At 48.5% G+C, this 69,502-nt stretch overlaps 4 protein-coding genes across 10 annotated transcripts in view; all 4 read right to left on the bottom strand.

The window, feature by feature from the left end:
• Positions 1-7,637, bottom strand: part of LOC109575332 (serpin A3-8) — a 9,343-nt gene extending 1,706 nt beyond the window's left edge. The window contains exons 1-3 of one of the 2 annotated variants that reach the window (XM_019983320.2): positions 7,475-7,637; positions 4,976-5,611; positions 2,856-3,129 (exon numbers count right to left, since the gene is read on the bottom strand). In XM_019983320.2, the coding sequence (XP_019838879.2) occupies positions 2,856-3,129; positions 4,976-5,611; positions 7,475-7,622 (1,058 nt within the window). In that variant the 5' untranslated portion in view covers positions 7,623-7,637. The remainder of the gene's footprint in view (positions 1-2,855; positions 3,130-4,975; positions 5,612-7,474) is intronic. The other variant, XM_019983322.2, reaches the window with a different exon arrangement.
• Positions 7,638-13,394: 5,757 nt separating this feature from the next.
• Positions 13,395-23,115, bottom strand: LOC109575337 (serpin A3-5). Of its 2 annotated transcripts, none has more exons than XM_019983333.2 (5): positions 22,959-23,115; positions 20,459-21,085; positions 18,357-18,627; positions 16,600-16,747; positions 13,395-15,537 (listed from the first exon to the last, which is right to left on the bottom strand). In XM_019983333.2, exons 2-5 carry the CDS (start codon positions 21,081-21,083, stop codon positions 15,343-15,345), a joined length of 1,239 nt encoding a protein of 412 aa, XP_019838892.2. In that variant the 5' UTR covers positions 21,084-21,085; positions 22,959-23,115; the 3' UTR covers positions 13,395-15,342. The 2 variants fall into 2 exon arrangements, with proteins under 2 accessions (XP_019838892.2, XP_019838893.2); XM_019983334.2 differs by having other exon boundaries at positions 22,963-23,114.
• Positions 23,116-36,650: 13,535 nt separating this feature from the next.
• LOC109575335 (serpin A3-7) lies at positions 36,651-44,771 on the bottom strand. Of its 2 annotated transcripts, none has more exons than XM_019983328.2 (5): positions 44,616-44,771; positions 42,187-42,822; positions 40,287-40,557; positions 38,058-38,208; positions 36,651-37,026 (listed from the first exon to the last, which is right to left on the bottom strand). In XM_019983328.2, the coding sequence occupies exons 2-5, from the start codon at positions 42,818-42,820 to the stop codon at positions 36,829-36,831; spliced, it is 1,254 nt and encodes a 417-aa protein (XP_019838887.2). In that variant the 5' UTR covers positions 42,821-42,822; positions 44,616-44,771; the 3' UTR covers positions 36,651-36,828. The 2 variants fall into 2 exon arrangements, with proteins under 2 accessions (XP_019838887.2, XP_019838888.2); XM_019983329.2 differs by having other exon boundaries at positions 44,620-44,726.
• A 21,670-nt stretch (positions 44,772-66,441) lies between these two features.
• Positions 66,442-69,502, bottom strand: part of LOC109575333 (serpin A3-3) — a 7,495-nt gene continuing 4,434 nt past the window's right edge. For all 4 annotated transcript variants that reach the window (XM_019983325.2, XM_019983324.2, XM_019983323.2 and 1 more), the window contains 3 exons: positions 69,201-69,471; positions 67,918-68,065; positions 66,442-66,858 (listed from right to left, as the gene is read on the bottom strand). In XM_019983325.2, the coding sequence (XP_019838884.2) occupies positions 66,667-66,858; positions 67,918-68,065; positions 69,201-69,471 (611 nt within the window). In that variant the 3' untranslated portion in view covers positions 66,442-66,666. The remainder of the gene's footprint in view (positions 66,859-67,917; positions 68,066-69,200; positions 69,472-69,502) is intronic.

Below are 69,502 nucleotides of genomic sequence, written 5' to 3'. Positions count from 1 at the left end.
CACCTTACCCCTGGGGGGAAAAGTACTCCTTTCCTCAAGTTTCTAGACCCATCTGGCTAACTCTTTCTAATTCATTAATTATCCTTTCCTTTCTGCAGGAGTCTAACCTAGGGACAGTGCACAGAGGTTGGGACCTGGCCCTGTTCCTCCCCTGCAAGCTTGCAGGGCACAGGAAACACCCTCCTCCAGCATGGATTCCACAACTGCTGGGAGACTGCTGCTCCACAGGCACTGGGAAGGCTTCCTGCAGGAGGTGGCATGGAGCCTGAGTCCCAGGGGAGGGGATGGATCTGACTGGGTGAAGAGGAGCTTATGAGGAGGTGGATGCACTTGCAGGAATGTGGGAAGCCTGAGGGGCTGATCCACAGCACAAGAGTGGCCTGAGTGTGTGTGGCAGGGAAGGAAGGAGCTGAAAGGGGCTTGGAGGGGAGCTTGGGGGCTGGGGGCTGCAATAAAGGGACTTGGGGGCCTGAATCATCCTATTCAGAGTCTCTGTCTTGCCTTCCTGGTGAGTTCTGTGGGAGTAGGGCTGCTGCTTCTGAGCAGAGCCACCAGCAGATTCTTGGAGCAAGAGATGCTGTCTCCCTCCTTCTCTCTGGCATGCTGCAATTCTGAACTGATGGCCTCCCTCCTTCTCTCTCTCTCTCTGTGTTTCCCTTAAGACTCCTGTCAGGGTGTCTGGTCTTATAAATGCCAAATATGACGAGGCTGTGACTCCCCTTAAGCTCTGGGTCCTTTAGAAATACAGAGGTAACGATTCTCCTCGTTGTCATTTCTCATTTATTCACTCATCCTTTATCCATTTACTCAATAAGATATTACTGAACATCCTCCATGGACCAGGAGTGTGTAGATCCATGTCCCCTCAGGGCTTTAAATCAAGGTGTGTGGTGAATATTCTCTCCATTTACCACTATTCGCTGGTCTCCTGCCCTATGGTAGCTCTTGGGGTTGGAGGGGGAAGGGTTGGGAAGGGATCACAGGCAGGGCGAGGGGGTCCTGTGTCCTGGGTCTCCTGGGATCTACAGGGTGGAGGGGTTGGGAATCAGGAGCCCCAAGGTGTCAGGTCCCCTGGATAGGAGTAGGGAAGGAGCTACAGCTTCTACATCACTTGTGGGAAGATCTCTAGTCCCTTATGGTTTATAAAGTGCCTCCCACACCCATCCCCCCTGGGTCTGCAGATCCCACACTCAGAACGGAGGGTCAAGGACACCCCTCCCCTCATAGCAGGGAGCTGAGCCCCAGAGAAGCACAGAGAGTGGCCGGGGGAGTGTGAGCCTAGGAGTGGGACTCTGGGTCTGGGGCACCCCTGCCCCCCTCATGCTGCCCACACCCCCTCCCTACCCGCCCCTGCAGACCCTGGCCCAGCACTGCCTCTCCCCTTGTCCCCCTGAGATAGGTCTCCTGAATCCCACCTCCTGGCCTGTGTGTCTACCCTCTGTTTACCCAGAGCCAGAGCCCTCCCCACACTTGCTGCTCCTCCGGGTCCAACCCCCAGCGGCTCCCCTGGGTGACCCCCCTGGGCTCCTGGTGCCTTCCCTGCCTCATGCTTGTCCTGTGCAGGCAGTTCTTCACTAGGTACCCTGGGCGATCCTTTTAAAACATTACTCGGATCATTCACTCTTTGGGCCAAAACTTTGTGACGAGTTTCCATTTCCCTTAGATGGGGGGAGTCAAGGGGTCTGCCTCAGTTCAGTTCAGTCGCTCAGTCGTGTCCGACTCTATGTGACCCCATGAATCACAGCACGCCAGGCCTCCCTGTCCATCACCAACTCCTGGAGTTCACTCAGACTCACGTCCACCAAGTCAGTGATGCCATCCAGCCATCTCATCCTCTGTCATCCCCTTCTCCTCCTGCCTCCAATCCCTCCCAGCATCAGAGTCTTTTCCAATGAGTCAACTCTTCGCATGAGATGGCCAAAGTACTGGAGTTTCAGCTTCAGCATGGACCCATGTAATCTGTATTCCCCCTGGTTTCCCTGACCTTGCTCAGCTTCCCCTCTCACTCCCTCTGCTCTGCTGCTCTGGCCTCACTAATGCTCAGCCACACCAGACTGGCTCCTGCCTCAGAGGCTTTGCATTGGCTGTTCCCTTGGCCAGGAATGCTTTTCCCAACACATCCACATGGCTCAGTCCCTCACCTCAAACATCACCCAAGGATACTCTATTTACAATCACAAACTACCTTTGGGAATAATGATCTTTTTCCTTTATTATCCCTCACCTCTGCATTTCTCACCTCTGAAAGTAACAAATAATTCAGTTATTTTATTTGTTTCTTGTCTATCTCCTGCAATTACAAAGTAAGTACTGTGAAGGTAGGGGATGTAGGGGCTTATTTGCCTACTTACCCTCAGGGTCTAAATTATTATTATTATGAGAATAGTCCCTGGGGCGTAGCATATCCTGAATTAATCTGTTCAGCCAGTGTTGAGTGGATGAATGAATAAATGAGTGCTTATGATGGAAAGACCGTGCCAAGCTGGTCCTCAGCCTCTGTCTCACCTGAGCCCTCAGCTGCCTACAGTTCCATCTTCCTCCCTCCGCCTACAAAGGGTGGCACCATAGAGAGAATGTGCATGAGTATTGGGGTTGTGTTGAGGGTCCTCATGACTCAGCACATGTTAGAGGCAGAGGAAACCTCAGCCACTGTCCCCTCTGAGGTCATCATCTTGTAGAAGGAGAAATTCAAGCCCAGACACACACAGGCAGCAAAGAGCAAGGTCATTCCAGGATGGGTTCTCCCAGCAGTTCCCACACCCTCTGGACATTCTGGAGGCCCTGTTGCTGGGGTTCAGGAGTCCAGGAAGAGGGGGAAGGATGGGCCCACAGCCCTGGGTCCTGGGGACAGTCACCTGGGGTACAGTGATTCTCGCCACCTCGTCAGCATCTCTGGGATCAGCTTGGCTTCCAGGTCCTGCATTTTGCCCTCGTCGGGGAGGATGAAGAGGGCGCTGTCATTGCTGGTGTACGTGAGCTCCACCAGCGTGCAGTCCAGCTCCTCGTCCCGGAAGTAAGGGGTCACCAGGTCCCCAATGCTCATCATGGGCACCTCCACCGTCTTGTTCTTGCTCACATGGAACTGTGACTTGTAAGTTTGTTTGGGATCAAAGGGCGTCCTCCACTGAGCTGGAGGCGGAGGGATAGGTGAGGAGACTGTGAGTGCAAAGACTGTGCCCTCTCCCTCCCCCTTCCCCTGGTCCCTGAGAGGGAAGACACTCCCCACACCAGCAGCCCCCATGCCACGTGCCTCTAGGGCTGGCTCTGCTAGGTGTGACCATACACGTGGGAAGGTAGGTAAACACTGGGAATGGAAGTGAACACAGATCAGGATTGAAAAGAGGAACACGAAGCAAAGCTGGTTAGTTGTTCTACATGAGCAATCAACAGGAATGTGGAGGGCATGGGCTAGACAGAGGTGAGGCTGGGCCTGGGGAGGTACGGGACCTCCTGGTCCTTCAAGGGAACAAGTGACCAGGGGTTAGTCATTGGCTTTTCAGGGAGGACACAGGTCCCCACAGCCTTGTGAGCCCGGCTGGAGCCAGAGCCACACGGGGACCTGGAGGGCAGGGCGGGGTCAACAGAGGAGAGGACTCGGGTCTCCACTCAGGAGGATGGATCCTCGCTGAGGCCAGGACTTCTAGGGGAGTTCAGGGCTCTGGGGCTTCAGGGAATGTGTATCCACCCCCACCTCCTGCTTCGTTTCCACCTCTGCTTCTGTCCTCATGGTGAGAGGCAGGGGCAGAGGGAAAGCAGGGCTGGCTGGTGTGCCCCTGGGAAGGAGATTTTGGAGGAAAAATCTTAGGATGGGATGGTAGAAGAAAGCACAGGAGATACAAAGAACAATCCAGGGAAAGTCAGCCCCGAATTCACATTTCAGAGCAATTCCATTCTTGGCCTTCATTTACAGATGAAAACGTTGGCCCCAGAGGGCCGTTCTGAGCTCTGCCAGGAATCCTTAGCTCAGGGCAATCTTGTGCTCCACATCTGGTGGGTCTTAGACACCTGACCACTTCTGACTCAGTGATCCTCTCTGGATCCCTATTGGCCCTTCTTGCTCCCTGTGCAAAATCCATCTGCCTCTGCTCTGCCCCTTGTGAATATCCAGGCTGAGGTTTGCCATGCTGACCTCCTGTCACCGGGACCAGGCATCAGACCAGCTTGAAGCTGGGAGAGGATCCTGTCTAGGAGGCTCCCTTCTGTAGAGGCTGCCCCCGGATGGTGGCCTGACCTGTTCCACCCTAAGCTGATAGAAGAGCACAGATGAAGACCCTGGGGACGCGCAGGCTCCTCAGAGTCTGTGTCACCGTGAAGCCCACCAGCCTCACTGGGAGCCTCCAGAGACCAAGTCCCCCGGCAGGTCAGAACCAGCCCATGGTGGGCAGGGCCGAGGGTCCTGAGGGCTCCACCACCACCTCATTAGGAAGGACACACACAAGAGTGATGAGTATGGGAAAACCCTTCCTCTAGCAGCCGGGTAAGATTAAGTCAAAACAAAACTCTCCCTCTGCGTCAGACAAAGAGTTAGCAGCTTCCGTGCACTAACGTCCTATAATGAGCATTGGAGTTTGGGAAATCCCGAGACGATCAAAGCCAATGGTTGGTGCAGGGTCTTGATGCCCCAGCATCCTGAACTGAGGGCTCGTGTGCAGTCACTAAGTCCTGTCTGACTCAGTGACCCAGTGGACTCTAGCCCACCAGGGTCCTCTCTTCATGGGATTTTATAGGCAAGAACACTGGAGTGGGTTGCCATTTCCTCCTCCAGGGGATCTTCCCAATCCGGGAATCGATCTCATGTCTCCTGCATTGTAAGGCAGGTTCTTTACCACTGAGCCACCAGGGAAGTCCACTCCTCTATAGTATTTTGCCTAATGACACAGTTGGCTGACCCAGAACAGAAATAGCCTGAAATTACCAAAAAAAAAAAAAAAAAAAATTTGTTCATTTCCTTCTGAATACCAATCTGGGCACCTACCTTTAAAGTAGATGTAATTCACCAGAATCACCTTTGTGAGTGGGTCGAGGTCCTTGAACAAGTCCACAATTTTCCCCCGAGTTTTATTCTTCACATAGTCATTTATTAGACTCTTGGCAGTTTCAGGATCCTTGAAGTTGGTCGAGAAGGCCTCGGAGGTGTACAGCGCCAAGGCATCTTCCCTGAACTTGTCCAGCAGCTTTAGCTGCTCCTGCACGAACATGGTGTTGCCCACGCTTAGCTGCAGCTCATTGCTGGGTCGACTGAGCATCTGCAGGAGGTGCTGGAAACCTTGGTGGATTTCTCTCTCGGGAGTCTCTGTGAGGTTGAACTTGAGACCCTCCAGGATCTCTGTCACAGTGGGGCCACGAGCCCCCAGGGACAGGAAGGCCAAGGCTATGGAGATGCTCAGAGGGGAGAAGATGACATTCTTATTGGGGTTCTTCAAAGCCAACTGCTTGTAGAGGCTGAAGGCGAAGTCAGTGTTGCTTGAGGCTAATGAGTGGCCATCCACAGACGTCCCTTTGTGCCGTTCTTCTGGGGTCACATTCTCTGGGAGGCAGTGGACCCTGGAGCAGAGCCCAGACACCAGGAGCCCCAGAGCCAGGAGGGGGGACATTCTCTCTGCCCTCATGTCTGAAAAGCAAAGCTCCTTTCAGTCCGCATGTCAGATGACGTCCCAACCCCCGCCACTGTCCCCCGTGGTCTCTGTTCTCTCGGCCCTGCTGCTCTGTGACCTTCCAGGGATAGGCACCCTGCTGGGCTCCCAACACACACGAGGAGGCTCTGGGCTCCCTCTCACCCTGTGATCAAGTGCTGTGATCATTAGCAATCTCCCCAGTGGAGAGACTGGGCACAGAGAGGGGAAGGGGCTTTTCCAAGGTCACACAGCAAGCAGTGGTGTAGTGGGGGTGAGGAGCCTGGGGTGCCTGGCTCCAGGGTGGGGAAGCTGGTTGATGGGTGTGAGGTGCTGTCCAGCGAGACCCATCTCCCTCTTCCCGGGAGCTGATACTATCAGAGGGCCTAGGAAGCAGGGCTCCTTTCCCACCATGCCCCCTCTGTGTCCCCCCAAGAAGGAGCCCTGCACTGATCAGAGGACACAGCACCTGTCCCCACCTCTGAGGACAAGGGTGTGACCTCAGGGAGGCTCTCCCATCGAGGTGCCTGGTTACAGTGAGGGTTCAGGAGAGAGGCCGCCACAGGCAGTGGGAGCCATGCTGGAGCCTGGCTGCCCTGAGGAGGGTTGGTGTAAAGAACAAGGAGGGCAGAGCATTCTGCTCAGCCCCTGCCACGTGGACATGTGGAGGGTGTTTCCAGCAAGAACCGGGAAAGGCCTCCTAGTGGGGAGAAGCAGGGTGAGCTCAGAGTCTCAGGGACCTGGTTGAGGATGTCTTTTGGACCACTGTGAGTGCTGTGTGTTGACGAGCAGTGACTGAACCTCTCTGATCCTCAGTTCCCACCTCCGTCCAACATGTGGAACGGCTCAGGTGACATACAGGAAGAAGGTGCTGGGCTCCTAAGAGGAGTTCCAGACGTGTCACCCCCTCCACTGGCCACCCTCTCTAGGACTCTACAAGCCAGACTGTGATCCCTGGGGACAGAGGACCGAGATACTGCCCAGATGCCTCAGGAGAGACTGAGGTCAGACTGGTGGCCTCAGCAAAGAGGGCTGTTTCCCTGCAGCCTCTGCCCCTCATCTCAGAAGAGAGAGGGCTGCTGGGGTGGGAGGGGGGAAGGCGAGACAGACAAGAGGCAGAGATGGGAGGAGATTGGAGGGGAGAGGACGACGGCTGTAGGGCAGGAAGCTGAGCTGATTCTTGTCCAGAGACCAGGGAAAGGCCTTCACACAAGCCTGGGGAGAGAGGCAATCGATTGCCTAAACTGTTAGTTTACTCAGGAGTGGTACAATGGTTTTTGCTAAATGAGTTAACCATTTTCTTCCAAAACTATTCCTGGAGTATTCATTTGTTCTGATTGCATGGTTGCCTCTGCTTCTGAGCAGTCTGTCCTTTCAGTGCTGGACGACTCAGCTCCTGTCTGCTTGCTGGGGTCCCTGGAGGGACAGTGGAGCCCGGGAAACCCCCCCGGAGACCCCGGAGCCTCTGTCCAGAGGGACCTGGTGCACTAATTCTGTCCCCAGAACTATCTGAGAGCAGCACCCTGTGCCAGGCAAGGAGACGCACCTCAGGGCCCTCGGAGGACCTCTGACCTGATGCTGGATACACAGCTGGATGGGGCACAGCTGGCTCAAATCACAACCCCAAAGACTCAAAAGCAGAAATGCCCCCAGAAGCCCTGGTGGCACATCCCTCCCTTTTCAGGATGAACACTGAGACCCAGAGAGAGGACTGATCTTCAGAGGACTCAGAACCCTCCCAGCATTGGACACACGTCCTCCTGCCTCCCTCCTGCCTCAGGCTCTACTGACCCCTGACCGAGGCCAGAGCCACCCTGGGAAAGGGGTCCCTTGGCTCCCAGTGTGGGAGCATCACGAATTACCTGCCTGCGAGAGCGGGATGTGGGCAGTGAATCCGAAGCCGCCGCCTGCCCAGATATTGGAGTTTCGTCTCTTTGTTTGTCTATTTATCCTGCAAAGATCTCTTCTCTGGCTTGTGAAATATAGGCCTGGAAATGGGCAGATGAACATTTCTGGTAACAGGATTCATTAGGTCTACACAAACAATCTAGTTACCGAAACAGGGTTGTTTTTTTTTTTTTTTTTTCCCTTAAAAAATAGCCAGTAAATAAATTCACAAAAAAATCTTTCCCATGTTAGAGTTTTCTTCTGTTTATGAAATACTCACTGAGGAACGTGTGACAACTCAGAAAACATCAAATGAATCATTGAAAACTACTCCAAATTATTGTTCTTTTTAAAGAGTTATTGACTCTTATTAGTGTTTTATTCCTGGTCTGATATCGTCTTTAAGGATCACAGAGAAACCCCAAAAATGTAGAGAAGGGCTTGCAAAGTATTTCCCAGAACGCTAGCGCCCAGGGAAATCCAAGTTAACATTGTGTTGTGTTTCTTTATTAGTCGCTTTTCTTTGAAGTGTGTGTGTGTGTGTGAGTGTGCACATTTGCATATGTGATAGGACAGGATTTTAAAATGCAATACACTCTTTGTTTACAGCTTGATTTGTAAGTTGAAGCACTCCTCCCCCACTCCCACAGAAGGGGTGTGAGCCCAAGGTCCCCAAAGGTCGTCCGGAGTACAAGTGTTTGGCCTCCGGTCTCCAGCACCATCTGTCTGGGGGACCTGCTGTGACTTGGACACTGCCCTGCTCTCCTTCACTGTTGGTTCATCCTAGGAGCTAATCGTCCTCCCTTTTTGATCTTGAGGTCTTCTTAGCTGTCTCAATGAGATAATTTCAGGTATTTCCTGGGCTCATGGGAAAAACCTGTCCCTTCATCCATCATAGTCACATCCCTCCAGCTATGACAATTCCTAACAATCCCTGCCAGACTTCTGGAGATCCCTGGGGTTCTACCAAGCACAGTTTGCAAACCACTGACTTAGTGATGTTGGGCTTCCCTGATGGCTCAGCAGGAAAAGAATCTGCCTGTAATACAGGACACCCGGGTTCGACTCCTGGGTCAGGAAGGATCCCTGGAGCAGGAAATGGCAACCTGCTCCAGTATTCTTGCCTGAAAAATCCCATGGACAAAGGAGCACAGGAGGCTAAGGTCCAGAGAGGTTGCAAAGAGTTGGATACCACTGAGCACGATGATGGCTTTGAGGTGAGGGTATGGCTTTGGCATGAGGTGAGCTTTGATCCTGAAAGTACTGCTTACCAGTTGTGTGATCCCAGGATATTTATCAAAAATCCGTGGACTTTAATCTCTTTATCTCTAAAATGCAGATAAGAAAGTTTCCCTGACTGGAAAGAGGTGGGGGAGGTGTCTCCATGAAGAGTTAGTCAAATAACACTAGGTGTAAGCTCTCAGTTCAGTTCAGTTCAGTCGCTCAGTTGTATCTCTTTGCAACCCCATGGACTGCAGCACACCAGGCCTCCCGATCCATCACCAACTCCCAGAGTTTACTCAAACTCATTCTATCGAGTCGGTGATGCCATCCAAATATCTCATCCTCTGTCGTCCCCTTCTCCTCTTGCCTTCAATGTTTCCCAGCATCAGGGTGTTTTCAAATGAGTCAGCTCTTTGCATCAGGTGGACAAACTATTGGAGTTTCAGCTTCAACATCAGTCCTTCCCATGAACACTCAGGACTGATCTCCTTTAGGATGGACTGGTTTGATCTCCTTACAGTCCAAAGGACTCTCAAGAGTCTTCTCCAACACCACAGTTCAAAAGCATCAATTCTTTAGCAGCTTTCTTTATAGTCCAACTCTCACATCCGTACATGACTACTGGAAAAACCATAGCCTTGACTAGACGGACCTTTGTTGGCAAAGTAACGTCTCTGCTTTTTAACATGCTGTCTGGGTTGGTCATGACTTTTCCTTTCAGTCCTTTCAGTTCTTTTCCTTCCATGTCCTTTTAGTCTCCAGTAATTTCCAGAATTGATGATATATTTTGAAGTTACAGAGAATCCCAAAGAAAATAGTAGCTAAAATAAGACTATAGCTTATTTTTCCCTTGTAAGTCCTAATATTTTAAGCAGTGGGTTGACATGTTGATTCCAATTTGTCAGGGACTAGCTGAGCAACTTCATTTTCACTTTTCACTTTCATGCATTGGAGAAGGAAATGACAACCCACTCCAGTGTTCTTGCCTGGAGAATCCCAGGGACGGGGGAGCCTGGTGGGCTGCCGTCTATGGGGTCACACAGAGTTGGACACGACTGAAGCGACTTAGCAGCAGCAGCAGCAGCAGCGGCTATTGACTTCCTATGGGCTTCCTTTGTAGCTCAGTCGGTAAAGAATCTGCCTGTGGTGCAGAAGACCCGGGTTCAATCCCTGAGTTGGGAAGATCCCCTGGAGAAGGAAATGGCAACCCACTCCAGTATCTTTGCCTGGAAAATCTCATGGACAGAGGAGCCTGGTGGGCTGCAGTCCATGGGGTCGCAAAGAGTCGGGCATGACTGAGTGGCTAACACAAGCTGCTTGTATTCTTCATGTTTTTATTGCCAGGGCCCAGAGGGCTCATTGCTCCATCCACCTTCCATTTAATGGGAGTCAAGAGGGGAAGCTGGCTTGAAACTCAGCATTCAAAAAACTAAGGTCATTTGGTCACGATGCTATATTCAAAAAAATAGCATCCAGTCTCATCACTTCATGGCAAACAGAAGGAGATACAGTGGAAGCAGTGACAGATATTATGTTTTTGGGCTCCAAATCACTGCGGACAGTGACTGGTGCTGGTTTATTTGCTAAGTTGTGTCTGACTCTTGAGACTCCGAAGATTGTAGCCTGCCAGGCTCTTCTGCCCATGGGGTTTTCCAGTGAAGAATACTGGAGTGGATTGCTATTTCCTTCTCCAGGGTGTTGACTAAAAAAAGATGTACAACTTGAGAGCTGTGGGGCAAAATGAGGCCTGCAGCCCTGGAGGCAGCATCTCAGACAGCTCTGAAAAGTCAATATATAAGGTTTTGGTGAAGGGGGAGTTCAGTACCATAAAGCACTCAATTTACAAAAGGTTTTTGTTAGTCATGAGGGTCTGATGTCAACTTGAAGGGAGTTAGTGCTTCTCTAGATATGAGGAGATGCAAGGATTGAGATCATAAAATCTCTTCCTAAAAACCTCCAACTGTCTAAAGACCTGTCCCACCAGAGTCCCTGGAGCACAGAGCGCCTCACTGCACCCTGAACTCCCTCAGGGGTTGCTGAGGGTCAACAGCTATAGCAGCATGGGGTTCAATCTCCATAGGGGCAGATGGCAAACGTCTTTGTTGTTCAGTCCTTGGCAATGCTCTTGGTAAGTGCCAATCTGTAGTTGACAAGGGGATCTTCCCAACCCAGGAATCAAACCCGGGTCTCCTGCATTGCAGGCAGATTCTTTTCCAACTGAGCAATGAGTGCACCCATGAAATTAAAAGATGCTTGCTCCTTGGAAGGAAAGCTATGACAAAACTAGAAAGCATATTAAAAAGCAGAGACATCACTTTGTTCACAAAACTCTGTATGGTCAAAGCTTGGTATTTCCAGTAGTCATGAACACATGTGAGAGCTGAACCATAAAGAAGGCTGAACCGTGAAGAATTGATGCTTTTGAATTGTGGTGCTAGAGAAGACTCTTGAGAGTTCCTTGGACAGATAGGAGATCAAAACAGTCAATGCTAAAGGAAATCAACCCTGAATGTTCATTGGAAGGACTGATGCTGAAGTTCCAAATACTTTGGCCACCTGATGCAAAGAGCCAACTCACTGGAAAAGACCCTGATGCTGGGAAAGATTGAGGGCAGGAGGAGAAGTGAGCAGCAGAGGATGAGATAGTGGGATGGCATCACCAACTCAAGGCACATGAATTTGAGCAAATTCAAGAAAATACTGCAGGACACAGGAGCCTGGCAAGCTGCAGCCCATGGGGTCACAATGAGTTGGACATGACTTAAAGACTGAACAAAAACAATTTTTGATGGTCTCATCTTATTAGGCTGGAAAACTAACTTTGTACCCAACACCCAGTTTAGACCATAGAGAAAAGGAAGGACATACTAAAGAATAAATTAGACTATATATATATATATATATATATATATATATATATATATATACACACACATGGTAAAAAAAGAAATTAATACAATTTTAGTCACAGTAGGAAGCATAATGAGAAGAAAAAGGAGTAAAAAGAAAGCAAAACATCATAAATCTAAATGATAATATAGGGAATACTTGGGAGGAAATATTTTGCAGAGAACCAAAGCAATATTTCTCACCCAAGTATGTGATCTTGGCAGCTCCTGGCTGGGCCGTTATGGCTGTCAACCCTTAAGGTGGAGGGCAAGTGATGCCTGTGGTTTCTGAGTTTAGACCAGCACTGTGAAGAAGGCCAAGCCACATGGAAGTAAGCCATGTGCGTGTCCTGACCACAGCTCAGCTGAGATCTTTGCTCACAGCAGCATCAACCACCAGGCATGTGAGTAAGGAGGCGTCCGATGGCTTCAGTCAGCCATGGTCCGCGAGTAAGCACAGGAGACACCCAGAGTGGAAACAGCCTTACTGAGCCCAACAGAATTGAGTGACAAAATTGTGAGAGACAGTAACAAGAAATGCATGTTGTTTTATAAGATGACATTTGTATAACCAGCAAAAATATTTTTTAATGAAGGCAAAGTATTGATTTTTTTTTTTTTTTTTGACAAACAAAATCTTAGACAATCCATTACCAGTAGGCCTGCATTACAAAAAGTGTTAAAGTAAGTTCTTGGGACAGAAAGTAAATAGGCAAATAAAAATTCGTACAGAGGAATAAGAGTACCAAAAATAATGAAAAGTGTTTTTTTTTTCTCTCTTATTGTGAAACTCTTTGATGGGCAATTAACTATGTGTAGCAAATAAAAGTTTTGCAATGTATTATGGGATTTAACATGTGTAAATTATAGAAAGGAGAACAATTGTACATGGGACAAAGGGAGGAAAAAGCAAGAATATTGAAATAAGGTTTATAGTTTACTTGAAGTGATAGAGTATTATCAGGAGATACATATTGATGAGTTAAAGATTTATTGTACATTCCCAATACCCTGAAAAAATGCACAAACTAAAAAGTATAGGTTTTAATCCAACAGTTGACCAAAACAAAAACATGAAAACTCCTCAAATTATCCAAAAATACAGCAAGAGAAAAAGAAAAAAACAAAATACAGATGGATCAAATATAAAACAAATAGGAAGTTAGAAGATCTGTGCCAGTCATATCAATAATACCTTTCTGTGACTAAAATTAGTGACTTACTCACTCACTCATTCACTCATTTATTTACCAAACGTTCATTAAGTCCACTATGTGTGATGCCTGTAGTCCTGCTGAGAATTCAACGGTGTACAAATATCAGGATACCAGCTTTCAAGAAGCTTTAAATATTATAATGGGCACAGATACTAAAGTCTCAATTAAAATACATTGTAATATATTTCTTTGAAAATAGAGTGGGTCAGGGTGATGGTTCACACCATATATAAAACAAGTCAAAATGGATCAAAGACCCAAGTATAAATGCTAAACAGATAACACTCTTAGAGTACATCATAGAAGTGAATTTTTATGATCTTGGATTTGCAACAGATTCTTAGATCTGACACCAAAAGCATGAGCAGTAACAGCAAAAATAGGTAAATTGGACTTCATCAAATTTAAACTATTTTGTGCATCACAAGTCAACTATCAAGAGGGTGAAAAGAAAACCGACAAAATGAGAAAAAATATTTGCAAATCATACATCTGATGAGGAAATTGTATCTAGAATATTTAAGGAATATTTACAGCTCAATAATAAAAGACAAAAAATCCAGTGAAAAAGTGGAAAAAGGACTTTAATAGACATTTTTTCAGAAAACATACACAAGGGACTGCTAAGCACTAAGCACATGCTCACCATCCTCAGGGAAATCAAAGCCGCAGCAAGACATTAACTCAAATCAAGAAGGCTGTATTAATAATAATAATAATAGAAAATCAACAGCACATGTTTCAAGAATATGGAGAAATTGGGCCCCTTGTACATTGCTGATGAAGAAGTCAAATGGTGCAGTTGCTCTGGAAATAGGTTTGCCGGTTCTTCAAAGAGGTAAATGTCGAATGACCTTGCATGCATGCTGTTAAGTTGCTTCACTGTGTCTGACTCTTTGCAACCCTGTGGACCGTAACCCACCAGTCTCCCTCTGTCCATGGGCTTCTCCAGGCAAGAATACTGCAGTGGGCTGCCATGCCCTCCTCCTCCAGGAGACCATCTCAACCCAGGGATCAAACCCAGGTCTCCCACACTGCAGGCAGGTTATTTACCATCTGAGCCACCAAATGAAAAAGGAATGAAATACTGAAACACAGGCAGGGTGGATGAACCTTGAAAGTATCATGCTGAGGGAAAGAAGCCAGTCACCAAAGGTCACATATTGTATCATTCCCTTTATATAAAATATTGAGATATTAAATCCAGAGATACAGAAATGTCTATTAGTAGTTACCAGGTCCTGGGGAAAGGTTGTAATGGGCAGTGAGAGCTTAGTGGATATGGGGTTTCCTTTGGGGGTGAATAAAACTGTCAAAACTAAAAAGAAGTGATAGTTGTACAGCATTGTAAATGTGCTAATCACCACTGAATTTTACATGTTAAAGTGGCTAATTTTGTTATATAAATTTCACTTCAATATGGAGAGAGAGACTTAGAGATAAAGTAATTAAATGCCATGCACAGACATTGTGTCTACAATGCATCCTAATTCAGAAAAAAATTTTTTAAGTTTAGGCACCACGTAGGGGAATAATCGGAGAAGGCAATGGCACCCCACTCCAGTACTTTGCCTGGAAATTCCCATGGATGGAGGAGCCTAAGAGTTGGACACGACTGAGTGACTTTACTTTCACTTTTCACTTTCATGCACTGGAGAAGGAAATGGCAACCCACTCCAGTGTTCTTGCCTGGAGAATCCCAGGGATGGGGGAGCCTGGTGGCTGCCGTCTATGGGGTCACACAGAGTCGGACACGACTGAAGTGACTTAGCAGCAGCAGTAGCAGGGGAGTAATAATTGATATTGGATAATATTAAAGAATTATGTTTATTTTAAGTGTGATATGCCATTTTAAGTATTTTTAAAAATTCTTAGAGTTAAAATAACAGGATGTGTAAGATTTGCTACAAAACAAACCCAAAAGAGGAAAGGGGTTAGGACGTAGGGAATAATTATATTGGCCCCATGTTGATAATGACTGAAGCTGCTGATATGTACGTGACATTATATCATCCTCTCTGTTTATGTAATGTCTGAATTTTTCCATGAAAACAAAACAGTCCTTGAGGGAGAGACTGTGCTTTGTTACCCAATCCGTAATGCATCCTCAGGATGAAGTGGATGCTCCATAGTGAATGTTTTGCAAACACTCTATCTGCTGAGCACATATTAACTTTTCTGTTCATGCTGCATTAAAGTGAAAAGTTCTATTAATTTATATTGTTAAATAGATTTATCATTTAAAATCACTCTAGCCATTATGAAGTAGCCATCATGACATTTGAAAGGTTATAAGGCAAGTTCCCATGATGGGTATAGCCTCACAGCAGGAGGTGACCCAGAGGATGCAGACTCCCTGTGCATGTAGAGCCCCCAGCATCATCACTGTCACCTTCCCAGAGGTGAGCAGGTGGGGACAGGCAGGGTGGATCCTCAGTGCCCAGGGGCCAGGCTGCACCCAGGACCTGCGCACCCTGCTCCTTAGGGAGGGGACCCACAACTCAGAGCAGAGCTCTAGGCTTGACTGGGGTTTGTGACTTTCCCCAAAAAGATGATGCTCTGGGTGTCTTTGAGAGCTATGGCAATCAGGAAGGGCCTGTCGAAACGCACAGTGGTTTTCTGAAAGGACAGTTTTTCTATGCCGATTCCCGTGGCAGCAGCTCCTTCCGTGCCCTCCTCGTCCACGTCCAGCGCAGTACCGTGGACCACCTGTGGGGACACCAGAGCAGTACCCACTGGAGACGGGGCAGGCGGAGGTGAGCAGTCACCTAGCCCCTCTAAGGGGGCTGACATTCACCCACCTGCCGCTGGCCTGTCACTCTGGAGTCTGTATGTTCTACTTATTTGTCCTCCCAACAAACTGTCAACTGGTTTGCATAGTTGTGATACACAGATGTGCAAACTGAAAGCCAAGTCTGTGAGTGATGTGTGCAACACCAGAGAGGCAAAGAACAGGGACTCACTCTCCTAACCCAGAGACTGTGCTGCCTCCGAATTCCCCCTATTATATGGGGAGGGGCCAGGTCAAGGCATTCTTCTTGCAGGCAACTGTCCACAGTCCCTCCATGTCGAAGCAACTGATGGGTGAGCACTGCTTGCTACTCCTCTCCTGCCCCAGCTGACGTGTCCCTGAGCCCTCAGCTCCCTTGCCTAGGACTGGCTTCCCAGCCCTGGACCACGAAGCCCCATAGCATCTGTGCCTCCTTTACCAGGTCCTATGGCAGGTGGGGTGCAGGGGAGCCTGCAGGGCTGCCCAGCCACCCCCACCCCACCATTCACTCTGGCTTCTCTGCCTCTAGGATCACAGCACCAGGACACTGGGTGTTTTCTCGCCTACTCTTAGTGCATTTTCACCACGGTTGCTTTAGAGACTTTGTTAGTACCTATGACCTCTTACCTGCTCCGCTAGGCACCAAACAGGAACCAACAACTATATGCTCCTTTTAAAGATGAAAAGTTGGGGGATGCAGAAATGTGATCGTTCCCCTCTACAGGCAGTGAAAGATGGAGCCTGATATGGGGTCCACTGCTGTTTCCACTCGGGGTCCTTCCCAATGACAGGCTTCTGTGTCACTTTATAATTCAGGGAAGGTGGGACCTGATGTCATCGTGATTGTAACCCAGCTCTCCTGGGCTTGGGGAGTCCCAGGGAGGGAGACTGAGTTGCAGGAAAAGCAATATTTTACAAATTCAATGTGACCTGTCATCTGTCTGGCCTCCACATTTTGCGCTCTGATAGGAGGATGAACTGTCCACACTTTAAAGACTCACCTGGGAGACTACCAGGTCCGCGGTCCCTGTGATTCCTGACAGGTCAGCGTCGGTGAATATTTTCTTAATGCCCATCTGGGAGAGGGTGTCATTCAGTTCATAGTTGCTTTTGATGGAAAATTTTGGCAGGTAGAGTTCATGTATTCGTCTAGGAAACAAGGAAAATAAATTTGAACACCTGCTTGAAAAGATGTCTGCCTTTTCCCACCTCACAGCATGGTCTTCCAAGGATTCTTCTTAACCAACCCCCTTCTCCCTGGAATAAGGACTCCTGTTCTCAGTTTCTAGACCCCTCAGGCTAAATCCCTTTATTTTGTTGTTTATCCATTCCAATCTGCAGGAGTCTAACATGCCAGGCAGGCACCAGGGCAGGGGGAGCTTAAGGAGTCTGCAAGGCCCCAAGTGACCTGAGTCCACCCTCGGGGGGGGACCCTGACCTTGCCCAGCTTCCCCTCTCTCTCCCTCTGCTGTCTTGCTCTGGCCTCAATAATCCTCAACCACACCAGGCTCGCTCCTGCCTCAGAGGTTTTGCCCTGTTATTCCCTTGGCCAGAAATGCTTTTTCCCAACACATCCAGAAGGCTCAGTCTCTCACTGCAACGTCACCTAAGGGCCACCCTATTTATGATCACAAACTACCTCTGGATACAGTTTTCTTCTCCCTTTTACTGTGCGTTACTCTCCCCACCTCCCCATTTGTCCCCTCTCAACCTAGCAAAGAATTTATATTTATTTCCAGTCTGTCTTCCACAATTATAGAGTGCCATGAGGACAGAGAATTTAGCGTTTTATTTGCTGACCTACCACAGGGTCTAAGTTAGTCCCTGAGGCAGAGTATGTCCTCAGTTAACCTATTCAACCAGTGCTGACTGGGTGAGTGAAGAAATCAGTGACTACAATGGAAAGACAGTGCCAGTGTGGTCCTCAGAGCCCATCACACCCGGGCCCTCACCTGATTCTATTCGATCCTTCTGAAGAGGAAAAATTAAAATTTTACATAGCCTCCTGCCCGTTCTGCCTCTGTAACTCAGCTTGCTTCTTCCAAAGCCTGGATCACACAGGTCACGGAGTCTCAGAAAGTGGGGACTTTGAATACTAGGAACTGGAGCTTATCTCACTCTCCCTTGTTCAGCTTTTGGCAGTTGCCCAGCCCCTGCAAACCTGCTTAATCATGCCTGTCCATGCAAAGGGCAGGCATCCTCCACCCCATTTTGACTTCTCTTCCCATGCGCGTGAAATTGCTTAGATTAAACCAGTGTATTAACAGCTAGTGTTGTCCACTATAGTCTGCTACAGTCTGTCTATAAAAACTCTGTAACCCCTTTGTTCAGGGCTCAGAGCTTAGAGTGTTAACTCCTCTGGGCCAACCGGCATAATAAACCTGAGTTCTCCAACTCTCTGAATGTGGTGCTTGGTTTCTTGCATATTGGTTTCTGCAACTCTTCTACCTTCAAAAGGAGGAGTCGTGGGGAGAAGAACGTGAGTGCTGGGCATCATGTTGAGTCCTCACGACTCAGCCCTTCTTAGTGTGAGGCGAACCTTCAGCTCCTGCCCTTTCAGATGTCATCAACTTACAGAAGGATTTAAGCACCGAGCCAGGCAGGCAGCAAAGGGCAAGGTCATCATGGTGGGCTCTCCCGTCCTGCCCCTGCCCTTCAAATTCCTGAGGCCCTGTTGCTGGGGGTCAGGAGTCCAGGAAGAGGGGGAAGGACCGAGAACGCAGCTGAACCCACAGCTCTGGGTCCTGGGGACAGTCACCTGGGCTGCAGGGAGTTTCGCCACCTCGTCAGCGTCTCCGGGGTCAGCTTGGCTTCCAGGTCCTGCATTTTGCCCTCGTCAGGGAGGATGAAGAGGGCGCTGTCGTTGCTACTGTACGTGAGCTCCACCAGCATGCAGCCCAGCTCCTTGTCCCGGAAGTAAGGGGTTTCCAGGTCAAGGGTCATCATGGGCACCTCCACCGTCTTGTTCTTGCTCACGTGGAACTCTGCCTGCTCAGTGTGTTTGGGGTCAAAGCGGGTCTTCCACTGGGCTGGAGGCGGGGTGACAGGTGAAGAGTCTGTGAGTGCAAGAGCCGCAGTCTCTCCCTCCTCGGCCCTGGTCCTTGAGTGGGGAAGACCCTTCCCATGCCAGAAGCCCCCCATATCGTGTACCTCTATGATGGGCCTGTTCGTGTGCATGTACACCTGGGCAGGTGGGTAAGCCCTTGGGGACAGAGGTGAACCCCGCAGGTCAGCATTGGGAAGCGGGATATGAAACAAAGCTGGTTAGTTGTGCTACATGTGAAGTCAACAGGAATGTGGAGGGCAAGGGAGAGATGGGGATGAAGCTGGGCCTGGGGAGATATGGAACTGCCTGGTCCTTCAAGGGGACATGTTAGTGACCAGGCGTTAGTCGTTGGCTTTGTAGGGAGGACACCCGTTCCCATGGCCTGTGAGCCCGGCTAGAGCAGGAGCCATACGGGGACCCGGAGGGCAGAGGAGGGGGCTTGGGTATCCCCTAAGGAAGATGGAGACCTTAGTGTCAGAGGGTAGGCTTCTTGGGGAGATTGGAGCCCTGGGGCTTCATGGAGGATATACCCACCGCTCCTTCCTGCTTTGTCTCCACCCCTGCCTGTGTCCCCATGGTTACAGACAGGAGGAGAGGGAGAGCTGGGCTGGTGGGGTACCCCTGGGGAGGAGAAAGTCCTGGGACAGGTCAGGGTGGTAGAAGATTAGAACACAGAAAAGTCAAGGAAGAAACATAGTAGATCTGGCCTGGATAATTAACAATTTTCCAGAGAACTGAGAATATATGTCTTCATTTACAGAGGAAAATACAGATCCAGGAGGGCTACCCAGGGCTCTGCCAGCAGTTTCCAGTTCAGGGTGAATATGTCCCCCCAGCGGGTGTCCCTTAGGCACCCGACCACCCCCTTGCTCAATGATCATTCTTTGTGTCTTTATTCTGTGTCCCCTTTGGCACCCCTGGCTCCATGTGTGAAATCTTCCTGCCTTCACTCTGCCCCTTATGAGTTTCCAGGATGAGGTTTGCAATGTTGGGTTTCTACCAATGGGACTGGGCCCTGGACCAGCTAGAATCTGGAAAAGGGTCTGTCCTGGGTATTGTCCTTCCTTGAGGCTTCCCTCTGGGGTTGGCCTTGCCAATGCTACGCTCATAGCTATAACGGCTGCTGGCCATAGCAGTTGGCCAGGCTGCTCAGAGGCTGTCACAGCATGAAGCCAGCCAACAGCCCCACCTCCACCCGCTGAGACCAAGTGCCCTTAGACGGAGTCCAGGTCACACACAGCCCACAGTGTACAGAGCAGTGGCCTTCCTTGTATGTGTTGAAAGAAGCTGGGGTTCCTGGCCACTCCAGAGTGACCTTAGAGGAAAGCTCCTTTCTCCAGGTAGTCAGGCAAGTTTGAGAATAAAAAGGCTCCCTACAGCTCAGGTGGTAAGGAATCTGCCTGCAATGCGTGAGACCTGGGTTCCATCCCTGGGTTGGGAAGATCCCCTGGAGAAGGGAATGGCGACCCACTCCAGTATTCTGACCTAGAGAATTCCATGGACAGAGGAGCCTGACAGGCTACAGCCCACGGGGTCACAGAGTCAGACACAGCTGAGTGACTTTCGCTTCACTGTGGCTCAGAAAGGATTAACAGCTCCCCAGCCCTTGTGTGTTGCAATGACAGCTGTGATTTAGAAAACCCCCAAATAGACAAGGACTATGACAGGGACAGGGTCTTAGTGCCCAAGCTGTCCTCATTGATGACATCCTCCTCTGTACTGCCCAGCAACAGAACTGGCTGAGCTGAAATAGAAATCGCTCTGAAGACACAAAACTAAGCGTGTGTTTCCTTCTGAGACAAACAGGCACCCACCTTTAAAGTAGATGTAGTTCACCAGGACCAACACCGTTCTTGGGGAAAGGTCCTTGAACAGCTCCTCAATTTTCCCCTGGGTTTTTTTCTTCACATAGTCATTTATTAGACTCTTGGCAGCTTCAGGATCCCCGAAGTTGGTCGGGAAGGCCTCGGAGGAGTACAGCACACGGGCATCTTCTATGAACTTGTCCAGCAGCTTCAGCTCCTCCTGCACAAACATGGCGTTGCCCACGCTCAGCTGCAGCTGGTTGCTGGGTCGATTGAGCGCCTGCAGGAGGTGCTGGAAGCCCTGGTGGATCTGTGTCTCCTGGATCTCCGTGAGGTTGAACTTGAGGCCTTCCAGGATCTCTGTCAGGGTGGGGCCACGGGCCCCCAGAGACAGGAAGGCCAAGGCCATGGAGACACTCAGCGGGGAGAACATGACATTCTTATTGGGGTTCTTCAAAGCCAACTGCTTGTAGAGGCTGAAGGCGAAGTCGGTGTTGCTGGAGGCTAACGTGTGGCTATCCACCCTTCTGCGCTGGTCCTTCACCACCACATTCTCTGGGAGGCAGTGGACACTGCGGATCCCAGCCATCAGGAGCCCCAGGGCCAGGAGGAAGGAAGTTCTCTCTGCCCTCATGTCTGAAAAGCAAAGCTCCTTTCAGTCTCCACATGTCAGATGATGTCCCAACCCCCGCCACTGTCCCCCGTAGTCTCTGTTCTCTCAGCCCTGCTGCTCTGTGACCTCCCACAGGTAGGAACCTTCCTGGGCTCCCAGCACACACGAGGAGGCTCTGGGCTCCCTCTCACCATTTGATCAAGTGCTGTGATCGTTAGCAATTTCTCCAGTGGAGAGACTGGGCACAGAGAGAGGAAGGGGCTTTTCCAAGGTCACACAGCAAGCAGTGGAGGAGTGAGAGTAAGAAGCCTGGGGTGCCTGGCTCCAGGGTGGGGAAGCTGGTGATGGGTGTGAGGTGCTGTCCAGCAAGAACCCATCTCCCTCTTCCTGGGAGCTGACACTGTCAGAGGGGCCTAGGAAGCAGGGCTCCTTTCCCACTGTGCCCCCTCTCTGTCACCCCAAGAAGGAGCTCTGCACTGATCAGAGGACACAGCACCTCTCCCCACCTCTGAGGACAAGGGTGTGACCTCAGGGAGGCTCTCCTGTCGAGGTGCCTGGTCCCAGTGAGGGTTCAGGAGAGAGGCCGCCAGAGGCAGCGGGAGCCATGCTGGAGCCTGGCTGCCCTGAGGAGGGCTGGTGTAAAGAACAAGGAGGGCAGAGCGTTCTGCTCAGCCCCTGCCACGTGGACATGTGGAGGGTGTTTCCAGCAAGAACCGGGAAGGGCCTCCTAGTGGGGAGAAGCAGGGTGAGCTCAGAGCTTCAGGGATCTGGTCGAGGATTTTGTTTTGGCCAGTTGTGAGTGCTGTGTGGTGACGAGCAGTGACTGAACCTCTCTGATCCTCAGTTCCCACCTTTGTCCAACATTTGGAATGGCTCCGGTGACATACAGGAAGAAGGTGCTGGGCTCCTAAGAGGAGTTCCAGACGTGTCACCCCCTCCACTGGCCACCCTCTCTAGGACTCTACAAGCCAGACTGTGATCCCTGGGGACAGAGGACCAAGCTACTGCCAGAAGCCTCAGGAGAGACTGAGGTCAAACTGGTGGCCTCAGCAAAGAGGGCTGTTTCCCTGCAGCCTCTGCCCTTCATCTCAGAAGAGAGAGGGCTGCTGGGGTGGGAGGGGGAAGGCGAGACAGACAAGAGGCAGAGATGGGAGGAGATTGGAGGGGAGAGGACGACGGCTGTAGGGCAGGAAGCTGAGCTGATTCTTGTCCAGAGACAAGGGAAAGGCCTTCACACAAGCCTGGGGAGAGAGGCGATCGATTGCCTAAACTGTTAGTTTACTCAGGAGTGATACAATGGTTTTTTCCCAAACAGGTTAACCATTTTCTCCCAAGACTTATTCCTGGAGGAATTGTGCTTTTTCATCTGTTCTGGTTGGAGGGTTGCCTCTGCCTCTGAGAAGCCTGTCTCTCCAATGCCGAACAGACGCACCTGACAGTTAGCTTGGCCGGGGGTCCTGGAGGGATAGTGAAGAGCAGGAATCGCCCCTGGAGACCTCTCTGCCCAGAGGGACCTGGTGCACTAATTCCGTCCCCAGAACTATCTGAGAGCAGCGCCCTGTGCCAGGCAAGGAGACGCACCTCAGGGCCCTCGGAGGACCTCTGACCTGACGCTGGATGCACAGCTGGATGGGGCACAGCTGGCTCAAATCACAACCCCAAAGACTCAAAAGCAGAAATGCCCCCAGAAGCCCTGGTGGCACATCCCTCCCTTTGCAGGATGAACACTGAGACCCAGAGAGAGGACTGATCTTCAGAGGACTCAGAACCCTCCCAGCATCAGACACACGTCCTCCCGCCTCCCTCCTGCCTCAGGTTCTACCGACCCCTGACCGAGGCCAGAGCCACCTGGGAAAGGGGTCCCTTGGCTCCCCGTGTGGGAGCATCATGGATTACCTGCCTGTGAGAGCGGGAGGTGGGGATGGATCCGCAGTCACCGTCTGCCTGGATGCAGGGGTTTCATAACTGCGTTTGTCTATTTATCCTGCAAAGACCTCTTCTCTGGCTTGCGAAATGTAGGAGGAAACAACGCCTCTGACTGGAAATGGGCAGATGAACATTTCTGGTAAGAGGATTCATTATGTCTACTCAGACAATCTAGTTAACGAAATAGATGTTTTTCCCCTTAAAAAAATAGCCAGTAAATAAACACACATAAAAACCTTTCCCATGTTAGAGTTCTCTTCTGCTTCTGAAATACTCACTGAGGAAGATGCGACAACTCAGAAAACATCAAATGAATCACTTAAACTACTCCAAATTATTGTTCTTTTTAAAGAGTTATTGACTCTGTTTTATTAGTGTTTTATTCCTGGTCTGATATCCTCTTTAAGGATCATGGAGAAACCCTGAAAATGTAGAGAAGGGCTTGTAGAGTATTTCCCAGAACGCTAGCGCCCAGGGAAATCCAAGTTAACATTGTGTTGTGTTTATTAGTCACTTTTCTTTGAAGTGTGTGTGTGAGTGTGCAATACACTATTTTTTACAGCTTGATTTGTAAGTTGAAGCACTCCTCCCCCACTCCCACAGAAGTACTGTGAGTCTGAGGTCCCCAAAGAGTGTCAGGAATACCAGTGTGTGGGGCCTCTGGTCTCCAGCACCATCTGTTTGGGGGACCTGCTGTGACTTGGACATCACCCTACTGTCCTTCATTATTGGTTCACCCTAAGAGTGGATTGTCCTCCTTTCTTGACCTTGAGGTCTCCTTAGCTGTCTCAATGAGATAATTTCAGGTATTTTCTGTGCTCATGGGAAAAACCTGTCCCTTCACCCATCATAGTCACATCCCTCCAGCCATGACAATCCCTGCCAGACTTCTGGGGACCACTGGGGTTCTACCAAGCATAGTTTGCAACCAACTGACAATGATGTTGGGCTTCCCCGATGGCTCAGCAGGAAAAGAATCTGCCAGTAATACAGGACACCCAGGTTCGACCCCTGGGTCAGGAAGGATCCCTGGAGCAGGAAATGGCAACGGGCTCCAGCATTCTTGTCTGAAAAATGTCATGAATAAAGGAGCACAGCAGGCTAAGGTCCAAAGAGGTTGCAAAGTGTTGGACATGCCTATGAAGGAAGCAGCACAGTGATGGCTTAGAGGTGAGGGTATGGCTTTGAAATGAGGTAAGGGTCAATCCAGATAGCACTGCTTACCAGCTGTGTGATCCCACAATATTTATTGAAGATTCGTGGACTTTGATCTCTTTATCTCTAAAATGCAGATAAGAACACTTTGCTTTCTGGAAAGAGGTGGGGGAGGCATGTTATGAAGAGTTAATCAAATAACTCTAGGTGTAAGCTCAGGTAGGACAGAATTTTGTTTCTTTTTCATAGTGCTGCATGCTTACTGAATCTCATAGATGTTCATTGACAGTAAGACACTCAGACGGTAAAGAAGAGTTTGGCCTCATCTGTCCTGAATTCATGATCTGTGCCCTTTGAGTCTCCAGTGATTTCCAGAATTGACTGTACATTTTGAAGTTGCAGAGAACCCCAAAGAAAATAGTGGCTAAAACAAGACTACAGTTTATTTTTTTCTTGTCCTGATTTAAGCAGTGGTGGGTTGAAATGGTGATTCCAATTTGTCAGGGACCCAGCCTGCTTGTATTCTTCATGTTTTTTGCCAGGTCCCAGAGGGCTCATTGCCACATCCACCTTCCATTTAATGGGAGTCAAGAGGGGAAGTTGGCTTGAAACTCAGTATTCAAAAAATTAAGATCATAGCATCAGTCTCATCACTTCAATGGCAAATGAAAGGAGAAATAGTGGAAACAAAGGCATATTATTTTCTTGGGCTCCAAATCACTGTGAACAGTGACTGCATCCATGAAATTAAAAGATACTTGTTCTTTGGAAGGAAAGCTATGACAAACCTAGAGAGCATATTAAAGACAGAGACATCACTTTGTTCACAAAGGTGTGTATAGTCAACACTATGGTTTTTCCAGTAATCATATAAAGATGTGAGATCACATCAGTCACTCAGTCGTGTCCAACTCTTTGTGACCCCATGAATCACAGCACGCCAGGCCTCCCCGTCCATCACCAACTCCCAGAGTTCACTGAGACTCACGTCCATAGAGTCAGTGATGCCATCCAGCCATCTCATCCTCTGTCATCCCCTTCTCCTCCTGCCCCCAATCCCTCCCAGCATCAGAGTCTTTTCCAGTGAGTCACCTCTTTGCATGAGGTGGCCAAAGTACTGGAGTTTCAGCTTTAGCATCATTCCTTCCAAAGAAATCCCAGGGCTGATCTCCTTCAGAATGTACTGGTTGGATCTCCTTGCAGTCCAATGGACTCTCAAGAGTCTTCTCCAACACCACAGTTCAAAAGCAACAATTCTTCGGCGCTCAGCTTTCTTCACAGTCCAACTCTCACATCCATACACGACCACAGGAAAAACCATAGCCTTGACTAGATGAACCTTTGTTGGCAAAGTAATGTCTCTGCTTTTGAATATGCTCTCTAGGTTGGTCATAACTTTCCTTCCAAGGAGGAAGCGTCTTTTAATTTCATGGCTGCGGTCACCATCTGCAGTGATTTTGGAGCCCAGAAAAATAAAGTCTGACACTGTTTCCACTGTTTCTCCATCTATTTCCCATGAAGTGATGGGACCGGATGCCATGATTTTCATTTTCTGAACGTTGAGCTTTGAGCCAACTTTTTCACTCTCCTCTTTCACTTTCATCAAGAGGCTTTTGAGTTCCTCTTCACTTTCTGCCATAAGGGTGGTGTCATCTGCATATCTGAGGTTATTGATATTTCTCCTGGCAATCCTGATTCCAGCTTGTGTTTCTTCCAGTCCAGTGTTTCTCATGATGTACTCTGCATATAAGTTAAATAAACAGGGTGACAATATACAGCCTTGATGAACTCCTTTTCCTATTTGGAACCAGTCTGTTGTTTCATGTCCAGTTCTAAGTGTTGCTTCCTGACCTTCATATAAATTTCTCAAGAGGCAGATGAGGTTGGACCATAAGGAAGCTGAATGCTGAAGAATGGATACTTTTGAATTGTGGTGCTAGAGAAGACTCTTGAGACTTTCTTGGACTGCAAGGAGATCAAAACAGTCAATCGTAAAGGAAATCAAGCGTGAATATTCATTGGAAGGAATGATGCTGAAGTTGAAGCTCCAAAGACTTTGGCCACCTGATGTAAAGAGCTAACTCATTGGAAAAGACCCTGATGCTGGGAGAGATTGAGAACAGGAGGAGAGAAGTGAGAGGCAGAGGATAAGATGGTTGGATGGCATCACCGACTCAATGGACATGAGATTGAGCAAACTTGGGGAGATGCTGAAGGACAGGGAAGCCTGGCAATCTGCAGTCCACGGGGTCACAAAGAGTCGGACATTACTTAGAGACTGAACAACAACAATTTTTGATGGTTTTATCTTATTAGGCTGGAAAACAAACCCTAGATGTAAGGCAGGGGGAAGATAATTTTCTATCTTGGTGAGGGGAAAAAAAAGTGTACTTTGGAGCACGGTCCCAAGATGGCGGAGGAATAGGACAGGGAGACCACTTTCTCCCCTACAGATTCATCCAAAGATCATTTGAATGCTGAGTGACTTCCACAAAACAACTTCTGAATGCTGGCAGAGGACACCAGGCACCCAGAAAGGCAGCCCATTCTCTTCCAAAGGAGGTAGAAGAATTAATAAAAGACAGCGAGGCAAATGAGTTAGGGATGATAGAGACCCATCCTGGGGAGGGAATCATGAAGGAGAAGTTTCCACACAGCAGGAAACCCTCTCATCGTCAGGTCTGTGGAGAGTTTTGGAATCTCAGAGGGCAACATAACTGGGAGGAAAAGAAAAAAAAAACACCACAGAATATGCACCTAACCACAACTGCCAGCAGAGAAGTAGCCCAGATACTCACCTCTGTCACCAGCAAGTGGGGGCTGGACAGGGAGGCATGGGCTGCATGCTTAGGATAAGGACTGGGCCTGAATCCCCTGAGGACAATCTGAGGGAACTTAGGTGAGAGAGCAACCCAAACTGTGGGATATCCAGAGAGAAAAAAGAGAGAGAGAGAACTTTCCAGCAAAAGGCTCTAACCTAATGTGCAACCTGGCCCTCTCACGGAACAAAGGATTGAGGGAACACCAATGGAAAGCTAGCCACCTGCATACAGGCCCCTCCTCCACCACCGGAGGCAGAGAGGCAGGTAAGCCACAGCCAGAGTTGGAAGGCAAGGGGCAATCTCGGCCCCAGAGACGGCACCCTCCACCAAATGTGAGCAGGCCCTCAGTTACTAACCATGTCTTCCTGGGATCCTGGATGGTTGACATCCGCCAGGAGGGTCGCAGCCTGACATCAGCTCCCTAGAGGAGACACACAGCATACCTGAGACGGTGCTCTCCGGGATGGGAGTGAGGGGGTGGAAACAGAGCAGCTGGGACCGGGGAGGTGATTAACATGCATGGCCCACCTGGGACAGTGCACTCACCAAGCACCTGGTCACCTGAGCTGTTCGGATCTGGGAAGGGCACAAATCACACGCCCAGCTGAATCTGTGCCCTTGTGGAGTACACGAGAAACTCAACCTGAGCAGCTTAGACCTGGAAAGTGCACGGAATGCAGGCCTGCTTTGGACAGTGCCCCTGCAGAGCAACCTGGAGCCTGAGCAGTGTAGACCCGGAAAGCACATGCCGCTGTGAGCTGGGGCAAAATCAGTGTGGTCCACACACTGCGAGCACTCCTGACACACGCCAGTGATGTTTGCAGTGTTCCTCCCTCCCCACAACACAGCTGAACAAGTGAGCCTAAATGAAGTGACCAGCTTCGCCCCCTGGTGTCAGGGCGGAAATTAGGCACTGAAGAGGCTTGGAAAGAGAGGAAACCAAAAAAAAACAAAGAAGAGGGAACTGCTCTGGAAGTGACAGGTGCAACAGATTAAAACTCTGTAGTTAACATTGACTAAGCATTGGAAGGGGCCTATAGACCTTGAGATGGAGAGGGCAATGGCAACCCACTCCAGTACTCTTGCCTGGACAATCCCATGGACAGAGGAGCCTGGTAGGCTGCAGTCCATGGGGTCATGAAGAGTCGGACACAACTGAGCGACTTCACGTTTACTCTTCACTTTCGTGCATTGAAGAAGGAAATGGCAACCCACTCCAGTGTTCTTGCCTGGAGAATCCCAGGGATGGGGGAGCCTGGTGGGCTGCCGTTTATGGGGTTGCACAGAGTTGGACATGACTGAAGTGACTTAGCATCAGCATAGACCTTGAGAAGAAATACAAGCTGGAACAAGGAACTATCTGAAACTGAACTCACTCTACACTGCCCCAAAAGCTCCAGAGAAATTCTTAGATATATTTTTACTACTATCACTTTTAAATTTTTTTTAATTTATAAGTTCTTTATTACTCCTTTAATTTTCATTTTTATAACGTACTATTACCTTGCAAAAAAAGACCCTATTTTTAAAGCAAATTCCATATATATATTTCTTAACTTTTGTGATTGATTTTGTTTTGTATTTTTAATATTCTTTTTTTGAGAGTCTAACCTCTACTCTCAAAATTCTCCAAGCCATGTTTCAGCAATACATGAAGCGTGAACTTCCAGATGTTCAAGCTGGTTTTAGAAAAGGCAGAGGAACCAGAGATCAAATTTCCAACATCTGATAGATCAACGAAAAAGCAAGCGAGTTCAGAAAAATATCTATTTCTGCTTTATTGACTATGCCAAAGCGTTTGACTATGTGGATCACAATAAACTGAGGAAAATTCTGGAAGAGAGGGGAATACCAGACCACCTGACCTGCCTCTTGAGAAATCTGTATGCAGGTCAGGAAGCAACAGTTAGAACTGGAAATGGAACAACAGACTGGTTCCAAATAGGAAAAGGAGTACGTCAAGGTTGTATATTCTCACCCTGCTTATTTAACTTATATTCAGAGTACATCATGAGAAATTCTGGGCTGGAGGAAGCACAAGCTGGAATCAAGATTGCTGGGAGAAATATCAATAACCTCAGATATGCAGATGACACTACCCTTATGGCAGAAAGTGAAGAGGAACTAAAAAGCCTCTTGATGAAAGTGAAAGAGGAGAGTGAAAAAGTTGGCTTAAAGCTCAACATTCAGAAAACTAAGATCGTGGCATCAGGTCCCATCACTTCATGGGAAATAGATGGGGAAACAGTGGAAACAGTGTCAGACTTTATTTTTTTGGGCTCCAAAATCACTGCAGATGGTGACTGCAGCCATGAAGTTAAAAGACGCTTCCTCCTTGAAAGGAAAGTTATGACCAACCTAGATAGCATATTCAAAAGCAGAGACAATACTTTGTCAACAAAGGTCCATCTAGTCAAGGCTATGGTTTTTCCTGTGGTCGTGTATGGATGTGAGAGTTGGACTGTGAAGAAAGCTGAGCGCCGAAGAATTGTTGCTTTTGAACTGTGGTGTTGGAGAAGACTCTTAGAGTCCCTTGGACTGCAAGGAGGTCCAACCAGTCCATCCTAAAGGAGATCAGTTCTGGGTGTTCTTTGGAAGGACTGATGCTTAAGCTGAAACTCCAATACTTAGGCCACCTCATGCGAAGAGTTGACTCATTGGAAAAGACTCTGATGCTGGGAGGGATTGAGGGCAAGAGGAGAAGGGGATGACAGAGGATGAGATGGCTGCATGGTATCACCGATTCGATGGATGTGAATTTGATTAAACTCCGGGAGTTGGCGATGGACAGGGAGGCCTGGTGTGCTGCGATTCATGGGGTTGCAAAGAGTTGAACATGACTGAGCAACTAAACTGAACTGAACTGATTAAAAAGAATATATTTGAATCAGTTCTAATGAGGTAGATGAAACTGGAGCCTACTATACAGAGGCAAGTAAACCAGAAAGAAAAACACCAATACAGTATATTAACACATTTATATGGAATTTAGAAAGATGACAACGATGACCCTATATGCAAGAGAGCAAAAGAGACACAAATATAAAGAACAGACTTTTGGACTCTGTGGGAGAAGGCGAGGGGGTGTTGATTTGAGAGAACAGCATTGAAACATGTATATTACCTATGTGAAATAGATCATCAGTCCAAGTTCGATGCATGAAACAGGGCACTCAGAGCCAGTGCAATGGAACAACCCGGAGGGATGGGATGGGAGGGAGGAGGGAGGGCGGTTCAGGACAGGAGACACTTGTACACCTATGGCTGATTCATGTCAGTTATGCCAAAACCACCACAGTATTGTAAAGTAATTAGCCTTCAATTAAAATTAATTAATTAATTTTTAAAAAAGTACACTTTGGATGAAAGACTTCTATCTAATTTCCAAGAACATTTGTACCCAACACCCAATTTAGACCATAGAGAAAGGAAAACCCATAGAGCAAAGAAGGACATACTAAATAAACAAATCGACTATGATATGGCAAAAAACAAAGTAAGACAATTTTAGTCACAGTAGGAAACCTAAGGAGAAGAAAAAGGAGTAAAAAGAAAGCAAAACATAAATCTAAATGATAATATAGGGAATACTTGGGAGAAAATATTTTGCAGAGAACCAAAACAATACTTTCCATCTTGGGATGTCATCTTAGCAGTTCCTCGCTGGGCCGTTATGACTGTCAACTATTATGGTGGAGGCAAGTGATGCCTGTGGTTTCTGAGTTTAGACCAGCACTGTGAGGAAGGCCAAGCCACATGGAAGTAAGCCATGTGCGTGTCCTGACCACAGCTCAGCTGAGATCTTTGCTCACAGCAGCATCAACCACCAGGCACGTGAGTAAGGAGGCGTCCGATGGCTTCAGTCAGCCATGGTCCGTGAGTAAGCACAGGAGACACCCAGAGTGGAAACAGCCTTACTGAGCCCAACAGAATTGAGTGACAAAATTGTGAGAGACAGTAACAAGAAATGCGTGTTGTTTTATAAGATGACATTTGTATAACCAGCAAAAATATTTTTTAATGAAGGCAAAGTACTGATTTTTTTTTGACAAACAAGATCTAAGACAATCCATTACCAGTAGACCTGCATTACAAAAAGTGTTGAAGCAAGTTCTTGGGACAGAAAGTAAATAGGCAAATAAAAATTTGTAAAGAGGAATAAAGAGTGCCAAAAATAATAAACATGTTTTTTTTTTTCCTGATTGTGAATTCTTTGATGGGCAATTAACTGTGCATAGAAAATAAAAGCTGTAGTGTATTATGGGATTTAACACGTGTAAATTATAGAAAAGGAACAAGAGCACATGGGACAAAAGGGAGAAAAACAAGAATACTGAGATAAGGTTTTATGCTTTACTTGACGTGATATAGTATTATCAGATATGTGTTGATGAGTTAAAGATTTATTGTACATTCTCAATACACTGAAAAAATACACAAACTAAGAAGTATAGGTTTTAATCCAACAGTTGAGTGAAACAAAAACATGAAAACTCCTCAAATAACCCAAAAATACAGCAAGAGGAAACACAAAACAACACAAACTACAGATGGATCAAAGGCAAAACAAATAGAAAGTCAGAAGATCTACCCCAGTCATATCACTAATCCCTTTTTGTGAGCAAAATTATAGCTGGACTATAGCCTACCAGGCTGCTGTGTCCTTGGGATTCTCCAGGCAAGAATACTGGAGCCACGCCCTCTTCCAGTGGATCTTCCCGGCCCAGGGATCAAACTCACTTCTTTTAGGTCTCCTGCATTGGCAGGCGAGTTCTTCACCACTAGCGCTACCTGAGAAACCCATCATTCACCCTTATGGAAACGCGAATCAAAACTATAATAGACACTACCTCAAACCTAAGAGGGATATATTAATAATAGATACTAAACAACATGTGCTGTCAAGGATATGGAGAAATGAACCCATCGTACACTGCTGGTGAAAATGGTGCAGTTGCTCTAGAAATCGGTTTGGTGGTTCTTCAAAGCACTAAATGCAGAGTGAGCACGTGAGCCCGCAATTCCCTGCCTATGTACACACCCAGGGAAAATGAAAACATGCGTCCACAGAACAGTGTGCACGTGAATGTGTAGAGCAGCTTATTTATAAAACCCCAGAAACCTAAAACAGAAAACGATCAGCAAGGTGACAAATGCATAATCACGGTGCTGTATACGCAGACAACGGAACACGCCTCAGCCACAGAAAGGAGCGGAACACCGATACACACGCAACGCGGATGCATCCTGAAAACATTATGATACCTGAAAGAAGCTGGTCACCAAAGGTCACATATCGTATTATTCCCTTTATATAAAATATCCAGATGTTAAATCCAGAGACACCAAAATCACATTAGGAGTTACCATGCCCTGGGGAAAGGGTAGAATGGAGTGAGAGCTTAAAAGGTATGGGGTTTGCTCTGGGGGTGATTACAATGGTTAGACACTAAAAAGAAATAATAGTTTCACAGCATTGTGAATGTGATAATCATCATTAAATTTTATACTTTAAAATGGTTAATTTTATGTTATGTAAATTTCACTTCAGTAGAGAGAGATCTAAGGACAGAATAATTAAATGCCTCGTGTAGGCATTGTGTAGACATTGCTTGGATCCTAATTTTAAAAGAATTTGATTTTTAAGTTTACGAACCCATCAGGGGAGTGATAACTTGAAATTTGATAAAAATAAGGACTTATGCTTATTTTTAAGCGTGATATGCCGTTTTAAGTATTTTTAAAATTCTTATGATTAAAATAACAAGATGTGTAAGATTTGCTACAAAACAAATCCCAAAGAGGGAAAGGGTTAGGAGGCAGGGAATAATTGTATTGGCCCCATGTTAATAATGACTGAAGCTGCTGATATGTATGTGAGTTTATGTCATCCTCTCTATTTGTGCAATGCCTGAATTTTTCCATGAAACCAAAAGTCCTTGAGGGAGACACTGTGGTTTGATTCCCAGTGCTTAATGCATCCTCAGCATGAAATGGGGGCTCATGAGTGAGTGAAGGAAGGAGGGAAGGCGTGGATACCGTGCATATCATCATAACCCTTGTGTTCCTTCCCTTTACAACATCAAGCGAACATCAAGAGAAAGAATTGAAGATCCTGACAAGTCAAGGAAAACTGAGACTGTGTGTGTTTATGTCCAGGCAGTAGATGAGCAGAATAAAAATAAGTCATAGGAAACAAGACTCTTAAGAGTCCCTTGGACTGCAAGGACATCAAACCAGTCCATGCTAAAGGAAATCAGTCCTGAACAGTCACTGGAAGCACTGATGCTGAAGCTGAAACTGCAATACTTCAGCCATCTGATGCAAAGAACGGACTCCTTGGAAAAGCCCCTGATGCTGGGAAAGATTGAAGGCCGGAGGAGAAGGGGACAAGAGAGGGTGAGATGTTCGGATGGCATCATTGACTCAACGGACGTGAGTTTGAGCAAAGTCCGGGAGTTGGTGGTGGACAGGGAAGTCTGACGTGCTGCAGTCCATGGGATTGCAAAGTGTCAGACACGACAGAGCGACTCAACTGAACTGAAGTAAACAAAACTGGGAGCAGATGGAGTCTGGCTCACACCCATTAACCCATGTTCACCCTGCTTCTGCACTCAGTCTGGAGGCCACCTGAGTGTCACCCCTGCCACCAGGCCAGCTCGGGAAGCAGAAGGCCTTCGAGCTGTAAAAGTGTTGCAAACACTCTCTCTGTTGAGTACATACTAACTTTTCTGCTGCATTAAAAAAAAAAAAAAAAAGCTGCTCATCTCCCTTCAGGAGCACCCAGACCTGGATGCAGATGCACCCTGGGCTGTAACCAGCTCCTTGCACACCTGGACCCAGGACAGGAGGGTCGCAGCCCTGAGCTGGGGCAGCTCACAGTCTCCTCCAGGCAATGCCAGGTGGCCCCGGCCAAGGGGCAAACAGCCATGAGCATCAGCATTCAGGCAGGAGAGGACGTAATTCTCAAGAGAAAGACTCTCGGGATGTTCGTATTGCCTCTGGATCCATCCGACTCGGGAAGAACCATTTCAGTGACCTCCTGTCTTCTCACACATGTTCATACATGTACACACGCACACTCTCTCACACACACACTCTACCGTTTATCCCACTGTCGATGAGAAAACTGAGGGCCAAGGAGGCCCACCCCTGTGCCACGGGGCAGAGTGGGCTTTCTCCATCTCACCGACACCCAACAGACTGTTTGTGCCCATTCCAGTGACCCCACATCTCTCACCCTCAACTCTTTCTGCCCTAGGCTGTGTCCGCCCACACTGAGTCTCAGACCCATGACTGCATGTCTCTCTGGGCCATGTTTTCAGGCCTCTCCACCTCCATCCTCAGCCATGCAGTTGGCATCTCAAACTCCACAAGGAGGCTGCTAAGGAGGGATACAGAGAGCCCATGACTCGGAAGGGCGAGCACCAGGAATTCCTGAAATCAGACGTCAGGGAACCCCTTGCGGAGCCTGGCAGATCTACATGACATCATGGTCCCCTCTGTCCCATCTCAGGCTTCCCCCTACCTACCTGCAGGGCAAATATCACTCAGCAAGTGATATTGGCTCCAACACTGGAAATCAGCAGAGACCTTGGAGCTAAGGAGACACCAGAGCATCCTATCAGGAAACCCACCTGTCCCTCACGGGGGAAGTCTTGACCTTAACTCTCATCCTCCACTGGTCAGGATCCCCTCCTACCTCCTCCATCCCACGCACTCGGCTCTCTCCAGGGATTCTGGGCACCAGCCCCCTGGGTTGTTCCTGTGCAGCCCCGGGTTAGCGGTGCTGTCAAGCCACATCTGATATCTATCCCTAAGGACTGTGCCAGGCTGCAGCCTTGTGGCTGGTCACCCCACCCCCTGAGTCTCTCCTAAGTTCACACAAACAGACCCAAAGAACTAGCAGCATCTTTATCACGCACAAGCCAACTCCAGCCCAGCTCTTGCCAGGCTGAAGGCTGAACTCTAGAAAAGTTGACTGCACCCCCTCTTAGCTCTCCTTCTCTGGCCTTCCAGCCAGGGCGGGGCTTCCCTCATTCTGCTCATCTTGTCCTTGCCCCGCCCCCCTGTGGCTTTAGTCACTGCATCCCAGAAACCACTCATTCTCCCTTTACCCCTAAGTCCCCTTCCCTGTCCGCTGTCTGCCTCTCCTGTGGTCCTGGGGTGACGGCTTTCCTCCCTGGCTCCCCGCTCCTCCCCACTCTGTTCCTCTCCCTGGTGCCTTGCCTTTGGGTGTCCTCCTCTTTGCACCCCTTGGCACTCAGCTTAGGGGACCTCCTTCCATCCGTGCTCACCTGTCCATCCTGGGAGGATCAATCCTGATGCTTCCCTCCTGCCTGGTTCTCTCCTGAACTTCCCCTGAGCAGATGCCTTCGCTGCCTCCTGGGAACCATGCAAATCTCCTCACATCAACCCTCTGTTTAAATCCCTTTAAAGCTGCCTAGGACCCCATGGAACTTTCCCAGAACCCTCACTGAGTCCCAGGTCCCCGGTTCTCCAGCGGTTCCATCATGGCCCTGTGCTCCCTGCCGACCCTCACTTTCTGCTCCAGTTGTGCCCAATTTCTTTCCCTTTCTTGAAAATGCCTCCCTCGCTTGTTCTCTTGCTGGCAACACTCTGCTCTCTGTTCACCCACAACCTTCTACCTTTCCTCTGCTGGCAGCACTGCAATCCCCTCCTCCAGGAAGCCTTCCCTGACTGCCCACTGAGTCTGGTCCTCCCCTCTCAGCCTCCAATCCCTTTCTTCATCACCCATCTCCCCCATATATTCTAAGTCCCATGAGGCCCATTGCTGCAAAAATCTTTATGGGCCGAGTGGCTGTGTGATTTAGCATGTTCCTCTGACATCCATCTGGTTGGGATAACATCTTGCTGGCAGTAATTTCTAGCTGTGGGGATCTGTGGCCTTGGGGGAATTACTGAGCCTCTCTGTTCCTCAGTTTGCCCATTGGTAAAATGGGATGAGTAACAGCAGGTATCTCATGTGACATAAATGGGTTATTCCAGGTAGAGGTCTTAGCAGCTTGCTTGGAAGAGAGATCTCTTCCAAGAGACGTCAGTTTGGGTGACGTCATCATTACCGTGTGCTCTCCCCGGGGATCTCACAGCCCCAGTTCGTCAGGGGGCTGATGGGCTGTGTGTTGCTGTTATTACACATTGTGTGTCTATTGCTCTTTGACTCCTAGGAGCGCCATATTGGTGCTGATGGGGATCCTCTGTCAGGGGAGGAGGTGGAATTCGCCAGGCGGTGGAGGAGCTCAGCTGGGATCCTGGGAGTAGCTGGTCTCCCAGGTTGGGGTGCTGGGCAGCAGAGGGGTGATCCTGGGGAAGGAGGCCTAACTCAGCCGCAAGAAGGAGGGGTCCAGGGGCATGTGCCAGAAGAGGTCAGTGTCAGAGCCCATGCAAGTGAGCACCACGGCACATCCCAGGCCCTGGGGAGGAAGGAGTGAAACTTGACCTGGACCCAGAGCCCCTGGAAGTGGTCATCGGCAGCAAGGGCCCCTCGCAGTTCTAGTCCTGAGGTCCAGTGGGCTTGGTCACAGGTGCAAAGCCTGCTCCTGGGCCGGCTGGTGAGGCTGAGGCAGAGGGGCCCAGAGGGGGGTGGGCTGAACGTGTGTGGTAGGGCGGGAGGCTTGGCCTTGGGGCCCAGCAGCAGGGCGGAGACGCACAGGAAAGCCTCCAGTCCAAGGAAGGTGCTTTATTGCTGTTCTGTGGCCCAGAGCCTCCTTGTCACCAGGACATACAGCGCCCGTGCACCTGGAGCCCCTAGCACTGTCGCTGTCACCTTCCAGGGATGAGCAGAGGGGGCCAGGCTGCTTCCAGGGACCTGGGCACCCAGCTCCTTAGGGAGGAGGGGAGCTCTAGGCTTCCTTGGGGTTGGTGACTTTGCCCAAAAAGATGATGCTCTGAGTCTCTTTGCAGAATATGGAAAGCAGAAAGGGCCTGTTGAAACTGACAGTTAGCGTGTGCAAGAGTGATGAGGTAGCCATTACGACAGCCGTGACAGCAGCTCCTTCCGTGCCCTCCTCGCCCACGTCGAGCACAGCCTTGTGGATCACCTGTAGGGACACCGGAACATTACCACTGGAGATGGGGAGGCAGGGTGTGAGCAGGGGCCTGAGCGCCTCTGAGGACCGACATTCATCCACCTGCTCCTGGTCTGTCACTGTGCTGTCAACCTGTTCAATCTGTCTGTTTCCCATCCAACTATCAGCTGCTTTGCCGTTGTGATGCATGGATGTGGAAAGGGAAGCTGAGAGTCCTGGGCCCAGGGTCAGAGAGGCAAAGAGCAGGGGCTCCTGGATCTGGATCCCTCTCTGTCTGAGTTCACAGACTCTGCTGTCCCCCAAGCACCCCCTAGTGTAGGGGGAGGGGCCAGATCGAGGCACTTTTCTTACAGGGAACCGTCCACAGTCCTTCTATACCGAAGCTGCAGATGAGCGGCACTGCTTTCTGCGCCACTGTGGCCCCAGCTGACGTGTCCCTGAGCCCTCAGCTACCTTGCCTAGAATTGGCTTCCCAGCCCTGGACCACAAGGCCCCATGGGCCCCTGTGCCTCCTTTACCAGGCCCTCTGGCAGGTGGGGTGCAGGGGAGAATGCAGGGCTGTCCAGCCACCCCCATTCATTCTAACTTCTCTGCTTCTAGGATGGCTGTACCAGGACCCCTGGGGTCCTTCTCTCCTGCTCTTAGCATATTCATCATGATGGCCCTGAGCCATTGTTAGTACCTCTTACCTGCTCTGCCAGTTTCTTCATGCTGGGTAAGAACTATCACCATATTTTGTAGATGAAAAGAACTAAGGGCCACAGGATTTTATTTGCCTGTTTAGGCATGAAAAGTAGAGCTTGCAACGGGGTCCACTGATTCCACTCCAGGGGAATTCTTTCCCAATAATGGACTCCTGGTCAAATTATATTTCAGGGAAGGTGGGGACAACTCCCAAGATGATTGTAACTCAGTCCTGGGGAGGGTGATTGATTTATAGGAAATTCAATGAATTTGCAAATTCAGAATTAGCCAAACATCTGCCTGTCTGCCCCCATTCAAGCTCCTATAAAAAGGATGAATTGTGCAAAGTTTAGACTTACGTGGGAAACTGCCAGCTTGTGGTCATCTGTGATTCCTGAGAAGTCCGCATCGCTGGTGAAGATTTTCTTGATACCCAGCTGGGAAAGGATGTCTTTCAGCTGGTAGTGGCTGGAGATGGAAAACCTTGGCAGCCTGAGTCGATGTATAAGTCTAGGAATGAGAAAGATAAACTTGAATTCACGCTGGACAGTGTCTGCCTTTCTTCCACCTCACAGTTTGATCTTCTGTAGTTTCATCTCCAACCACCTCCTTAATACTGTAAAGATGAACATCCTTCCTCAGTGTCTAGACCCCTCAGGCTAACTCTCCTTAATTCCTAATTATGCATTCCTGACGGCAAGAGTCTAATGTCCCTAGGGCTGGGGCTGTGGTGTTGCCCACAAAGGTCCTTGCCTCTCCCCTGCACGGTTGCAGGCAAGGAAAACACCCTCCTCCAACAGGGATTTCACAGTAGCTAGGAGATTGTGCCCGGGGGGCTGTTTCACAGGCACCAGGAAGGCTTCCTGCAGGAGATGGCATGTGGCCTGAGTCTCAGGGGAAGGGATGGATCTAACTGGGTGAAGAGGATCCTAGGAGGAGGTGGATGCACTTGCAGGAATGTGGGAAGCCAGAGGGGCAGTTCCACAATCCAAGGCCGGCCTGAGTGCGGGCGGCAGGGAAGGAAGGAGCTGAACAGGGGCTTGGAGGGGATATGGGGGGCTGGGGGCTGCAGTCAGGGGACTTGGGGACATGAATCATCCAATTCAGAGTCTCCATCTTGCCTTCCCAGTTGAGGACAGAACAGCTTCAGCTCTGAGCAGAACCGCAGGCAGGTTCTTGGAGCAAGAGATGCTGTCTCCCACCCTGAGGCCTCCCTCCCTCTCTCTGTATTTCCCTTAACAGTCTTGTCAGGCTATCTGGTTTTAGATGCCAAATATGAGGAGTCTCCCCTTAAACTGTGGGGTGTCCGCACAGCTACCCACACCCCCTCCCTACCCGATCCTGCAGACCCTGGCCCAGCTGCCTCTCCTTCTCTTGTCCCCCTGAGATCGGTCTCCTGAATCCCACCTCCTGGTCTGTGTCTACCCTCAGTTTACCCAGAACTCAACCCCTCCCTATACTTGCCGGCTCCTCCTGGTCCAGCCCCTAGCGCCCTCCCCTGGGTGACCCCACTGGGCTCCTGGTTGCCTCCCTGCCTCCATTCAGGTCCTCTGCCATCTGCTCTCCACTCAGCACCCTGGGTGGTTCTTCTAAAACATCACTCAGCTCTTTCGCTCTTTGACTCAAAACCTTGTGATGAGTTTCCATTTCTCTTAGATGGTGGGGGAGTCAAGGGATCTGCAAGACTCCAACTGACCTGAGTCCTCCCTAAGGACCCTGACCTCTCCCAACTTCCCCTCGCACTCCCTCTGCTCTCCTGCTCTGGCCTCACTAATCCTCAATGACACCAGGCTCACTCCTGCTTCAGAGGCTTTGCACTGGCTGTTCCTTTGGTCAGCAATGCTTTTCCCCACAACATCCACATGACTCAGTCCCTCACCTCAAACATCACCTAAGTGCTATCCTAATTATAATCACAAACTACCCCTGGATCCAATTTTCCTTCTCTTTTTCCTTTATTTTCCCTCACCTCACCATTTCCCATCTCTCTGAGTACAAACTTACTTAGTTATTTATTTCTTATCGGTCTCCCCCAGTCACAAATTAAGCACCATGAAGGTGGGAATTTAGTGTTTTATTTGCCGACTCGGGATCTAAATCATGCCCTTAGACATAACACGATCTTCATTAATTAATTCAACCAGTGCCAAGTGGATAAATGAATAAATGAGTGGCTATGATGGAAAGACAGTGTCAAGCTGGTCCTCAGAGCCTGTCTCACCAGAGCCCTCACCTGATCCCGATTCTATCCCTTCCTCTCCACCGTCGAAAGGTGGAGCCAAAGAAAGAACTGCGTGAGCGTTGGGTGTTCTGTTGAGGATCCTACTGACTCAATACATGTTGATGTGAGAGGAACCCTCAGTCCCCTTGCCGTCCCCTCCTCTAATGTCATCATCCTATGGAAGGAAAAATTTTGCCCCAAAGTCCCTAAGGTAGCAAAGGGCAAAGTCATCTCAGTACAGGTTCTCCCACCACTGTCCCGCCCCCTGACATTCCTGAGGCCCTGCTGCTGGGAGTCAGGAGTCCAGGAAGAGGGGGAAGGACCAAGAGGGCAAGTGAACCCACAGCTCCGGGTCCTGGGGAGTCACCTGGGCTGCAGGGAGTTTCGCCACCGCGTCAGCGTCTCCGGGGTCAGCTTGGCTTCCAGGTCCTGCATTTTGCCCTCATCGGGGAGGATGAAGAGGGCGCTGTCGTTGCTGGTGTACGTGAGCTCCACCAGCGTGCAGCCCAGCTCCTCGTCCCGGAAGTAAGGGGTTTCCAGGTAAAGGGTCATCATGGGTACAATCACCCTCTCGTTCTGGCTCACGTGGAACTCTGATTCGTAAGTATGGTTAGGATTAAATGGCGTCTTCCACTGGGCTGGAGGAGAAGTGATAGATGAGGACTCTGTGAGTACAAGGACTGTGTCCTCTCCCTCTTCTGCCCTGATCCCTCAGTGGGGAAGACCCTCCCTGCACCAGCTGTGCCCCCGTACCATGTGCCTCTGTGTGGGCCTGCCAGGGTGTGCACATGTGCCTGGGCAGATGGGTAAGCCCTTGGGGATGGGGTGAACCCCGCAGGTCAGGATTGAGAAGGGGGGCAAGAAGCAAAGCTGGTTAGTTGTGCTACATGCAAAGTCAACAGGAAATATGGAGGGCAAGGGAGAGATGGGGATGAGGCTGGGCCTGGGGAGATACGGGACCTCCTGGCCCTTCAAGGGGACATGTTAGTGACCAGGGGTTAGTCATTGGCTGGTCAGGGAGGACACACATCCCTGCAGCCTTGCGAGCCCGGCTGGAGCAGGAGCCACACAGGGATCCAGAGGGCAGGGCGGGGTCAACAGAGGAGAGGACTCGGGTCTCCACCCAGGAGGATGGATCCTCGCTGAGGCCAGGACTTCTAGAGGAGTTCAGGGCTCTGGGGCTTCAGGGAATGTGTATCCCCACCACCTCCTGTTTGTTTCCACCCCTGCCTGTGTCCTCAAGGTTAGAGGCGGGGGTAGACGGAAAGGGAGGCTGCCTCGGGTGCCCCTGGGGAAGAGACTTGTAAGGAGAATGTCCTGAAGTGGAAAAGGAAAGGGAAGCACAGAAAACGCAAAAACCAAACATAGCAGGACAGGCCTGGATTCGTTTTTAAGAATAATTCACTTCTAAGCTTTTATTTACAGACAACTACAGTGGCCCAAGAGGGCTGCTCTGGACTCTGCCAGGAGCCCCCAGCTCTGGACTAACTTGTCTCCAAGAGCTGGTGTCTCTTCCATAGCTGACCACTTCCTGACTTGATAATCTATCTCTGGATCCCTATTGGCCCTTCTTGCTCCCTGTGCAAAATCCATCTGCCTCTACTCTGCCCCTTGTGAATATCCAGGCTGAGGTTTGCCATGTTGACCTCCTGATACCGGGACCGGGCGTCAGACCAGCTTGCAGCCAGGATAGGATCCTGTCTAGGAGGCTCCCTTCTGTAGAGGCTGCTCCCTTATGGTGGCCTGGCCTGTTCCCCCCTAAGCTGATAGAAGAGCACAGATGAAGACCCTGGGACGCACAGGCTCCCCAGAGTCTCTCTCACCGTGAAGACCCCTGGCCTCACCGGGAGCCTCCAGAGACCAAGTCCCCCGGCAGGTCAGAACCAGCCCATGGTGGGCAGGGCCTAGGGTCCTGAGGGCTCCACCACCACCTCATCAGGAAGGACACACACAAGAATGATGGGAATGGGAAGATCCTTCCTCTAGCAGCCAGGTAAGATTAAGTCAAAACAAAACTCTCCCTCTGCATCAGAAAAAGGGTTAGCAGCTTCCCTGCACTAACATCCTATAATGAACATTGGAATTTAGGAAATCCAAAGACGATCAAAGCCAATGGTTGGGGCAGGGCCTCAGTGCCGAAGCCCCTTAAGCTGAGGGCAGCCTTCTCTATAGTGTTTCGCCTAATGACAGTTGACTAAGCCAGGAAATAGCCCTGAAGTCTCAGAAAATAAATATTTATTCCTCTAAACCCCAAACTAGGCACCCACCTTTAAAGAAGATATAATTCAACAAGATTAAATTTGTGAGCACGTCAAGATCATTGAAGAGCTTCTCAATTTTTCCATGAGTTTTATTCTTCACATATTCATTGATAAGCTTTACGGCAGCTTCAGAATCCTTGAAGTTAGTGGATAAAACCTCAGAGGCGTAAAAAGCCTCGGCATCTTTCCTGAATTTGTCCAGCAGCTTCAGCTCCTCTGACACAAACATGGCGTTGCCCACGCTCAGCTGCAGCTGGTTGCTGGGCTGATTGAACGTCTGCAGGAGGTGCTGGAAGCCCTGGTGGATTTCTGTCTCGGGGGTCTCTGTGAGGTTGAACTTGAGACCTTCCAGGATCTCTGTCACAGTGTGGTCATGAGCCCCCAGGGACAGGAAGGCCAAGGCTATGGAGATGCTCAGAGGGGAGAAGATGACATTCTTATTGGGGTCCTTCAAAGCCAACTGCTTGTAGAGGCTGAAGGCGAAGTCAGTGTTGCTGGAGGCTAATGAGTGGCCATCCACAGACGTCCCTTTGTGCTGTTCTTCTGGGGTCACATTCTCTGGGAGGCAGTGGACCCTGGAGCAGAACCCAGACACCAGGAGCCCCAGAGCCAGGAGGAAGGAAGTTCTCTCTGTCCTCATGTCTGAAAAGCAAAGCTCCTTTCAGTCCGCATGTCAGATGATGTCCCAACCCCCGCCACTGTCCCCCGTGGTCTCTGTTCTCTCAGCCCTGCTGCTCTGTGACCTTCCAGGGATAGGCACCCTGCTGGGCTCCCAACACACACGAGGAGGCTCTGGGCTCCCTCTCACCCTTTGGTCAAGTGCTGTGATCATTAGCAATCTCCCCAGTGGAGAGACTGGGCACAGAGAGAGGAAGGGGCTTTCCCAAGGTCACACAGTAAGCAGTGGAGAGAGTGAGAGTGAGGAGCCTGGGGTGCCTGGCTCCAGGGCGAGGAAGCTGGTGATGGGTGTGAGGTGCTGTCCAGCGAGACCCATTTCCCTCTTCCTGGGAGCTGACACTGTCAGAGGGGCCTAGGAAGCAGGGCTCCTTTCCCACTGTGCCCCGACTCTGTCACCCCCAAGAAGGAGCTCTGCACTGATCAGAGGACACAGCACTTCTCCCCACCTCTGAGGACAAGGGTGTGACCTCAGGGAGGCTCTCCTGTCGAGGTGTCTGGTCCCAGTGAGGGTTCAGGAGAGAGGCCACCAGAGGCAGCGGGAGCCGTGCTGGAGCCTGGCTGCCCTGAGGAGGGCTGGTGTAAAGAACAAGGAGGGCAGAGCGTTCTGCTCAGCCCCTGCCACGGGGACATGTGAAGGGTGCTCCCAACAAGAACCGGGAAAGGCCTCCTAGTGGGGAGAAGCAGGGTGAGCTCAGAGTCTCAGGGACCTGGTCGAGGATGTCTATTGGACTACTGTGAGTGTTGTGTGGTGACGAGCAGTGACTGCACCTCCCTGATCCTCAGTTCCCACCTCTGTCCAACATATGGAACGGCTCAGGTGACGTACAGGAAGAAGGTTCTGGGCTCCTAAGAGGAGTTCCAGATGTGTCACCCCCTGCACTGGCCACCCTCTCTAGGACTCTACAAGCTAGACTGTGAACCCTGGGGACAGAGGATCGCGATACTGCCCGGGAAACCTCCAAGAGAGACTGAGGTCAAACTGGTGACCTTTTCCCTTCAACCTCTGCCCTGTCATCTCAGGATTCAGAGGAGAGAGCACTGCTGGGGTGGTGACGGGGGAAGTGGGGAGATTGAGGAGGGGAGAAGCCTGAGCTGAGCCTCAGCCAGAGCCCAGGGGAAAGGCCTCACACAAGTCTGAGGACAGAGGCGATCAGCTTCCCCAAGAGTTCAGTTTGTTCAGTGCTGATGCAATGGTTTCTTTCAAAAAGAATTAAATATTTTTTTCCAAAATTATCTTGAAGGAATGGTGCTTTTTATTTAGCCAGATTAAGGCTCTATTTCTAAGCAGGTTCACCTCCCTTCTGCTTGGCCAGGGGCCCTAGAGAGGCAGTGGAGCCCAGAAAACCCCCCTGGAGACCCCTCTGCCCAGCGGAACCTGGTGCACTAATTCTGTCCCCAGGGCTCTCTGAGAGCAGTGCCCTGTCCCAGGCAAGGAGACGCACCTCAGGCCCTTGGGGGAGCTCTGACCTGACGCTGGATGCACAGCTATATGGAGCGCAGCTGGCTCGAATAACAATCCAAAACAGTCAGAAGAAGAAATGTCCCCAGAAGCCCTGGTGGCACATCCCTCCCTTTGCAAGATGAAAACTAAGACCCAGAGAGAGGACTGGTCTTCAGAGGACTCAGAACCCTCCCAGCATCAGACACATGTCCTCCTGCCTCCCTCCTGCCTCAGGCTCTACTGACCCCTGATCAAGGCCAGAACCACCCTGGGAAAGGGGTCCCTTGGCTCCCAGTGTGGGAGCATCACGGATTACCTGCCTGCGAGAGCGGGGTGTGGGCAGTGGATCCAGAGCCGCCGCCTGCCCGGATGCTGGAGTTTCCCGGGTGCTGCTGCCTATTTATCCTGCAAAGCCCTCCTCCCAGGCTTGTGAAACATTGGCGGGGACAACACAGGACTCTGTCCTCTGACTGGAAATGGGCAGATGACCATTCCTGGTAACAGGTTTCATTAGATCTACTCAAACAATCTAGTTACCGAAATTGCTTTTTCCCCCTAAAAAATATCCATAAAACTAGCACACACAAAAAGTCTATCCTGTGTTAGAGTTTTCTTCTGTTTATAAAATACTCATTGAGGAACATGTGACAACTCAGAAAACATCAAATGGACCATTGAAAACTTCTCCAAATTGTTGTTCTTTTTAAAGAGTATTGACTCTTATTGGTGTTTTATTCCTGTTTCTGATATCCTCATTGAGGATCATGTAGAACCCTGAAAATGTAAAGAGCTTGGAAAATATTCCCTAGCACTCTATCCCCAGGGAAATCCCAAGTCAGCACTGTGTTGTGTGTCTTTGTTGGGAGTTTTCTTTGCAGTGTGTATGTGTGCATGCGCCTTTATGTGATAGGAATCTCCAAACACAAACTCACACATGTTTTTCTTTGTTTTGTTTTTCATTTGGCTGCACTAGGTCTTAGTTGAGGCAGGCGGGATCTTTAGTTTGGGCATGTGGGATCTAGTTCCTTGACCAGGGATCAACCCCAGGCCCTCTGCATTGGGGGCGCTGAGCCTAAGCCCCCAGACCTCCAAGGAAGGCCCTCACACATGGTTGTTAATATGCTATAAGCTATTTGTTTGCAGCTTGATTTGCAAGTTGAGGCACTCCTTTTGCATTCCCACAGGGCTGATGTGAGCCTGAGGACCCCAGAGAATGTCAGGAGCTCCAGTGTCTGGGGCCACTGGTCTCGGCCATGACCTTCATCCTTCTGCCCTTCACTATGTGTTCAACGAAAGAGCCGGTTGTCCTCCACCCCTAATGAGATATCTTAGATGTCTCATTGAGCCAATCTCAGGTATTTTATGGGCTCAGGGAATAAACCTACCCGTTCATCCCTCATAGTCACCACCCTCGAGCCATGACACCCCCTGACAGACCCTTGGGGACCGCTGGGGGTTCCATCAAGCACAGTTTGCAAACCACTGGCTTTGTGCTGAGTTTATGGCTTTTCCATGAAGTAACCTTCAATTCTGAAAGTACTATTCACCAGCTGTTTGAACCCACGCAATTTGCTGGAAATCGATCAACCTTAAACTCTTCAACTCTAAAATGCATGCGGATAACAACACTTCCCTGACTGGAAAGGCATGGGAGGACATCTCTGTGAAGACTTAGTCAAATAATACTGAATTGAGCTCTAGTAGAACAACTTTTTGTTGTTTTGCATAGTGTGGCATCGTTTGTTGTTCAGATGTTAAGTTGTGTCCAACTGTTTGTGACACCATGGACTGGAGCATGCCAGAATTCCCTGTCCTTCACTATCTCCCCAGAGAAGACAATGGCACCCCACTCCAGTACTCTTGCCTGGAAAATCCCATGAACGGAGGAGCCTGGAAGGCTGCAGTCCATGGGGTCGCTAAGAGTCGGACACGACTGAGCGACTTCACTTTCACTTTTCACTTTCATGCTATGGAGAAGGAAATGGCAACCCACTCCAGTGTTCTTGCCTGCAGAATTCCAGGGATGGGAGAGCCTGGTGGGCTGCCGTCTATGTGGTCGCACAGAGTCGGACACGACTGAAGTGACTTACCTTACCTTACCTTCACTATCTCCCAGAGTTTACTCAAATTCAGGTCCATCAAGTTGGGGATGCCATCCAACCATCTCATTCTGTCATCCCTTTGTCCTCCTGCCCTTAGTCTTTCCCAGCATCAGGGTCTTTTCCAATGAATCTGCTCTTCTCATCAGGTGAGATGGACTGGAAGGACTGAGCTTCAGCATCAGTCCTCCAGTGAATATTCAGGGTTAATTTCCTTTAGGATTGAAGTTTTGATCTCCATGACGTCCAAGGGGCCTCTGCATCCATACAGAACTTAAAAAGTATTCAGTGACAGAAAGGCTCTGAGATGATCAAGAAGAGCTCGTCCTTCCTGAGATCATGATCTATGTCCTATCAGTCTCCAAATATCTCCAGAAGTGACTGTATATTTTTAAGTTACAGAAAATCACAAGGAACATAGACATGAAAACAAAGCTGCAGTCTATTTTTCTGTTTTAAGTCCAGATGTAAATAGCGGGTTGACAAGGTAATTCATGTTGTAAGGGATTCAGGGTGCTTTTATTCCTCATGATCTTTGCCAGGTCCCAGATGGCTCATTGCCACACCCACCTTCTATTTAACGGGAGAGCAAGGGATAGGGCTTCCCTCATACCTCAGTTCATAAAGAATCCGCCTGCAATGCAGAAAGCCCTGGTTCGATTCCTGGGTTGGAAAGATCCTCTGGAGAAGGGATAGGTCACCCATTCCAGTATTCTTGGGCTTCCCTTGTGGTTCAGCTGGTAAAGAATGCACCTGCATTATGGGAGACCTGGGTTCAATCCCTGGGTTAGGAAAATCTGAAGAAGGGAAAGGCTATCCACTCCAGTACTCTGGCCTGGAGAATTCCATGGACTGTATACCCCACGGGGGTGCAAAAAGTCAGACATGACTGAGCGACTTTCACTATCACTTTAGGGCTTCCATTATAGCTTAGGTGTTTAAGAATCTGCCTGCTACGCATGAGACCTGGGTTTGATTCCTAGGTCAGGAAGATCCCCTGGAGAAGAAAACGGCAACCCATTCCAGTATTCTTGCCTGGAGGATTCCATGGACAGAGGAGCCTGGCAGACTATAGTCCATGGGGTCGCAAGAGTTGGACACAGCCTAGTGACTAAACCAAGGGATAAAAGGAAAGGCACCCTACTCTTTGAGATAAATTATCTAAATATCACCTGTCTTCTTTCCACTTCTGCTCCATTGCCCAGAGCTTGATCCTAGGGCTATATCTTGCTGCAAGGAGGCTGTGCTGTGAGGTCAATATTCTACATTGGATAACCCATGTCACAGCTGAAAATGGGAGGTTTCTTTCTCAAGAGAAAATGAGAATGGACATGCATCATGACTTCTGATCTTGCCACCACGTTCTACCTGAGTGTTCCCTAGTCCTCTGGCCCCAGGGGAGCCATCATTTTTCTTAATGCTGTCATTAGGCTATAGAGAAGACTGTGACTTGACTACCCTACATGAACGGTGGTTGTTGGATTCCAAAAATGTCCTGTACCAATTGATCTGCTGGTCCCAAATATTGGTACAAGATATTTTGCAGATCATCAACCCCTGTTCATGTAAGGTGGTCATGTCAAAATCTTGTCTATAGCCAATAAGAGGATAATTTGTAATGATCCAGAATCCATTGGCTCCTCGTCTCTGAAGTGAACCCCTCCAGATTATCTCTCAATAGCCACTAAGACTACAGGACCACTGGAGCCTGTTTACCTACTCATTCTTCGATCCTTTTTCAATATACCATCCTCTAAGCCCAAGGGACCCCAAACATATTTCTGAACCCCACAAAAGGAGTTAAAAAGGAAATTAGGGACCTACTGTTGTGTTAAAAGATAATTTTGCTCTCTTGTGGTATACCACTCCAATCTCTCCTTCCATCATATTAATTTCCCTTTTTTTCTGGTGTTAAATCTCTGTAACAATCTCTTATCAGGACTCTTGGCACTTAGAGTTCACATGAATAATCCAGAATTAACTCCTCAACTTCCATTTCAATATCCTTCAGTTAATCAAAAGTGTTAATCAATAATCCTACCATCCTTTCCAAGAACCAGCTTTTGGCTTTGTTGATTTTTGCTATGGTCTCTTTTGTTTCTTTTGCATTTATTTCTGCCCTAATTTTTAAGATTTCTCTCCTTCTACTAACCCTGGGGTTCTTCATTTCTTCCTCTTCTAGTTGCTTTAGGTGTAGAGTTAGATTACTTATTTGACTTTTTTCTTGTTTCTTGAGGTATGCCTGTATTGCTATGAACTTCCCCATAGGACTGCTTTTACAGTGTCCCACAGGTTTTGGGTTGTTGTGTTTTCATTTTCATTCGTTTCTATGCAAATTTTGATTTCTTTTTTGATTTCTTCTGGGATTTGTTGGTTATTCAGCAGCGTGTTGTTCAGCCTCCATATGTTGGAATTTTAAACAGTTTTTCTCCTGTAATTGAGATCTAATCTTACTGCATTGTGGTCAGAAAAGATGCTTGGAATGATTTCAATTTTTCTGAATTTACCAAGGCTAACACCTATCCTACTCAAACTCTTCCAGAAAATTGCAGAGGAAGGTAAACTTCCAAACTCATTCTATGAGGCCACCATCACCCTAATACCAAAACCTGACAAAGATGCCACAATAAAAGAAAACTACAGGCCAATATCACTGATGAACATAGATGCAAAAATCCTTAACAAAATTCTAGCAATCAGAATCCAACAACACATTAAAAAGATCATGCACCATGACCAAGTGGGCTTTATCCCAGGGATGCAAGGATTCTTCAATATCCACAAATCAATCAATGTAATACACCACATTAATAAATTGAAAAATGAAAACCATATGATTATCTCAATAGATGCAGAGAAAGCCTTTGACAAAATTCAACATCCATTTATGATTAAAAACTCTCCAGAAAGCAGGAATAGAAGGAACATTCCTCAACATAATAAAAGCTATATATGACAAACCCACAGCAAACATTATCCTTAATGGTGAAAAATTGAAAGCATTTCCTCTAAAGTCAGGAACAAGACAAGGGTGCCCACTTTCACCATTACTATTCAACATAGTTTTGGAAGTTTTGGTCTCAGCAATCAGAGCAGAAAAAGAAGTAGAAGGAATCCAAATTGGAAAAGAAGAAGTAAAACTCTCACTGTTTGCAGATGACATGATCCTCTACATAGAAAACCCTAAAGACTCCACCAGAAAATTACTAGAACTAATCAATGAATATAGTAAAGTTGCAGGATATAAAATGAACACACAGAAATCCCTTGCATTCCTATACACTAATAATGAGAAAACAGAAAGAGAAATTAAGGAAACAATTCCACTCACACTGCAACGGAAAGAATAAAATACTTAGGAATATATCTATCTAAAGAAACTAAAGACCTATATATAGAAAACTATAAAACACTGGTGAAAGAAATCAAAGAGGACACTAATAGATGGAGAAATATACCACGTTCATGGATTGGAAGAATCAATATAGTGAAAATGAGTATACTACCCAAAGCAATTTATAGATTCAGTGCAATCCCTATCAAGCTCCCAACGGTATTCTTCACAGAGCTAGAACAAATAATTTCACAATTTGTATGGAAATACAAAAAACCTTGAATAGCCAAAGCTATCTTGAGAAAGAAGAATGGAACTGGAGGAATCAACCTGCCTGACTTCAGGCTCTACTACAAAGCCACAGCCATCAAGACAGTATGGTACTGGCACAAAGACAGAAATATAGATCAATGGAACAAAATAGAAAGCCCAAAGATAAATCCACGCACATATGGACACCTTATCTTTGACAAAGGAGGCAAGAATATACAATGGATTAAAGACAACCTCTTTAACAAGTGGTGCTAGGAAAACTGGTCAACCACTTGTAAAGGAATGAAACTAGAGCACTTTCTAACACCATACACAAAAATAAACTCAAAATGGATTAAAGATCTCAACGTAAGACCAGAAACTATAAAACTCCTAGAGGAGAAATAGGCAAAACACTCTCTGACATACATCACAGCAGGATCCTCTATGACCCAATTCCCAGAATATTGGAAATAAAAGCAAAAATAAACAAATGGGACCTAACTAAACTTAAAAGCTTCTGCACAACAAAGGAAACTATAAGCAAGGTGAAAAGACAGCCATCAGAATGGGAGAAAATAATAGCAAATGAAGCAACTGACAAACAACTAATCTCAAAAATATACAAGCAACTCCTACAGCTCAATTCCAGAAAAATAAATGACCCAATCAAAAAATGGGCCAAAGAACTAAATAGACATTTCTCCAAAGAAGACATACAGATGGCTAACAAACACATGAAAAGATGCTCAACATCACTCATTATCAGAGAAATGCAAATCAAAACCACTGTGAGGTACCATTTCACGCCAGTCAGAATGGCTGCGATCCAAAAGTCTACAAGCAATAAATGCTGGAGAGGGTGTGGAGAAAAGGGAACTCTCTTACACTGTTGGTGGGAATGCAAACTAGTACAGCCACTATGGAGAATAGTCTGGAGATGCCTTAAAAAACTGGAAATAGAACTGCCTTATGATCCAGCAATCCCACTGCTGGGCATACACACTGAGGAAACCAGAAGGGAAAGAGACACATGTACCCCAATGTTCATCGCAGCACTGTTTATAATAGCCAGGACATGGAAGCAACCTAGATGTCCATCAGCAGATGAAAGGATAAGAAAGCTGTGGTACATATACACAATGGAGTATTACTCAGCCATTAAAAAGAATACATTTGAATCCGTTCTAATGAGGTGGATGAAACTGGAGCCTATTATACAGAGGGAAGTAAGCCAGAAAGGAAAACACCAATACAGTATACTAATGCATATATATGGAATTTAGAAAGATGGTAACAATAACCCTGTATACGAGACAGCAAAAGAGACACTGATGTATATAGAAGAGTCCTTTGGACTCTGTGGGAGAGGGAGAGGGTGGGATGATTTGGGAGAATGGCATTGAAAGATGTATAATATCATATATGAAACAAGTCGCCAGTCCAGGTTCGATGCACGATACTGGTTGCTTGGGGCTGGTGCACTGGGACGACCCAGAGGGGTGGTATGGGGAGGGAGGATGGAGGAGGGTTCAGGATGGGGAGCACATGAATACCTGTGGCAGGTTCATTTCGATATATGGCAAAACCAATACAATATTGTAACGTTAAATAAAATTAAATTTAAAAAATAGAAAAAAATAATAATCCTACCATCCTTTGACCTTTTTTTCAGCATAAAGATGACATTCATAAGTTTTAAGGAATTTGAACATGGATATATTTTAATGACCTATTTTTCACCTTATCACGAAAAAAAATAGGGGAAATAAAGAACTCTCAAATATTTCATAAAGAGAGGAAGAGAGAAAGTGTGTGCAGAAAAACCAAAGTATTTTTAATGGCCTCATCTTGTTAGGCTGGGAAATAAACATTGGATTTAAGGCAGCAGGGAGAATAATATCCCATCCTGGTAGGAAAAAAATAAGTACATTTTGATTGGAAAAAAAGAGTTGTTATCTAATTTCCAAGGACATTTGAAACCTACACATCATTTAGACCTTTGGGAAAAGGAAGATAAATATTAAGAGAAACAAATTGGAAAGAAATGGCACAAAAGAAATTAATACAATTTTAGTCACAGTAGGAAATATAAGGAGAAGAAAAAGAAGTAAACAAAAAAGCAGTTCATCCAAAACCTAAATTATGGTATCAGGAATACTTGGTAGAATGTATTTTGCAAAGAGAACTAAAACTTTTTTCATCTCATGATGTGACCTTGGCAATTCCTGGCTGTGCCTTTATGACCATCTCAACTGCTGTAGTGGGTTAGGGTTAGGGTTGCTGCTGCTGCTGCTGCTAAGTCGCTTCAGTGGTGTCCGACTCTGTGCGACCAAATAGATGGCAACCCACCAGGCTCCCCCACCCCTGGGATTCTCCAGGCAAGAACACTGGAGTGGGTTGCCATTTCCTTCTCCAATGCATGAAAGTGAAAAGTGAAAGTGAAGTCACTCAGTCACGTCCAACTCTTAGCGACCCCATGGACTGCAGCCCACCAGGCTCCTCTGTCCATGGGATTTTCCAGGCAAGAGTACTGGAATGGGGTGCCATTGCCTTCTCCCAGGATTAGGGGAGGAAAAGTGACCCCTTGTGATTTGTAGCCTAACACATGGTGACTGCAGCCATGAAATTAAGAGACGCTTGCTTCTTGGAAGGAAAGCTATGACAAACCTAGACAGTGTATTAAAAAGCAGAAACATCTCTTTGCTGACAAAGGTCAATATAGGCAAAACTATGTTTTTTTCCAGTAGTCATGTATGGATGTGAGTTGGACCATACAGAAGGCTGAGGGCTGAAAAATTGATGCTTTTGAATGTGGTGCTGGAGAAGACTCTTGAGAGTCCCTTGGACGGCAAGGAGATGAAAGCAGTCAATCCTAAAGGAAATCAACCCTGAAAATTCATTGGAAGGACTGATGCTGAAGCTCTAATACTTTGGCCACCTGATGCAAAGAGTCAGTTCTTTGGAAAAGGCTCTGATGCTGGGAAAGATTGAGCGTAGGAGGACAAGGGGTCGACAGAGGATGAGATGGTTGGATGGCACCACTGACTCAATGGACATGAATTTGAGCAAACTCTGGGAGATAGTGAAGGACAACAAGACCAACCCCAGAAAAAGAAATGCAAAACCAATACAATATTGTAAAGTAAAATATATATATATAAAGTTGTGTGTGTGTGTAAAAAAAAAAAAAGAAAGAAAGAAATGCAAAAAGGCAAAATGGTTGTCCAAGGAGGGCTTACAAATAGCTGAGAAAAGAAAGAACGTGAAGGGGAAGGGAGAAAAGGAAAGATATACCCATTTGAATGCAGAGTTCCAAAGAATGGCAAGAATGAGAAAGCCTGCCTCAGTGATCAATGCAAAGAAATAGAGAAAACAATAGAATGGGAAAGAAAATTAGAGATACCAAGGGAACATTTCATGCAAAGATGGGCTCAATAAAGGACAGAAATGGTATGGACCTAACAGAAGCAGACAATATTAAGAAGAGGTGGCAACAATCAGTTCAGTTCAGTCGCTCAGTCGTGTCCGACTCTTTACGACCCCATGAATTGCTGCACGCCAGGCCTCCCTGTCCATCACCAACTCCTGGAGTTCACTCAGACTCACGTCCATTGAGTCAGTGATGCCATCCAGCCATCTCATCCTCTGTCGTCCCCTTCTCCTCCTGCCCCCAATCCCTCCCAGCATCAGAGTCTTTTCCAATGAGTCAACTCTTTGCATGAGGTGGCCAAAGTACTGGAGTTTCAGCTTTAGCATCATTCCTTCCAAAGAAGACCCAGGACTCATCTCCTTTAGAATGGACTGGTTGGATCTCCTTGCAGGCCAAGGGACTCTAAAGACAATTTTGAACACCACAGTTCAAAAGCATCAACTCTTCAGTGCTCAGCCTTCTTCACAGTCCAACTCTCACATCCACACATGACCACTGGAAAAACCATAGCCTTGACTAGATAGACCTTTGTTGGCAAAGTAATGTCTCTGCTTTTTAATATGCTATCTAGGTTGGTCACAACTTTCCTTCCAAGGACTAAGCGTCTTTTAATTTCATGGCTGCAGTCACAATCTGTAGTGATTTTGACGCACCCCCAAAATAAAGTCTGACACTGTTACCAATGTTTCCCCATCTATTTGCCATGAAGTGATGGGACCACATGCCATGATCTTCATTTTCTGAATGTTGAGCTTTAAGCCAACTTTTTCACTCTCCTCTTTCACTTTCATCATGAGGCTTTTTAGTTCCTCTTCACTTTCTGCCATAAGGGTGGTGTCATCTGCATATCTGAGGTTATTGATATTTCTCCTGGCAATCTTAATTCCAGCTTGTGCTTCTTCCAGCCCAGCATTTCTCATGATGTACTCTGCACAGAAGTTAAATAAGCAGGGTGACAATATATAGCCTTGACGTACTCCTTTTCCTATTTGGAACCAGTCTTTCCATGTCCAGTTCTAACTGTTGCTTCCTGACCTGCATACAGGTTTCTCAAGAGGCAGGTCAGGTGGTCTGGTATTCCCATCTCCTGCAGAATTTTCCACCGTTTATTGTGATCCACACAGTCAAAGGCTTTGGTATAGTCAATAAAGCAGAAATAGAAGTTTTTCTGGAACTCTCTTGCTTTTTCGATGATCCAGCGGATGTTGACAATTTTATCTCTGGTTCCTCTGCCTTTTCTAAAACCAGCTTGAACATCTAGAATTTCATGGTTCACGTATCACTGAAGCCTGGCTGGAGAATTTTGAGCATCACTTTACTAGCATGTGAGATGAGTGCAATTGTGTGGTAGTTTGAGCATTTTTTGGCATTGCCTTTCTTTGGGATTGGAATGAAAACTGACCTTTTTCAGTCCTGTGGCCACTGCTGAGTTTTGCAAATTTGCTGGTCCCATCACTTCATGGCAAATAGATGGGGAAATAATGGAAACCATGACAGACTTTATTTTTCTGGGCTCCAAAATGACTGCAGATAGTGACGGCAGCCATGAAATAAAAGACACTTGCTCCTTGGAAGAAAAGTTATGACCAACCTAGACAGCATATTAAAAAGCAGAGACATTACCTTGGCAACAAACGTCTGTCTAGTCAAAGCTATGGTTTTTCCAGTAGTCATGTATTGAAGTGATAGTTGGACTATAAAGAAAGCTGAGCAATGAAGAATTAATGCTTTTGAACTATGGTGTGGAGAAGACTCTTGAGAGTCTCTTGGACTGCAAGAAGATCAAACTAGTCCATCCTAAAAGAAATCAGTCCTGAATATTCATTGGAAGGACGGATGCTGAAACTGAAACTCCAACACTTTGGCCACCTGATGCAAAGAACTGACTCTTTGGAAAAGACCCTGATGCTGGGAAAGATTGAAGGCAAGAGGAGAAGGGGATGACAGAGGATGAGATGGTTGGATGGCATCACCGACTTGATGGACATGAGTTTGAGTAAACTCAGGGAGTAGGTGATGGACAGGGAGGTCTGGTCTGCTGCAGTCCATGGGGTCTCAAAGAATTGAACATGTCTTAACAACTGAACAACAACAAAATGACAAAGTATGTAAAATTTTCTTCAGACAACCCAAAAGAGGAAAAGGTTTGGGAGGCAGGAAAAATTATATTGCCCCATGTTGATAATGACTGAAGCTGCTGAAATGTATGTGAGATTCATTATGTCATCCTCTCTATTTTTATATATATCTGAATTTCTCCATAATAAAAATGCAAAGCAAAAAAATATTTGTGGAGAGATTGTGCTTTGTTTCTCAGTATTTAATGCATCCTCAGCATGAAGTGGGTGCTCAATAGTGAACAAATGAAGGATGAAGGAGGGAAGGAATGAAACCATACATCTCATCACAGCCTTTGCTGTGCCCTCCCTTTAGTGAACATCAAGAGAAAAAATTGAAGATTCCTAAGAAGTCAAGGAAAAGTGAGACTGTGGGTGTTTATGTCCAGACAGTAGATGAGAAGTCAGAATGAAGCTGGGAGGAAATGAAGTCTGGTGCAAACGCATTAACCCATGTTCACCCTGACTCTGTGCTCAGTCTGGAGGCCACCTGTGTGCCATCCCTGCCATCAAGCCAGCTCAGAAAGGACCAGGCTTTTGAGTTGCAAAAGTTTTGCAAACATGCTTTCTGTTGAGTACATATTAACTTTTCTGTTCGTGCTGCATTAAAGTTGAAAGTTCTATTGATTTGTATTTACCATGGAAAACCACTCCAGCCAAAACAAATAAACTATTGTGACATCTGAAAGAGGCATAACTCAAGCTTCTTGGAGGCTAGATCGTTGACCTGGGCTGCGCTCCTGTGACAGGCACAGTGTCACAGCAGGAGGTATCCCAGAGGAGAGAATGACCCAGGAGAGGCTGGAGCATGGCTCCAATGAGCTCAGCTTTCCTTGGTGTAACGAATCTCTACCAACATCTCTGGTTTCAGCTTCATGATATCGACTTGAAGGGGGTGTCAGGTTATATGGAAGTTTGCAACAAAAGGCAGGTATTCTGAACATCAAAAATATTTTGGCAGTTTTGTGAATTAATGAAAACCAGATATCCTAAGTTAAGGAATCTAGCAGTTTTCTGTGTATGGGAAGAGGCAAGAGTCTGGGTTCACTTTCCCATATGTATCTCAGCTATATGAGGCCAGTATCCTGTGTTTTCACATCCTCAGCTCCCTTGTGGCTCACCACAGGGAGTGGCTGCATCTGCATATGATGGCTGCCATATCCTGCAGCTGTTCTTCTTCCTAAGTGCCCTTAGGGCTCATACTGGAAAGCTGATGTCACAACTGTGACATCCTTGTTTACTGATACGGCAGAAAATTCTCCATTTCTCAGTGGCAACCTTGGGTGGCACGGGGCCAAAGGAGGAAACTGAGACTCAGATAGTCAGGCCAAAACACCTGAGCCTCAGCCCAGGACCTCAACCCCAGTCACAGCACCTCCCACACCCACAACTCTTTCTCCTCCATGCGTGGATACCCACACACTTCCCTCTGAGGGTTTTTCTCCTCACTGATGGTGGTTCTGAGGGTGGATAATGGAAAGGAGCCTTGGAACAGTCCATATCATCTCAGGAGACTAGCCTGTCACTTTCCCCCCATAGGGACAAGCTTCTGTGCCAACAGCTCTGGTGATCTGCTTTCTATCCCCAGATCCTCTAAGATTCAGGCAAAGATTTCAACTTGAGGTGAGTGTGGAACTGCAGGTGGGGCTGGAGTCCTGGTCCCCACTTAGCTTGGTGAGTTGGCTACAGGTCGTCTCCTCACAAGAATACGTGTTCCTCGTGCTCTAAGAGCTGCACATGTGGGCAACAAGCTGTGTGGTGCCAGCTCATCCTACCTCCATGACTTTGACCATGCTCTTCTCTCTGATTATATCTCTCTCTGGTGCACTCCTGATCCATCTCCCCATCTCAGCTCAGAAAGCCTTCCAGAAACTCCCTTCCTGCTTGCTTTATGCATGCTCTCCTGTCTAGGTCTCCTCTGACTGCCAGTGCTCATGGAGCTGTAATCAGGGCTTTGCATTTCCATCACAGGTGGAGCTGGTGAGCTCTTTCCAGGCTGGATCCAGGCTGCCAGTCCCTTGTGTCCTGATTGCCGAGTATTTGTTGAAGGAGTGAGTCAACAGGGGAATGGATAAGCATCTCTCCAAGCTCAGAGAGCTCTGTGGCTTGGGGGCCCTAGGCGTGCTGACACACTCAGTTCAATTCAGTCACTCAGTCGTGTCCGATTCTTTGCGACCCCATGAACCGCAGCACCTCAGACCTCCCTGTCCATCACCAACTGCCGGAGTCCACCCAAACCCATGTCCATTGAGTCGGTGATGCCATCGAACCATCTCATCCTCTGTCATCCCCTTCTCCTCCTTCCCTCAATCTTTCCCAGCATCAGGGTCTTTTCCAATGAGTCAGCTCTTGGCATCAGGTGGCCAAATACTGGAGTTTCAGCTTCAACATCAGTCCTTCCCATAAACACCACAGGACTGGTCTCCTTTAGGATGGACTGGTTGGATCTTCTCACAGTCTGAGGGACTCTCAAGAGTCTTCTCCAACACCACAGTTCATAAGCATCAATTCTTCGGTGCTCAGCTTTCTTTATAGTCCAACTTTCACATCCATACATGACTACTGGAAAAACCATAGCCTTGACTAGATGGACCTTTGTTGGCAAAGTGATCTCTCTGCTTTTTAATATGCTGTCTAGGTTTGTCATAGCTTTTCTTCCAAGGAGTAAGTGCTTTTTAATTTCATGGCTGTAATCACCATCTGCAGTGATTTTGGAGCCCAAGATAATAAAGTTTGTCACTGTTTCCATTGTTTCCCCATCTATTTGCCATGAAGTGATGGGACCACATGCCATGATCTTAGTTTTTGAATGTTGACTTTTAAGCCAACTTTTTCACTCTCCTCTTTCACTTTCATCAAGAGACTCTTCAGTTTTTCTTCACTTTCTGCCATAAGGGTGGTGTCATCTCTTTATCCGAAGTTATTGATATTTCTCCTGGCAATCTTGATTATGGCTGTGCTTCATCCAGCCCAGCATTTCACATGGTATATTCTGCATATAAGTTAAATAAGCAGGGTGATAATATATAGCCTTGATGTACTCCTTTCCCAATTTGGAACCAGTCTGTTGATCCATGACCTGTTCTAACTGTTGCTTCTTGACCTGCATATAGATTTTTCAGGAGGCAGAAAAGAGAATAAAATCATAAAAATTTCAATCTGACTATGATATTCACCAAAGCAGATTGTCAGACAAATGGGCGTATAGAGACCGGTGTCATCGCTGCCCAGAAATAACTGATAGGGAACAAACATTGACAGATAAGGCTTTCCTAGAGGCTGTGTTTTAGTTATTTTTCTCTTTAAAGACAAGAGAACTCAAGTTTAGAAAAGTTAAGGATTGGCCAAGAACACCTGGGAAGCCAGAGGCACAGTGGAGAGGTGTGATCATGATCAATTCTGTCAGTAATTAATCCAATTCCAGAAGCACCAGGCAGGACTGTGACAGGGGACCAGGGCTTGGGGAGGGATCTCAAAGGACCAGGGAAGTGCTTGTGCTCCAGGAGAAGGGCTGAGACCCTAGAACGGGGTTTTCCGAAGGATGCCCATGGACCACTAGTTCTTTGAACAGATAGTGTTTGAATGTCCTCTCCATGCAGAGCAGTAGGAGCTGAGCCGTGAAGGACACAGGCAGGCCTCTGCCCTCAAACAGCTTACCATCTAGTGAGGAAGCCTTATGGTCATATGGTGTCAGACGGGCAGAAGGAAACGAAGCAGGGTAGAGAGTGGTGAGGACAGAGGCAGTGAGGATCGAGGTGGGGCCTCTCTGAGAAGGTGACCTGTGAGCAGAGAATGAGTGGAGTGAGGGAGTGTGCCATGCAATGGGCTGGGGAGAGGCAGCTCTAGCAGCTGACAGCAAGTGCAAAGGTCCTGAGGCAGGAAGCCACTTACATTCTAGAACAGCAGGAAAGTCAGGGTGGTTAAAGTAGAGGGAGGGAGGGGAAGGATGGTCAGAGGAGAGGGCAGAAGGTTGGCAAGAGCAGATCATGTGGGGCCTTGAGGTTGTGGTGAGGAGTGTGGATTTTTTCTCAGAGATCTGGGGGCCAACAGGGGTTTCCAGTAAGAAATTAAAAATCTGATTTGTGATAGAGGCTGACCCATCAGACTGTATCACCAGAGGGTGACAAAGGCTGGTTCCATGAACTGAAGGGTCAGCTCAGGCCCTTATTGACATAGATTCTGGTTCCCCCCGAGACCTACCGAGTCAGAATCACTAGGCAGGACATGGCCTCAGGTCCACCAGGGGAATAAAGCCTGCTGCCTCCTGGGGGCCTGCCCTGAGCCAGGCCCTTGGCAAGGTCCCTGGTTCATGATCACTGTGATTTCCTACACCTCTGGGATGAGGGATTCAGACATCACCCTACAGAAAGGACCAAGCAGCCCAGAGTGGTTGGGTGATCTGAGGAATGTGGCGGGGCCCCTGTGCAGCAGCATAGCCTGGAGCTGAGCCCAGGTCTCCAGGACTCACCTGCACAGGACACTCTTTCTGCACCCACCCCCCACCCCCTGCCCACCCCTCCCCCACCCCTCGGGAGCTTCCTGCAAGGTCAATACTAGGGATGAGAAACCAGTCTCAGATGGGCTAAGTCAATCACCCAAGGTCAGGCTCTGGGATGAGAGGATTTGAGGAGGGGTCAGCTGGAGGAGGGGCTCTGAGGGTCCCTGATGAGACTGATGCTCTGTATGTGAGCCTGGGAAGCAGTGGGGTGGGGAGGGGGCTTGTACACCATCTGGAGAGGGCAGAAGGCCCCTCCCAGGCCAGGAGACGCAGCTGGAGGAGACTCAGCTGACTTGAGTCCTGTGATTCCTCTGGATTCCAGGGACTGGTGTGGAGGAAGCCGGATCCCCACCTCGGGTTGGGGAAAGAGAGCTTACATGTACAGGGAGGTCAGGGCACTCCAGCAGGTGCACAAAGTACCTGGCCTTCTGTTCAGACCGGCTGTCTGCTCCGTGATCCTCTCATCTGGTCAGGAATCGGTCCCCGCCGGACACTGGGCTCAGTCCTGACTCCACCATCTACCAGCTGCTGGGCTTCGGGCAGCTCCCTCACCTTCCTGAGACTCCCTTTTCTTCTCTATTAAATGGCGGTGTGAAAATAGTGCTCACCACCAATGACTGGTAACAATGAAAAGAGGTCAGGATCATGTGACATTTGCACAGTGCCTGGCACAGAGCAGACGTTCCAGGAATATCACTGATGACCATTACTGTTGTCTCCTTTCCTGCTTCTGCTTCTGGGCCAAGCACTCCTGAGCATGAAGGGCCCTCAGTGGTTGCCACTGGTCACTGTGCTCTTGGCATGGCTCACTGTCTGGCCCTGGTTAACCAAGAAATTCTGATCATACCAACCTCAGCCCCCAGGACAGCCCTGGACAGCCACAAAATCTCCAAGAGCAATATAGGCTTTGCCTGCAGCTTCTATAGAACCTTAACTGTGGATGCCTCTGGATAGAACATTCCTTTCTCCCCAGTAATCATCTCTTTGGCCTTGGGCATGTTCTTTCTTGGGATCCAGCACCCAGCAGCACCTTCCTCCTGGAACGCCTGGTTCAACCTCATCGTGGTGGCTAGCCCAGGATGCAGGAGGGCTTCCAAGATCTGTCACTCGGTCTCCCTGAGCAGGAGCCCCAGCTCCTTCTGATTATGGGCAGCAGAAGATCAGTGGCCTGGGCTTGGGAGCCAGCCAAGAACCACCAGAGACCCTGAAACCATCCACGAGTATGTAGAAAAGCAGACCCAGGGGAAGCTTGAGGCCTGGGTGGAAGAGCTCAGGGTGACACTACAGCAGTCTTGAGAATCACATGCTCTTCAGAGGGGAGACAGCATGTATCCAGTGTGGAATCTCCACCTGGGAATCACGGCTTCGGTCACTCCCAGACCCACTCTGCTGAGCATCTGGGAAGCCTCCCCTGCTGACTTGACATAGGAGGCACTCAGTCAGCATCTGCCCTCTGAAGCCTGGATGCTTCTGCTTGAATACATCCAGTGATGGAGAACTAATTGTCTGTCCTGTTTTAATGCTACTTGTTGAAAGTGAAAGTGTTAGGCGATCTGTATGTCCCATCATGGATTGTAGCCACCAAGCTCCTATGTCCGTGGAATTCTCCAGGCAAGAATATTGGAATGAGTTTCCATTCCCTTCTCCAGGAGATCTTCCCAACCCAGGGATTGAATCCAGGTCTCCTGCATTGCAGGCAGATTCTTTACTGTCTGAGCTACTTGTTGAGTTTCTTTCAAAGAAGGGTTTTCTAGCTTTGCTGCCCATGACAACTCGCTGGGGAGTTTATTTAACATGGAGGTGCCCTGAACTCACCCCGAGGAGATTCTGATTTAGGACAAAAGTAAGTCATGGACTCTGCATTTCAGAACCTCTCCTTTCTTCTCTCAGCAAGTGATTCTTCTGCAAGAGGACTCTGATCTTCACTCGGAGGAGCCCTGAAGGCAAGTACTGAATTAAGGAACATGAGTTCCCTTCCTCTGGAAGATCCCAAAAGGCATGGGTTAATGCAAGAAAAATCCCAGTGCAGGGAGGTCTTTTATTTTTTCCAAAAGAGCCAGTAAAGTTACACACTTCTCTTCTAACCATGCTCCTAATTCAGCAAATGAATTCAGTCTTCCTCATATTTGTACAGTGCTCTCTGGGTCTCCAGGGGGATTCACACCCATTATCTCCTTTGACCTGCTCACCTTCATGAAGCTGATGGGGCTAAGACTGATGGTCCCATTTTATAGATGAAGAGACTGGTATCTTAAAAGAAGAAAAGTTGTTATCCTGAGGCATTGTGGCATTCATATACACACCTATGGGTTGCTGTCATGTGTTATATGTAAGTGTTTTATACACATGCACACATGCAATCTAAATATGAAGTCCTTATCATCATGCCAGGCGTTGTGCATGATTAGTTTTTGTTGAAATCTGTTTACATCTCAGCAAGGGAGATAGTTTCATGTCCACTTGAGAGACTGGAAAACTGAGGCACAAGTGTTAGGTATATGCCCCAGATCTCAAAGCCAGGCAGACCCTCACCTTCAGATCCACACCTACCTCAGAGCAGTTGGCACCACAGGATACATTTTTTCTCTAAAATTAAGGAATTTCTGGAGAGGTTAAAGAGACTAGGAAGGGCATTCCTATTTATATATCATTATACTCTTATCAGTGAAAGTGGAGAGTGAAAAAGTTGGCTTAAAGCTCAACATTCAGAAAACGAATATTATGGCATCCGGTCCCATCACTTGATGGGAATTAGATGGGAAACCAGTGGAAACAGTGTCAGACTTTATTTTTTGGGCTCCATAATCACTACAGATGATGACTGCAGCCATGAAATTAAAAGACGCTTCCTCCTTGATAGAAAAGTTATGACCAACCTAGATAGCATAATAAAAATCAGAGACATTACTTTGCCAACAAAGGTCCATCTAGTCAAGGCTATGGTTTTTCCTGTGGTCATGTATGTATGTGAGAGTTGGACTGTGAAGGAGGCTGAGCACCGAAGAATTGATGCTTTTGAACTTTGGTGCTGGAGAAGACTCTTGAGAGTCCCCTGCACTGCAAGGAGATCCAACCAGTCCATTCTGAAGGAGATCAGCCCTGGGATTTCTTTGGAAGGAATGACACTAAAGCTTAAACTCCAATACTTTGGCCACCTCATGCAAAGAGTTGACTCATTGGAAAAGACTCTGATGCTGGGAGGGATTGGGGGCAGGAGGAGAAGGGGACGACAGAGGATGAGATGGCTGGATGGCATCACTGACTCAATGGATGTGAATCTGAGTGAACTCCGGGAGTTGGTGATGGACAGGGAGGCCTGGCGTGCTGTGATTCATGGGGTCGCAAAGAGTTGAACACGACTGAGCGACTGAACTGAAGTGAATTGAACTGATACTCTTATTCTAATGTAACAGTATTCACTTCCATTTTACAAGCAAGGAGACAGAAGCTCAGGGTGGTGAGGAGCCTTGCCTCCCAGGGTCACACGTAATAAGGGACAGCCCAGATACTTAGGCCCACCTGATGTGAAGAGCCGACTCATTGGAAAAGACCCTGATTCTGGAAAAGATTAAAGGCAAAAGGAGAAGGGCATGGCAGAGGATGAGATGGTTAGATAGCCTCACTGACTCAGTGGATGTGAATTTGAGTAAACTCCGGGAGACAGTGGCGGACAGAGGAGTCTGGTGTGCTGCAGTCCATGGGGTTGTAGAGTTGGACACAACTTAGCGACTGAACAACAAGTCACCACTATTAACTTCCCCTTAGGACTGTGCCACACTGTAGCCCTGGTGCTGGTCACCCCACCTCCTGAATCTTTCTTGAGGTCATACAAATGGGCCCAGCGTCGTTAAAGCACAGAAGCCAACTCCAGGCGAGCTCTTGCCAAGCTGAAGACTAAACTCTAGAAAGGTCGTCTGCCCCCCTCTACCTCTATCTCTTTCCCTCTCCAGCCAAGGCAGGGCTCTGCTCACTAGGCTGGCCCTGCCTTTGCCCTGCCGCCTGTGGCTTTATACCGCTGCATCCCATGGACCACGCATCCTTCCATTACCCCTAAGGCCCCTCTCGTCCCGAGTACCTCTCCGGTGGTCCTCGAGTGACAGCTTTTCTCCATGCACGCTCTCCTTGGTGCTGCGCCCTTTCAGGGTTCCTCCTCTTCACATCCTATGGTACCCAGCTTAGGGGGCTTCCTCCCATCACCACTCACCTGCCCATCCTGGGGGCACGAATCCTCATGCTTCTCTCCAGCCTGATTCTCTCCAGAACACCTCCCTGAGCAGGTCCCTTGGTTGCCTCCTGGGAACCACACCCCTGGGGTTCCAACCCAGAGGTGTCCCCTCCCCCACAACCTGCTCCTCCTGCTGGGGGTCCTTCTGCGGGGGTTGCCTTGTCATCACCCAGGAGCCAAACTGAACGTGGGTTGTTTTTCCTTCTTCTACCCACATCCACCCACAGTCCTTTAATGCTCTCTTCACAGGCCTCCAATCTCCCCATTCTCCCTCTCAAGCCTGGACCCACTTTGGCCCCAATTCCTGCCATAACTTGTTGAATACTGAGAAATGGAGTATTTCCTGCCATATAAGTAAACAAGGATGTCACAGTAATCAGCAAGTCCTCCAAAAGAGAATTCCTGCGTCCTAAGGGCACTCAGGAAGGAGAATACCTGCTGCCTCTCACACCACTCAGGCTGCAGCCACTCCCTACAGTGAGCACTGAGGAACTCTGGATGTGAAAAACGCCGGATACTGGCCCCAGATAGCTGAGACGCATGAGAAAGGAGTGATTGCAGTGAGCCCAGACTCCCACATCTTCCCATACAGAGAAAAGCTCTAGATTCCTTAACTTGGGATATCTGGTTTTCTTTAATTCACAAAAATACTTTTGATGTTCAGATGACCTGCCCTTTGTTGCAGACTTCTATACGACCTGACTCCTCTCCCTACCTTCTGGGAACACTTTTCTCGGGGTTACTTGAGATGCTCTTTCTCAGGTTTGTAGTCCTAAAAATTTCCACCAAATAAAACATAACTCTCAACTTTTAGGTAGTGAGTATTTTTTAAGTCGACAATACCCAGCCTGTATGCCTGACCTGGATCCTGAATCACTTCTCACATAGAAGCCAGAGTCATCTCTCTACCATGCACATCTGCTCACATCAACGCTCTGTTTAAATTCCTTTAAAGCTGCCTAGGACTCTTTGGAACCTTTCCAGCATTGCTACTGATTGCCAGGCCATTTGAGGTCCAGTGGCTCCATCATGGCCACACTGTCTTTGTAAGCCTTTCATTTCCTACTTCAGATCTGCCCTCATTTTTCAGCTTCTTGAAAATGTCACCCTCACTCTTCCTGCTGCTCAGAACACTCTGCTGTCTCTTCACACCATAACATTCTTATTCTCCCTCTGATGACATCACAGAAATCACCTCCTCCAGGAAACTTTCCCTGACCTCCCAAACTAAGTTTGGCCCTCTGCTCTCAGCATCCAGAGCCTTGCTTCCTCACATCCTGCCCTTCAGATCTGAAGTTCCTAGAGAACCATCACTGTGGAAGCATTTATGGGGCAGAATGGCTCTGCGGCTCACAGTATTCTGATCGAGGAGGTTGGGATAAATTCTGCCAGCCATAATTAGTAGCTGTGTGAACTTGAGGGAAATTACAGAGGCTCTCTGTTCCTCAGTTTCCTTATGTGTAAAGTAGGATGAGTAACAGGATGTATCTGTTATGATCATCATGAGGACTAAAAATGGGTTCTTCCAGGTAGAGGTCTTAGCGGGCTACCTGAAAGAGAGCTCTCGACCCTTCAGTTGCGGGGGACGCCATCATTACCACTTGGAGCTGTCCTCCCTGGAGATCACACAGCCGTCCATACGTCAGTAGGAGGCAGGGCTGGGTTGTTGCTCTTATCACAGGTGTGTGTTTGCTGCTCTTTCCCTCCTGGCACACCTCTTCTGCCTGATGGGGATCGTCTGTCAGGGGAGGAGGTGGAACTGGTCAGGAGGTGGAGGAGCTCAGCTGGGACTCGGGAAGCAGTTAGTCTCCCAGGTTTGCTCCTGGAAGGCAGAGGGGAGGTTCTGGGGGAGAAAGACCCAGCTCAGCTGCAGGATGCCAGGGTTCAGGGGCTGTGCCAGAAAAGGGCACACTGTGTGTCCTGGGGAGGGAGGGGTGAGCGTGGACCTGGGATCAGAGCCCCTGAAAGTGGGCATCAGGCAGCAAGGCCCCTTTCAGTCCTGGACCTGTGGTCCAGCAGGCTTGGTCACAGGTGTGAAGCCTGCTCCTGGGATGGCTGGTGAGTCTGGGGCAGAGGGAGGGGCTCAGAGTCTGGGGTGGGCTGAGCAGATGTGGTAAGTTGGGGGTGGGGGTGGCCTCAGGGCTCAGGCAGCAGCTGCGTGGAGACACACAGGAAAGAGGCAAGTCCGAGGAAAGTGCTTTATTGCTGTGAGAGGTTTCAGAGTCTCCCTGTGACCCGGACACAGACTCCCTGTGCATGTAGAGCTCCCAGCAGAGTCACTGTCACCTCTCCAGTGGTGAGCAGGTGGGGGCAGGCAGAGTGGATTCTCAGGGCCCAGGGGCCAGGCTGCACCCAGGGACCTGGGCACCCTGCTCCTTAGGGAGGGCACCCACAGCTCAGAGCGGAGCTCTAGGCTTCACTGGGGTTGGTGACTTTCCCCAAAAAGATGATGCTCTGGGTGTCTTTGAGAACTATGGCAATCAGGAAGGGCCTGTTGACACGCACAATGATTCTCAAGATCGTTCTTTCCATGCTGATTCCCGTGGCAGCAGCTCCTTCCGTGCCCTCCTCGTCCACGTCCAGCGCAGCGCCGTGGACCACCTGTGGGGACACCAGAGCAGTACCCACTGGAGACGGGGTGGGTGGAGGTGAGCAGTCACTAGCCCCTCTAAGGGGGCTGACATTCACCCACCTGCCGCTGGCCCGTCACTCCACTGTCCATCTGTTCTACTTATTTGTCCTCCCAACAAACTGTCAACTGGTTTGCATAGTTGTGATACATAGACGTGCAAACTGAAGGGAACGTCTGTGAGCGATGTGCCCAGCATCAGATAGGAAAAGAACAGGGACTCACTCTCCTAACCCAGAGACTGTGCTGTCTCTGAAGACCCCCTAGTATAGGGGCAAGGGCCAGGTCAAGTCATTTTTCTTGCAGGCAAATGTCCACAGTCCCTCCATGTCGAAGCAACTGATGGGTGAGCACTGCTTTCTGCTCCTCTCCTGCCCCAGCTGACATGTCCCCGAGCCCTCAGCTCCCTTGCCTAGGACTGGCTTCCCAGCCCTGGACCACGAAGCCCCATAGCATCTGTGCCTCCTTTACCAGGTCCTATGGCAGGTGGGGTGCAGGGGAGCCTGCAGGGCTGCCCAGCCACCCCCACCCCACTATTCACTCTGGCTTCTCTGTCTCTAGGATCACAGCACCAGGACACTGGGTGTTTTCTCGCCTACTCTTAGTGAATTTTCACCACGGTTGCTTTAGAGACTTTGTTAGTACCTATGACCTCTTACCTGCTCCTCTAGGCACCAAACAGGAACTGAGAACTATATGCTCCTTTTAAAGATGAAAATTTGGGGATGCAGAAATGTGATCGTTTCCCCCAAAAAGGCAGAGAAAGATGGAGCCTGATATGGGTCCACTGCTGTTTCCACTCGGGGTCCTTCCCAATGACAGGCTTCTGTGTCACTTTATAATTCAGGGAAGGCGGGACCTGATGTCATCGTGATTGTAACCCAGCTCTCCTGAGCTTGGGGAGTCCCAGGGAGGGAGACTGAGTTTCAACAAATGCAGTTATTTTGCAAATTCCAGGTGACCTGCCCTCTGTCTGGCCTCCACGTTTAGCGCTCTGATAGGAGGATGAATTGTCCAAATTTAAGACTCACCTGGGAGACTACCAGGTCCGCGGTCCCTGTGATTCCTGACAGGTCAGCGTCGGTGAATATTTTCTTAATGCCCATCTGGGAGAGGGTGTCATTCAGTTCATAGTTGCTTTTGATGGAAAATTTTGGCAGGTAGAGTTCATGTATTCGTCTAGGAAACAAGGAAAATAAATTTGAACACCTGCTTGAAAAGATGTCTGCCTTTTCCCACCTCACAGCATGGTCTTCCAATGATTCCTCTTAACCAACCCCCTTCTCCCTGGAATAAGGACTCCTGTTCTCAGTTTCTAGACCCCTCAGGCTAAATCCCCTTATTTTGTTGTTTATCCATTCCAATCTGCAGGAGTCTAACATGCCAGGCAGGCACCAGGGCAGGGGGAGCTTAAGGAGTCTGCAAGGCCCCAAGTGACCTGAGTCCACCCTCGGGGGGGGACCCTGACCTTGCCCAGCTTCCCCTCTCTCTCCCTCTGCTCTCTTGCTCTGGCCTCAATAATCCTCAACCACACCAGGCTCGCTCCTGCATCAGAGGATTTGCCCTGGTTATTCCCTTGGCCAGAAATGCTTTTTCCCAACACATCCAGAAGGCTCAGTCTCTCACTGCAACGTCACCTAAGGGCCACCCTATTTATGATCACAAACTACCTCTGGATACAATTTTCTTCTCCTTTTTACTGTGCTTTACTCTCCCCACCTCCCCATTTGTCCCCTCTCAACCTAATAAAGTATTTATATTTATTTCCAGTCTGTCTTCCACAATTATAGAGTGCCATGAGGACAGAGAATTTAGCGTTTATTTTCTGACCTACCACAGGGTCTAAGTCAGTCCCTGAGGCGTAGCATGTCCTCAGTTAACCTATTCAACCAGTGCTGACTGGGTGAGTGGATAAACGAGTGACTACAGTGGAAAGACAGCGCCAGTGTGGTCCTCAGAGCCCATCACACCCGGGCCCTCACCCGATTCTATTCGATCCTTCTACCTTCAAGAGGAGAAGTCAGGGGAGAAGCTCGTGAGTACTGAGGGTCATGTGGAGTTCTCATGACTCAGCCCTTGTTAATGGGAGCCAAACCTTCAGCTCCCGCCCTCTCAGATGTCATCAACTTACAGAAGGATTTAAGCACTGAGCCAGGCAGGCAGCAAAGGGCAAGGTCATCGTGGTGGGCTCTCCCATCCTGCCCCTGCCCCGCACATTCCTGAGGCCCTATTGCTGGGGGTCAGGAGTCCAGGGAGAGGGGGAAAGACCAAGAAGGCAGCTGAACCCACAGCTCTGGGTCCTGGGGACAGTCACCTGGGCTGCAGGGAGTTTCGCCACCTCGTCAGCATCTCCGGGGTCAGCTTGGCTTCCAGGTCCTGCATTTTGCCCTTGTCGGGGAGGATGAAGAGGGCGCTGTCATTGCTGGTGTACGTGAGCTCCACCAGCGTGCAGCCCAGCTCCTCGTCCCGGAAGTAAGGGGTTTCCAGGTCAAGGGTCATCATGGGCACCTCCACCGTCTTGTTGTCGCTCACGTGGAACTCTGCCTGCTCAGTGTGTTTGGGGTCAAAGCGGGTCTTCCATTGGGCTGGAGATGGGGGGACAGGTGAAGAGTGTGT

Source organism: Bos indicus, chromosome 21 (assembly GCF_029378745.1).
Source record: "Bos indicus isolate NIAB-ARS_2022 breed Sahiwal x Tharparkar chromosome 21, NIAB-ARS_B.indTharparkar_mat_pri_1.0, whole genome shotgun sequence".
In the NCBI taxonomy this organism is placed as follows: domain Eukaryota; kingdom Metazoa; phylum Chordata; class Mammalia; order Artiodactyla; family Bovidae; genus Bos; species Bos indicus.
Note: the sequence above shows the minus strand (reverse complement) of the source record. Positions and strands in the feature narration are given on the sequence as shown.

Coding starts and splice junctions, on each gene's coding strand:
- LOC109575335 (XM_019983328.2), bottom strand. CDS start 42,820: ATGAGGACAGAGAGAACTTCCTTCCTCCTGGCTCTGGGGCTCCTGGTG. Junction 38,209..40,286: donor CGAAACTCCCTGCAGCCCAG/GTGACTCCCCAG, acceptor TCTCATTCCTAG/ACTTATACATCGACTCAGGC. Junction 37,027..38,057: donor ACAAGCTGGCAGTTTCCCAC/GTAAGTCTAAAC, acceptor GTGTCCCTACAG/GTGATCCACAAGGCTGTGCT.
- LOC109575337 (XM_019983333.2), bottom strand. CDS start 21,083: ATGAGGGCAGAGAGAACTTCCTTCCTCCTGGCCCTGGGGCTCCTGATG. Junction 18,628..20,458: donor GAACTACATCTACTTTAAAG/GTGGGTGCCTGT, acceptor CCCCGCCTCCAG/CCCAGTGGAAGACCCGCTTT. Junction 15,538..16,599: donor CGGACCTGGTAGTCTCCCAG/GTGAGTCTTTAA, acceptor GTGTCCCCACAG/GTGGTCCACGGTACTGCGCT.